The sequence below is a fragment of the Aegilops tauschii genome, chromosome 2 (genome assembly GCF_002575655.3).
Source record: "Aegilops tauschii subsp. strangulata cultivar AL8/78 chromosome 2, Aet v6.0, whole genome shotgun sequence".
NCBI lineage: Eukaryota > Viridiplantae > Streptophyta > Magnoliopsida > Poales > Poaceae > Aegilops > Aegilops tauschii.
The window spans coordinates 588909857-588980090 of record NC_053036.3 but is presented as its reverse complement, the minus strand read 5'-3'; the positions used below and the strand labels follow the sequence as shown (position 1 = coordinate 588980090).

At 47.0% G+C, this 70234-nt stretch overlaps 5 protein-coding genes, 1 long non-coding RNA gene and 2 other non-coding genes across 8 annotated transcripts; 3 read left to right on the top strand and 5 right to left on the bottom strand.

Annotated features, from left to right (window-relative positions):
* Window positions 1-22795: 22795 nt before the first annotated feature.
* LOC109750703 (beta-fructofuranosidase, insoluble isoenzyme 7) lies at window positions 22796-25524 on the top strand. The gene is made up of 5 exons (XM_020309656.4): window positions 22796-22986; window positions 23116-23124; window positions 23393-24662; window positions 24755-24848; window positions 24924-25524. Exons 1-5 carry the CDS (start codon window positions 22914-22916, stop codon window positions 25116-25118), a joined length of 1641 nt encoding a protein of 546 aa, XP_020165245.1. The 5' UTR covers window positions 22796-22913; the 3' UTR covers window positions 25119-25524.
* A 5477-nt stretch (window positions 25525-31001) lies between these two features.
* Window positions 31002-31120, bottom strand: LOC120975043 (U5 spliceosomal RNA). Its single transcript, XR_005770888.1, has one exon. It is a non-coding gene; the product is annotated as a U5 spliceosomal RNA (small nuclear RNA).
* Window positions 31121-36168: 5048 nt separating this feature from the next.
* LOC109750704 (transcription termination factor MTERF8, chloroplastic) lies at window positions 36169-37665 on the bottom strand. Its single transcript, XM_040399887.2, has one exon. It carries the CDS (start codon window positions 37648-37650, stop codon window positions 36322-36324), a length of 1329 nt encoding a protein of 442 aa, XP_040255821.2. The 5' UTR covers window positions 37651-37665; the 3' UTR covers window positions 36169-36321.
* Window positions 37666-38633: 968 nt separating this feature from the next.
* On the bottom strand, window positions 38634-47681 carry LOC120973780 (uncharacterized). Its single transcript, XR_005769192.2, has 4 exons — window positions 47307-47681; window positions 47110-47229; window positions 39194-39312; window positions 38634-38878 (listed from the first exon to the last, which is right to left on the bottom strand). It is a non-coding gene; the product is annotated as an uncharacterized lncRNA (long non-coding RNA).
* Window positions 41279-45410, top strand: LOC141041795 (uncharacterized). The gene is made up of 4 exons (XM_073509081.1): window positions 41279-42218; window positions 42287-42388; window positions 42480-42557; window positions 42670-45410. Exons 1-4 carry the CDS (start codon window positions 41933-41935, stop codon window positions 42924-42926), a joined length of 723 nt encoding a protein of 240 aa, XP_073365182.1. The 5' UTR covers window positions 41279-41932; the 3' UTR covers window positions 42927-45410.
* A 2662-nt stretch (window positions 47682-50343) lies between the features above and the next one.
* Window positions 50344-50462, bottom strand: LOC120975042 (U5 spliceosomal RNA). Its single transcript, XR_005770887.1, has one exon. It is a non-coding gene; the product is annotated as a U5 spliceosomal RNA (small nuclear RNA).
* A 706-nt stretch (window positions 50463-51168) lies between these two features.
* Window positions 51169-54172, bottom strand: LOC109750701 (cell division protein FtsZ homolog 1, chloroplastic). The gene is made up of 6 exons (XM_020309654.4): window positions 53841-54172; window positions 53326-53425; window positions 52901-53130; window positions 52352-52519; window positions 51827-52060; window positions 51169-51641 (listed from the first exon to the last, which is right to left on the bottom strand). Exons 1-6 carry the CDS (start codon window positions 54063-54065, stop codon window positions 51387-51389), a joined length of 1212 nt encoding a protein of 403 aa, XP_020165243.1. The 5' UTR covers window positions 54066-54172; the 3' UTR covers window positions 51169-51386.
* Window positions 54173-60091: 5919 nt separating this feature from the next.
* LOC109750700 (uncharacterized) lies at window positions 60092-63926 on the top strand. The gene is made up of 6 exons (XM_020309653.4): window positions 60092-60976; window positions 61998-62103; window positions 62192-62360; window positions 62457-62650; window positions 63311-63447; window positions 63616-63926. The coding sequence occupies exons 1-5, from the start codon at window positions 60309-60311 to the stop codon at window positions 63428-63430; spliced, it is 1257 nt and encodes a 418-aa protein (XP_020165242.1). The 5' UTR covers window positions 60092-60308; the 3' UTR covers window positions 63431-63447; window positions 63616-63926.
* The last annotated feature ends 6308 nt before the right edge of the window (window positions 63927-70234 follow it).

Sequence of the window (70234 nt, the reverse complement as noted above, 5' to 3'; positions counted from 1 at the left end):
AACGCTTGACCCACACGCTTCCGAAGAACAAAGTGAAGTCCCTCATCTTGATGAACAAGATCATGGGCAAGATCAACCTCATGGAGATGGTGATGCACCAAATTATGCCCAAGATCAAGTTCATGACTCTGAGCAAGCTCAAGATCAAGCACAAGTCCATGATCAAGAGCAAGCTCAAGACGGTGCTCAAGATAATCAAGATGAAGATCCTCAACTGCCTCTTGAGGAACTCTTGGAGCGTCGTGCCGCCAAGGTGGCTTCCAAGCTCGAGCGTCAACAACATGTCAAGGAGAATGTGCTTGTAAGCTTGAGAAAAGGGGTAACCACTCATAAACAATTGTCAAACTTTTGTGAGCATCACGTGTTTGTTTCATGTGTTGAACCCCAAAAGGTACATGAGGCGCTCGATGATGAGGATTGGCTTGAAGCCATGCATGATGAACTCAACAACTTTGAGCGCAATCAAGTTTGGGAATTACTGCCGAGGCCAACGAAGGAACATAATGTCACTGGGACCAAATGGATCTTCAAGAACAAGCAAGATGTGAATGGTGTGGTTGTTCGAAACAAGGCAAGATTGGTGGCACAAGGCTACTCCCAAGTCGAGGGTATCGACTACAGTGAAACCTTTGCCCCCGTTGCATGTCTTGAATCTATGCGCATGTTGCTTGCATATGCATCTCATCATGGTTTTAAGTTGCAACAAATGGATGTGAAAAGTGCATTTCTTAATGGTCCATTGAATGAGTTGGTATATGTCAAACAACCTCCGGGATTCGAGGATCCCAAGCTCCCCAATCATGTATACAAACTCAAGAAAGCGCTCTATGGCCTTAAACAAGCCCCACGTGCATGATATGAGCATCTCACTGAGTTGTTGCAAGATCGTGGGTTTGAAATTGGGAAAATGATCCCACTCTTTTTACTAAGAGGGTCAAAGGGGACTTGTTCATATGCCAACTATATGTTGATGATATTATTTTTGGTTCTCCTAACAAATCTTTCAATGATGAGTTTGCCGCACTAATGACCGAGAAGTTTGAGATGTCTATGATGGGATAGTTGAAGTTCTTTCTTGGATTTGAAGTCAAGAAAAGAAGGGAAGGAACATTCATCAACCAAGCCAAGTATACCCACGACATGCTCAAGAGATTCAATCTAGAAGATGTCAAGCCGGTCAAGTTTCCCATGCCCACCAAATGCAAGCTTGACAGTGGTCCCAATGGTAAAGCGGTGGATCAAAAGGTATATCGCTCCATGATTGGATCCTTGCTTTACCTTTGCGCATCTAGACCGGATATAATGTTGAGTATGAGAATTTGTGCATGGTTTCAAGCCGCACCTAAGGAAAGCCACTATGTGGCGGTCAAGCGAATCTTTCGATATTTGGCTCATACCCCAAACTCTGGCTTATGGTACCCCAAAGGATCAAGCTTTGATCTCATGGGCTACTTGGCCACTCAGATTGGGTGGGAGATTGTGTGGAAAGGAAGTCAACTTCCGGAGGGTGCCAATTCCTTGGTCGCTCTTTCGTGAGTTGGTCTTCAAAGAAACAAAATTGTGTGCGTCTCCCTTCCACCGAGGCCGAGTATGTTGCCACCGCAAGTTGTTGTGCACAATTGCAATGGATGAGGCAAACTTTAAAGGATTACGGTGTCACTTGTGGCAAAGTGCCTCTTCTATGTGACAATGAAAGTGCTGTCAAGATTTCTCTCAATCCGGTGCAACATAGCAAGACGAAGCATATTGAGATTCTTCATCATTTCATTCGGATCACATAAAGCGCGGAGATATTTGAGATCATCTACATCAACACCCAAGAGCAACTAGTGGATATTTTCACAAGCCTCTAGATGAAGCAAGATTTCGCGAGTTAAGGCATGAGCTAAATATCATTGATTCGAGCAATGTGGCTTGATTCTAGGCACACCCTACCGCTCTCATCATTTTATCTTGTTCTAGATGTAGGCATGGACATTGCGGGGGGGGTGTTGTTCTCTCAATGAGCTCTCCCTCCCCCCATTATGCATAAATCGATCAAGTCTTTCACATTAGCCATTTTTTATGGTACTTGTGCTTCAAAGATGAGTATTGGTCATGGGCCCAAGGTTAAAATATTCGTGGTACCATACCTATTAACTCAAACATAGGTGGCTTCGTCCACCTCCCTCCCCTCGTGATAGACGATTGTTGTTGGTCTTGAGGTCATTGTGTGTGTTTGAGACACTTCTTGTGTGGTTCTTTTTCTTGATTTTGTACTTGAGGTGTCTCTTCCCGTGTTGTTGTTCCTTGTCTTGTTCCTCTCATTCTTTTTCTTCTGGTTTTCCTGTTTGCATAAGCCTCTTTTATTTTTGCTCCTGCCTGTTTTTGCCTGAGCGGTACTACCGTTGAGCATGCGCGGTACTACCGCTTATTAGCGGTACTACTGCCCGGACCCACGGTACTACCGCGCGGGGAGTTGAGCGAAGGCAGGGGGAGGTTTCTCTCCCCATACCCATTCACTCGCCCCCTCTCTTCTCTCTCATGCGACGAACAGGCAGCGGAGGGCTGCCGTCGGGCCACCGTCTCTGGGCCGTCTTCCGCGTTTTCGTCCAGTGGGATCGATCCCCACCTCTTCATCTTGCCATGGATGTCGGTATTGCCCCCGTTCTTCTCCTCGTTGGTTCTAGTTTTTGTATCTAGGATTTAGGGCAATATCCGTTGCATTCTTTGATTTTTTGCTAAATTGGGGCATGAGTAGGACGTAGAAGACTGCTAGAGTAGGTAGATTGAAGTTTGAACCGCGAAAATTTGAATTTGGCATCTCCGGTACTACTGGATCTCCCCGCGGAAGTTGTCGGCCCCTCTGACATCTGCCTCGAGCGGTACTACCACTTGAAGGTGGCACTACCGCTGGGAGATGCGGTACTACCGCTCAAAGCTACCAACTTCAACTTTTCCCCGCTCCACCTTCACTCTTGGGGCTTTCTTCTTCCTTGGCTTATGCATTTTGTCTCTTTCGTGTTCTTGTGTGTGTGTTCTAGGTGGTAGTAGCTCCGGGCATCAGGCTCGTTGCAAGAACCCCGCCCATACCAGTGGCTCCAAGCACTACCGTTCTGCCGATGTGTCAATGGGCAGCACCGTGCTAGAGAGTGCCTTGGTGCCTCTGAGTGGCTCCGATGAGCAGTCAAGACAGGAAGTCAAAGTGATTGTGTCCAAGAACAAGGGGCCCAAGGGAGCTCATCAGATGTCTGCTATGGAGTTTGTTACGGCACGTAAGCGCAACCCGTACCGGGAGCCTCAGGATCCTCCACTTGTTCATCGCCCGTTCTGGAACCAGTTTCAGCAGTCCATCTTCCATGATGTGTTGAAGGCAAAGAAGAATCTATATGTGAAAGTGAAGTCTATTGATCTCTCTCACATGGAGAGGGACTTGCCGTACTTTGGGGCTGCTCTTTAGAGGTGCGAGGAGCTGGACATCAAGAGGATCATCTCTTTCAACAAGGATTTTGATGCGGAGCTTGTGGCCCAATTCTATGCCACAGTTCACTTTGGGCATGATGAGGACAGGACCCTCTCCTGGATGACCAATGGTCAGCGTTTGTCTGCTTCTTGGAAGAACTTTATGGAGTTGATGTCGTATGAGGATAAGGGCGCCCAAACCCCAATTGGGTTTCGCCCTCACCGTGAGGCCAATGCTACCCACAAGGAGGCTCTGTGGCAGTTCTCTACCAGGAAGGTGTCTGATACTGGACATGTCTCCTACGAGCTTTGGCCCTTTCTGGATATCATGCATAGGATCTTCAAAACACTCTGTTCCCTTGTGTTGGCAATCAGGACATGGTGCACTCCTATCTGGTGGACCTTCTTCTCTTTTGCCAGAAGGAGCAGGGCTCTCAAGAAGTGTTGGATGTTTCTAATGTCATGTGGTCAGAACTCTGATGTGCGATCTTGGAGCGCAAGTGCATCATCTATGGCCCTTACCTGATGCGGCTCATTGAGGAGACATGGGCTTCTATGTTTCCAGATGAGGAGCTTCTCACTAGGGACCTAGTGTCTCATTATGTTATTCAGTTGAGGCAGAAGGAGAAGTGGGGAACGACTACTCCAGCCACATAAGAGCCAGTGCAGTCTGAGGATGATGAGCAGGACTATGAGCCGTCTGAGGAGCCATCTTGGGCCAAGAAGCTCAAGCAGAAGATGAAGAAGTTGTTTTGCCTTCAGGCCAAGGGACAGTATAAGGCTCACGTTGCTAAGAAGAAGGCCCGTTGTCATGAAAAGGCCATTATGAGACAGGTTGGCCTCACCGTTTCTGATGGCTCTGAGGACAGGTTCACTGATGAGGAGGCTTGGGTCCATGTGCACTGCCCGTGGACTGATTCTGATGATGACATTGGAGGCCCTACATATGCTGCAGAGGAGTCTGACGGGGAGGAGGAGCATGATGAGTGATGTCCTGGAGTGTTTCTACCACCGTCGTGCTTAGGTGTCCTCTCTACTCTTTTGGTGTCTTGATGCCAAAGGGGGAGAGAGTGTAGGGATTTGCTGTGTGTTGTGAGTCGAGTGTCGAGTGTGTTTCTCTCCTTGTCGTTGCTTTCCTCGCTCGATCTCTTTCATTTGCTTTAGTTTGTATCTGTCCCGTGTGTTCGAGACCATATGGTGTGAGACATATGAGCTATCCTATCTCTATCTATCTATGTCAAGTACTTTATGTTAGTAATCGCTTGTGAGTTTTATCTTATATTTATGCTCTTATTCATATGCTCACATAGTTTCACTTGTCTGCCTTCATCTTACTATCTATGCAAGTATGGTTTGGTCTATAAAATATAGGGGGTGTGGATCCTATATGTGTGTATTTTGCATTCCAAAAGCATATCTAAAATAGTGCACACATCTAGGGGGAGCCCGTCTATATTTTGTAGATAGTGGGGTTGCACACCTCCTTTTGCTATATTCTTGTGCAAATCTCACGTTGTCATCAATCCACCAAAAAGGGGAAGATTATTAGGGCATATTTCTCCCTAAGTGGTTTTGGTGATTGATGGCAATGTGTTTGTGGACTGATCGTGTGCATTGAGTATTTCAGACGATCAAGCATATGGCACAAGACGATTTGTGCCCCTCTGAGTGTCAAGCGAAGACAATTTTCTTTCCCGCATTTCTTTTCTGGTGGACTTGAGTCGTAGGGAAAACCGTACTATCAAGAGGGGGTCCACGTCGGAAAGGTTTGGGTGAAATCAACACATACACACTCATATTGCACCCATCGACCCCTTCCGTTTCTTTGGAGTTGTCCTCCGTTTGCTTTGAAGTAGGGAAGAAGAGCTACAAGTGGTAGTACCGCTGGGCACAACGGTAGTACCGCCTATAAGCGGTAGTACCGCTGTTACCACCGCCCGTACTACCGCTCCTAGTTGGGGCCTTGGCTTTTTCGTGTCGGATGTTATGGTAGTAACTCAGGGCCTCTACCGTGCTATTCGTTTGCCCCTGGAAAGCTGACGGTTGTGGCAGCGGCAGTAGTAGCAGTAGTACCGCCTATAGGAGGTAGTACCGCTCCTACTACCGCGGCCGCCACCGCCCGTTCTCTATTTTCTCCCATGTTCTTCATTTCTCCTATACATCATGTAAGGAGCGGTAGTACTGCCCCTGGAGCGGTAGTACCGCCCCTGGTGCGGTAGTACCGCTCGTCTGCGGGATGAGAGTCGCATAACGGTTGTATTTGTCCCCCCCCCCCCACTATAAAAGAGGGTCTTCTTCCTCTAGAAGATTTACCTCTTCCTTCCCAAACTCCATTGTTGCTCCAAAGCTCATTTTCGCCCAATCTCTCTCCCTAGCCAATCAAACTTGTTGATTTTCTAGGGATTGGTTGAGAAGGCCCAGATCTACACTTCCACCAAGAGAAATTTGATTCCCCCCACTAATCCCTTGCGGATCTTTCTACTCTTGGGTGTTTGAGCACTCTAGATGGTTGAGGTCACCTTGGAGCCACATTCCATTGTGGTGAAGCTCGGTGGTGTTGTTGGGAGCCTCCAATCAAGTTGTGGAGATTGCCTCAACCTTGTTTGTAAAGGTTCGATCGCCGCCTTCAAGGGCACCACTAGTGGAATCACGACATCTCGCATTGTGTGAGGGTGTGAGGAGAATACAGTAGCCCTAGTGGCTTCTTGGGGAGCATTGTGCCTACACACCACTCCAACGGAGACGTACTTCCCTTCAAAGGGAAGGAACTTCGGTAACACATCCTCGTCTCCACCGGCTCCACTTGTGGTTATCTCTTCCCTTTACTTTGTGCAAGCTATTGTTGTGTTGTCACCTTTGCTTGCGCTTGTTGTTGTTGTTATTAGCATCATATAGGTTGCTCACCTAGTTGCACATCTAGACAACCTATTTGTTGCTAAACCTAATTTGTGAAGAAAAGCTAAAAATTGTTAGTTGCCTATTCACCCCCGCCCCCTCTAGTCAACCATACTGATCCTTCCAGGCGTTGTTCTCCTATGTGGTCGCCTGCAACTGCACCTCCGCAACGGCTGCTTCCTGGCAAGTGGCAGCTTGAGCCCGGACAACATCGTAGATGGCATGTTGCTCCGTGACGAAGTTGCGGTTCATCGCGGCCATTGCCGCCACGTCTCCTTACTTACCCGCTTGCCGTAGATCTGACCCTCCGCCAGCCGGTGCTGCTCTAGGAGGAACATGTTGTACCGCTCTTCCTCCTGCGCCTCTTGGAACACCGACAAAGGCGCCAGCGTAGGCTGCACCTCCGTCATGGTGGCATTGTAGTGTGCCTGCGCCTGCTCCATGGTGAAGCCGGCATGCACATGAGGCACGAGAGCCGGGGCGGTGTCATCGGAGCCCGTCTCCATCATGGTGTCGACGGAGTCCTCGGGCAAGCTGACCTCGATCCTCCTAGCACGGCGGCTCTGCCAAGCGATAGCAAGGGCGGCCACGGCGTGCTTCATCGCCGTGGAAAGGCTCTCCCACAGAGCTTCACCACATGTAGTCATGGCGGATGCGGTGCAAAGGAGGAGGATGGGAAGGGGCTTGTGTTGTGGTGTGAAGTTAGCTGGTGTGGCCGCCTTTAAATAGCGGACTCCGGTGAGGCCACCGAGAGGATGGTGGTGGTGGTGGTGGTGGCCGAGAGGATGGTGGTGGTGGCGGCCGACGAGAGGATGGTGGTGCTGGTGGCAGTGGTGATGTGTGGCACCCCGATCCGCATGGAGCAGGGGTCCTTCGCACGTCAGCCCAGGATAACACCTGACGCACGACAGGTCCAAGATACAGCATTCCAAGTACAAGAATATTCATCAAATACATGTATAGAAGAGTACATCATTGATGAATACAATCATCTGGCATAGCCCTAAGGCTATTTAAATGGCGGCGGAAGTCTATTTAAATGGCGGCGAAAGTCTTGGTTTGACAGCATAACAACTCTGGCTGGGCTCCACAACTCACAGGACTGGCAAGGTTACGGCCTAGCGCGACGGAACAAGCGAACAATCCAGGCAGGACCTACAAAACTAGCATGACACGCCAGGTCAGTACATTGAATGTACTTGCAAGACAACCAAATACATAGCATCCAAACAAGCAGAAGACAAAGCAAGAACCAAGCGCATGCAACAACCTATCTCATATCAATTACTAAACATGGCATGATATAGGTCAACCAAGCATGAATAACATCATAGCATCTACTAACATGGTAATAACATGGCATATCAAAACATGCTTATAACATAGCAATAGCAAAACATAGCATATCATCTCAATCATGGCATAATTTAACATATCACTCAAAGCATGGCATGGCATCATGAAACTATGCTGAATATAAACTACCGGTCATATCCAATGCAGACATAGCAGGTTAACTTTATGCAACTATCTCTTGTTCTGCCATTGTTCTTTAAATGCAAACATGATACTCATGCAATGCAACCAAACTTGAGCACTGAGTCCCTCGGACTCTCTTACCAACGGGTTGCCTCGCAACCGAACGGTGATCGCTCACAGATCACAAACGGAACCGTTCTCGGTTCAACGGGTTACCTTGTAACCAAACGGTGATCACTCACGGATCACAAACGGAACCACACTTGGTTCAACACTCACCGAGACCTCGTCTCGTGATCATATCAACACATCACCATGACTTCTCACGACTATCTCATAGTCCAAGTCACCACATTCTTGTTACCACATTAATTAACTTAATTATTTCAGGTTTATCCTCCATTTCGACCAAGACCCGATAGTGTGACCTACTACGAACTGCGTTGCTATCGATAGACTTAATAAACACTCTGCAGAGGTAGCACATTGTACCCACACCACGGAACCCATGGCCTCGTCATCCCATTCGGGTGGACCAACGGCATTCCGACGAAACCGACCTACTATCATGACACTCTCCCGGCCACTCCGACTCACTTCCCATTGGGCTAGTCCTGGGTGGCCCCATGTCTACCAAAGACACCAACGGCCACCGTCGTGGCCAAACATAAACGGTCCCAAACGGGGACATGAGCTCAAAAACACTCCCGGGCACACAAGGCTTATGTCCGCCTACCTGATCAGGGTAGCGCGCGCCCATAACCTTCCCTCGTTGGAGGCACCGGCGAGAGGCACGACAATAGATCGCATTAAGGCCTTCCCATAAAGGCAAAATGTGGCTGCACTGAAAAAGTTCGATTTGGTGGCACTATGACTCGATCCCATCGATGACGGAGGAGGTTTGTTATTATTAAGTCATTTTATTACCTTCTCCATCATCATGTACATGAATGCAACAATGAGCATGCGTCATACAAATGCTTTAATACAATACCGAACTTCTCAAGTGAACAACTATAGCATAAAGAACATGACAATACCAAGTACTAGCATATCAACGGTGCATTACAATCATCATAGCATTTTATAAAGAGGACATGAAAATAAAGTAGAGCAGTGACATGGCATTATCAATAATAACATTCTAATTAGCATGGCAAAAGATATCATCAATACACAAGCATGCATGATAAGCATAACGGAATAACTGCAGGCGAAAACGATAAGAAACAACTGCAACTACACACACACAAGGTGCAAGCAAAGTCAACATGCAAGTTCGGGTCTCATGATAAGAGGTTGGCTTGCCTGGGGTTGACAAATACTTCAGGAAGAAGTGTGAAACGATCGCGGAAAGATTTGCCGGAAACAGTTCTCTCTCGGAGGGGGCTGTTTACGGGCAAGGGCAAAATGGTCATTTTCACTGTGTGAAAACATTATGAAAATGATACCAATGGAAAGAGCTCGACGAACAGAGAAAGTGAGCGCTGGAATCACCTCAATCGGAGTTACGAGCGCAAAGTTGTGGCCATTCACTTTTTTAGGCAGAAAACAAACTAAAGCAGTGAACGTTCACAAAATAAGCACTTCGGCCGGCTGAGCCGAAAAAGAGAAAACGCCTTTCTTAGAATACGCCTCTAGAGAAGTAAAAACATATTTTTCATCTAAAAGAACAAAAGAATGCACTTTCTAACCTGGGAAACGTACTCAGGGAAGAATACGTTTTCAGCGCAGGGAAACGGCTTCGGCTTCGGGTGCGTCCACTTATCCGACGTGGCAGACTAGGCCACGCCCTTCTCTCGCCGACAGGTGGGGTCGTGCGGGAAGGGGGCCCGCCTGGCCTGGCTTCTTCTTCCTCCCGCTCGGGATCGAGCGAGGCAGAGGGAGGGGGTTGCCCCGAGGGCGATCGCCGGCGACTCCGGCCACCACTCGCAACGGCCGACCTGCCCAGATGCTCAGGGAGGAGAGACGCATCTCGGGGTGGTAGCCGCTGCCGCCGACGAGCGTTGTAGCGGAAGCAGCAAGGCACGCGGCGGAGAGGGGCTTCGGGCTCGGGTGGACACGAGGTTCTGGTGGGGGAAACGGACGGGCGGCGGGCTAGGGAGGGTCGCCGGGATGTGGCGCATCCATCCACGAAGCGCATGGGGTGCGGGGGTGCTCGGGTGAGGGGTTGGGCGGCGGAGCAGAGAGGTGGGCTCGCCGGAAATCCGAGCGCTCCGGCGAGGGATTCGGTCGGGCTCGGGCGCTGGAGTGCTCTGGAGGGAGGGGGAAGGGGTTTGAAAGAGCTGGCTTGCTCGGGGAGGGTTGTGGACGGGCTATTTATAGACGGACAAGGGCACTCAAGCCGGGCACCGCCGAGCGCGTCCGGCCACGGCTCTGCCGGCCGCAGCAGTCACGGGAGTGGACGGGAAGGCGACGAGGAGGGTGCGGACGAGCGACAGAGGCTCACGGAGACGAGAAGCGCTCGGAGACGAACGGAGGAGGAGGACATGGGCGTTGTTTGGTCGTTGGCACGGCTCGCTGGAGAAGAAAACAGAGGGGGCGAGCGGTCCAGAGGGAAGAGGACGCCGAGGGGGAACTGTTGGGCATTAATGGCGAGGCTAGAGCCGGTCGGAGCAGCGTTGCCAACGAGAACAGTGGCTAGACCACCGTTTTGGGTTGGCTACACTCGTGATCACCACGGGCAAGGCGCGCTCTGGAGTTTTTACTGAGGCCAGCTCATGTCTACCGCGTAGTCCTTCGAAGATAGAGTGTTACTACGGTAAAGAAACGAGCAGAGACAAATTGAGCTGAGTAAACTGAGCTCCACAAGTTTGCTGTTGCAAACTTGACCGCATCCTAGAGATAAAACCAGAGGAGTTAAAAGGTAAATTTGATGTCTGGGAAGCTTAGGGTAGCAAGGACTACGGTCCTGGGAATTATGAAGTCATTAGGACAATGATTTAGCATAGTTGCAATACAAATGCCAAATCTGACCCAGAAATCAAATGATGAAGAAGCACTCACTAGGAGTGATGTATTGGGCTAATACTTGGCTAAGCTTGATGATTTGATCATAGGTAGACGCTGCAAAAATATCATACCAAATGGACTTGCCAAAATGGTACTTCCTTCACAGCTATCAGTTTTTCCCAGAAACTTGAGAAAAATCCTCAGGGCAAATGGCAAACTCAAATGAGCCAAAAAATGTTGGAGCTAGGTTATAGGAGTAGGAGAAGACCTGGGAATATTTTCAGCCATAATGGAGCAAGATAAAATGCACTTGCTTCACAAACTGAAAAATTGGACAGAAACCAAGAATCGCTCCTGTGCTCACATAGTTCAATGAAATGAACTGAATTTAGGTGGAGGCTAATGATTTGAGATACTTGAGAATATGGAAAAGTTTCATCCCATTTGGAAACTCTATGAAGGTAATTCCTTCACAAAGTTGCATTCTGGTCAGAAACTTTGAGAAATTGCACAGGGAGCTAGGATGAATGGGTTGATCTCATATTTGGCATCCATGGGTTATTTATCCATGTTAATCACCCTGCCAAATTGCAGCTCCATTGGAATTAGGAATAAAGCACTTCCTTTGCAAAATTTCAGAGAAGGTAGAAACTTGCATTGCATCATGTGCCCAATTTTTGAACTGAGGAACATGAGATTAGGATGTAACTAGTGATTATGTAGCAAGGACAAGCTCCACAATTTATGTGGGAATTTTCTCTGCTATAAAAATAGTAGTTCCTTTAGAAAATGGCAGAATAGAAATATTGGCATAAAATAAGAAAAGGCAATTTTCCTTATTTAATTATGTCCAATATGTTTGCCAGAGCTTTGATTAGGCATAAATATCAACTCCACCAATTCACATGAATTTAGGAGATGGCTAGCTATGCCTTTGGATTTTATTCCTCAGAAAGGCAAGAAAAGGAATAAATCACAATTCAAAAATATTGCATGGGACTCAGCAATACTTTTGCATATCCAAGGTTTAGAAAGATAGGAGGATCTCTAGGAACAATTGGGAGGATCAACAGATCAAGGAAAATGATGGCTCCTTTGTAAGCACAAAGGACATATCCAAATTCCAAAAATTTGGAATTAGGGTTTGAGAGGATTTGAGCTGATGCAAATGAGGTCTTGCCCACTGACAAAGACATGAGCAAGGTTTTGAAAGGTTGAAAATGACAAGAATCATCAGGGTCATCCAGCAAACTTAGGAGAAAGATTTTGAAAATGAGTGCCAGGAAGGAATAACAGCACAAAAGTTGATAACCCAATTTTGGGGCTGTTACAAACCTTCCCCCCTTAAAAAGAATCTCGTCCTCGAGATTCCTAGGGTTACAGCACAACTGAAACGATAACCACTCCGGGGAAAAACCTCGGGGTTAATTTTTTAACCCTTTGGTTAAATTCAAACGAGTTGGGGGCACCGATAATTGGTACACCCGGGGAGGGATATGGCAAACCTAGATATATCCATTGCTAGGGGCACTCGAGATCAAACTCTCAAAAAATATTGCTAGATGCACCCAATGAACAGTGGTTTCACTTGCTGACACGTGGGTCCAGGGCCCACTGGCAGCCTCCTTCTTCTACCTCCGGCTTGCTGCTTCTCCTACGCTACTGCTCCGCGTGCGGCTTGGCGCAGTGCGCATCTAGCTCCTAGGGCGATGAGGACCCTAGTGCCTTAGTGCGCGGCGTGCATGACGCTGGTGCAGCGAGCACCCATGTCGCGGGCCAGCACCTTGTCGGCACTGCTCGCGGATTCGCCTCCTGGACGCCGGTGATCGAGCGACGAGCGGTTCTCCTGGACCTCGCTCACCGTACACCGGGGTTGGGCTATAAAAGACGGCAGCTCGGTTCTCCTCCAACGCACAAACACCATGCCGCTCTACTACCTCTTCGGTTTGGACGAAATCGAGTCGAGCTCCTTCAGCGAGGCTGTGTTCCTGGTGGCGCTGCGGTGGTTCCTGGTTGCTCTGCTGGGCACTTTGATCGGATCGTCGATCCTCTTGGTGGTGCTCATCAGGAATGACCGAGCTCGAGACAATGCGCGGCCAGGTGTGGTGGCTCGAGATGCGGAAGAAGATGGTGCACGGGGTGGTCCTCCGCCACGCTTGATTCTCTGTCGCTTTGCACCGGCGGAGTAATCGCGTGCTACGGTGGAGTGGGTGGCGACTTGCCTGCCCTACGCAAGGCAGAGACGATGGTGGTGGTGGGGACCGGATGCAGATGAGGTGGTTGTACCAGCCCAGGAAGCACACTGGGGTACGGGAAAATTTCGCGGATAGCTCCACGAAATGTAGGTGTCGAGGTGGAATCGGGGGTGAAATCTGTATCGGGGTAGATGTACTGGATCGGGTGAAATAAAGTTGGCGGTGTTCCTCCGGAAATGAAATCAGGAAAAAGAATTAGAGGCGAGGAATTTCCAGACGGAAATGCCTCTGCGAGGCTCTGGGTTTAGAAATCCGGCACACGGAGCATGCACAGATAGAGAGGGATATGTGACTTTGCATTTCCCCAAGTACTGCCCGAAGGTACTCGTGGGTGAACCGAGTATGCATGCAGTATGCAGTATAATCTAAACTAGCAAACAGACAGAGGCAATAAACATGCATCGGAAAAACACACCAGACAAATCATACTAAAGTGTTTTAATGCTAGTGGGTATATGTAATCCTGGTATACATATACCTACACCAGCACGCATTTTATTAGAGACTCGGGACGAGTCAATGTTGTTTTTAGTGTATATGATCTACTGATTAAAATCTTTTTAGCAACATATTGCCGACCCTGTCAAACATTTCTGCTTGACAGAGAGACAGTCAAAAACAAAACCAAAAAGCAAGAAAGCATATATAAAACACATCATATGGGTTACAACAGTGCAAGCATACAACAAAGCACGGAGGCGCTACGCGCTAAACGAAACTACTCATTCCGGGATACATAGTTCTATCCTCATATCGAGGATGAACAGACTGACGGACCTACTCGCAGAATCATCTCACTGCGTGACTGAGGTCATGCAGAGGACTGGCCTTGCTGGGGCTCTCCTGGAGGACGAAGACTGAGCCAATCTCCATCTTCATCGTCTGGCACTACTGTGGGTTGGGGTTCGACTACTGGGGGTGTGGTTGAAATTGATCCGAGCAAATGCTACTGGTGGATCCGTAAAAGAGCCTTGTCGAGGGTGATGATGTTTGGCTTGGGCCACAACACAGGCTGAGAGGATAGCACTGGTTCAGATGGCGTTGGGCAAACGACTTGAGATGCGAATTTACGAGCCTCACGGTAAGCTTCCTTGACGACTCGTACCACATCATTGTCCAGGGTTCTAAACTCGGCAAGCATCTTTGAAATCATCATCCCCTGGGCAGTGATATACTGCACTAGGCGAGCGATTGTGGGGTCATCTCCTTGGATAGCGGGAGAAGGCTGCATTCCTGCTTCTGCCACAATGGGGAAAAAGCAGAACTCCCGCCTTGTTGCCACATGCGGGAACTTGGTTCGGAGGTGTAGGATAGCCTCCACAGCAGCGGCCTGAATGGCTAAATTAGTGGTAGGCATGGCTCTACCCTGAAAAATCAAAGGATGGCCATCCACTTCGGGACCTGGGACGATGTGTACTCTTGCATCATAGCGGTGAAGGTGAGGGACGGGTGCCGATTGGAACACCAGGTAATCGGGCCTAGCATTACAGCCAAAGGCTTTGGTGAGCATCTCAGTAAGAAGGGGTAGAAAGCCTGTATGGTTGACGGCAAAGGTGCGGGTGTAAAACTTGGGAGCTTTGAAGGTGCTAGCCATGGCCGGGGTGTTACTAGCTAGGCTTCTCTGCAGGGACATGGCTAACAGCGGGGTGAGCGATACGGCGAGCAGAAAGGGGGCTTTTATAGGCAGCTATGCGGGACATGCCCGCATGGTGTGGCCCCTTTCCCTTAATGGTGAAGGGCAAGCGATGCGGCCGACCAGAAAGGATATGGTTGCTATTCGATCCACGGATAACTAGGCGGGGACAGCGGGGTGAGGACGTGTCGGTCTCGACTGCGCCACCTGTGGATTAACAGTGGCCATGCCGGATGCGAGGGATGGGTCAAATCCCTTAGGGTCATTATGGGTTAATGGTAGCGGTGATCTAATGCTAGGATAACCTATGCCAGCCTGGCTGCTCTGATACCATGTCCTGTGGTACCCCGATCCGCATGGAGCAGGGGGCCTTCGCACGTCAGCCCAGGATAACACCTGACGCATGACAGGTCCAAGATACATCATTCCAGGTACAAGAATATTCATCAAATACATGTATAGAAGAGTACATCATTGATGAATACAATCATCTGGCATAGCCCTAAGGCTATTTAAATGGCGACGGAAGTCTATTTAAATGGCGGCGGAAGTCTTGGTTTGACAGCATACCAACTCTGGCTGGGCTCCACAACTCACAGGACTGGCAAGGTTACGGCCTAGTGCGACGGAACAAGCGAACAATCCAGGCAGGGCCTACAAAACTGGCATGACACACCAGGTCAGTACATTGAATGTACTTGCAAGACAACCAAATACATAGCATCCAAACAAGCAGAAGACAAAGCAAGAACCAAGTGCATGCAACAACCTATCTCATATCAATTACTAAACATGGCATGATATAGGTCAACCAAGCATGAACAACATCATAGCATCTACTAACATGGTAATAACATGGCATATCAAAACATGCTTATAACATAGCAATAGCAAAACATAGCATATCATCTCAATCATGGCATAATTTAACATATCACTCAAAGCATGGCATGGAACATGAAACTATGCTGAATATAAACTACCGGTCATATCCAATGCAGACATAGCAGGTTAACTTTATGCAAATATCTCTTGTTCTGCCATTGTTCTTTAAATGCAAACATGATACTCATGCAATGCAACCAAACTTGAGCACTGAGTCCCTCGGACTCTCTTACCAACGGGTTGCCTCGCAACCGAACGGTGATCGCTCACGGATCACAAACGGAACCATACTCGGTTCAACGGGTTACCCTGTAACCCAACGGTGATCACAAACGGAACCACACTTGGTTCAACACTCACCGAGACCTCGTCTCATGATCATATCAACACATCACCATGACTTCTCACGACTATCTCATAGTCCAAGTCACCACATTCTTGTTACCACATTAATTAACTTAATTATTTCAGGTTTATCCTCCATTTCGACCAAGACCCGATAGTGTGACCTACTACGAACTGTGTTGCTATCGATAGACTTAATAAACACTCTGGAGAGGTAGCGCACTGTACCCACACCACGGAACCCATGGCCTCGTCATCCCATTCGGGTGGACCAACGGCATTCCGACGAAACCGACCTACTGTCATGACACTCTCCCGGCCACTCCGACTCACTCCCCACTGGGCTAGTCTTGGGTGGCCCCGTGTCTACCAAAGACACCAACGGCCACCGTCGTGGCCAAACATAAACGGTCCCAAACGGGGACATGAGCTCAAAAACACTCCCGGGCACACAAGGCTTATGTCCGCCTACCTGATCAGGGTAGCGCGCGCCCATAACCTTCCCTCGTTGGAGGCACCGGCGAGAGGCACGACAATAGATCGCATTAAGGCCTTCCCATAAAGGCAAAATGTGGCTGCACTGAAAAAGTTCGATTTGGTGGCACTATGACTCGACCTCATCGATGACGGAGGAGGTTTGTTATTATTAAGTCATTTTATTACCTTCTCCATCATCATGAACATGAATGCAACAATGAGCATGCGTCATACAAATGCTTTAATACAATACCGAACTTCTCAAGTGAACAACTATAGCATAAAGAACATGACAATACCAAGTACTAGCATATCAACGGTGCATTACAATCATCATAGCATTTTATAACGATGACATGAAAATAAAGTAGAGCAGTGACATGGCATTATCAATAATAACATTCTAATTAGCATGGCAAAAGATATCATCAATACACAAGCATGCATGATAAGCATAACGGAATAAGTTCAGACGAAAACGATAAGAAACAACTGCAACTACACACACACAAGGTGCAAGCAAAGTCAACATGCAAGTTCGGGGCTCATGATAAGAGGTTGGCTTGCCTGGGGTTGACAAATACTTCGGGAAGAAGTGTGAAACGATCGCGGAAAGATTTGCCGGAAATAGTTCTCTCTCGGAGGGGGCTGTTTACGGGCAAGGGCAAAATGGTCATTTTCACTATGTGAAAACATTATGAAAATGATACCAACGGAAAGAGCTCGATGAACAGAGAAAGTGAGCGCTGGAATCACCTCAATCGGAGTTACGAGCGCAAAGTTGTGGCCGTTCACTTTTTAAGGCAGAAAAGCAACTAAAGCAGTGAACGTTCACAAAATAAGCACTTCGGCCGGCTGAGCCGAAAAAGAGAGAACGCCTTTCTTAGAATACGCCTTCAGAGAAGTGAAAACATATTTTCATCTAAAAGAACAAAAGAATGTGTTTTCTAACCTGGGAAATGTACTCAGGGAAGAATACGTTTTCAGCGCAGGGAAACGGCTTCGGCTTCGGGCGCGTCCACTTATCCGACGTGGCAGACTGGGCCACGCCCTTCTCTCGCCGACACGTGGGGTCGCGCGGGAAGGGGGGCCCGTCTGGCCTGGCTTCTTCTTCCTCCCGCTCGGGATCGAGCGGGGCAGAGGGAGGGGGTTGCCCCGACGGCGATCGCCGGCGACTCCGGCCACCGCTCGCGACGGCCGACCTACCCAGATGCTCAGGGAGGAGAGACGCATCTCGGGATGGTAGCCGCAGCCGCCGACGAGCGTTGTAGCGGAAGCAGCAAGGCACGCGGCGGAGAGGGTCTTCGGGCTCGGGTGGACACGGGGTTCTGGTGGGGGAAACGGACGGGCGGCGGGCTAGGGAGGGTCGCCGGGATGTGGCGCATCCATCCATGATGTGCACGGGGTGCGGGGGTGCTCGGGTGAGGGGTTGGGCGGCGGAGCAGATAGGTGGGCTTGCCGGAAATCCGAGCGCTCTGGCGAGGGATTCGGTCGGGCTCGGGCACTGGAGTGCTCTGGAGGGAGGGGAAGGGGTTTGAGAGAGCTGGCTTGCTCGGGGAGGGTCGCGGACGGGCTATTTATAGTCGGGCAAGGGCACTTGAGCCGGGCACCGCCGAGCGCGTCCGGCCACGGCTCTGCCGGCCGCAGTAGTCACGGGGGCGCACGGGAAGGCGACGAGGAGGGTGTGGACGAGTGCCAGAGGCTCACGAAGACGGGAAGCGCTCGGAGACGAACGGAGGAAGAGGACAGGGGCGCGGAAGAAGACGATGGCCACAGTTGCACACTGTTTGGTCGTTGGCACGGCTCGCCGGAGAAGAAAACAGAGGGGGCGAGCGGTCCAGAGGGAAGAGGACGCCGAGGGGGAACTGTTGGGCATTAATGGCGAGACCAGAGCGGGTCGGAGCAGCGTTGCCAATGAGAACAGTGGCTAGACCACCGTTTTGGGTTGGCTACACTCGTGATCACCACGGACAAGGCGCGCTCTGGAGTTTTTACTGAGACCAGCTCATGTCTACTGCGTAGTCCTTCGAAGATAGAGTGTTACTACGGTAAAGAAACGAGCAGAGACAAATTGAGCTGAGAAAACTGAGCTCCACAAGTTTGTTGTTGCAAACTTGACCGCATCCTAGAGATAAACCAGAGGAGTTAAAAGGTAAATTTGATGTCTGGGAAGCTTAGGGTAGCAAGGACTACGGTCTTGGGAATTATGAAGTCATTAGGACAATGATTTAGCATAGTTGCAGTACAAATGCCAAATCTGACCCAGAAATCAAATGATGAAGAAGCACTCACTAGGAGCGATGGATTGGGCTAATACTTGGCAAATCTTGATGATTTGATCATAGGTAGATGCTGCAAAAATATCATACCAAATTGACTTGCCAAAATGGTACTTCCTTCACAGCTATCAGTTTTTCCCAGAAACTTGAGAAAAATCCTCAGGGCAAATGGCAAACTCAAATGAGCCAAAATTTGTTGGAGCTAGGTTATATGAGTAGGAGAAGACCTGGGAATATTTTCAGCCATAATGGAGCAAGATAAAATGCAGTTGCGTCACAAACTAAAAAATTGGACAGAAACCAAGAATCGCTCCTGTGCTCACATAGTTCAATGAAATTAACTGAATTTAGGTGGAGGCTAATGATTTGAGATACTTGAGAAGATGGAAAAGTTTCATCCCATTTGTAAACTCTATGAAGGTAATTCCTTCACAAAGTTGCATTCTGGTCAAAAACTTTGAAAACTTGCACAGGGAGCTAGGATGAATGGGTTGAGCTCATATTTGGCATCCATGTGTTATTTATCCATGTTAATCACCCTGCCAAATTGCAGCTCCATTGGAATTAGGAATAAAGCACTTCCTTTGCAAAGTTTCAGAGAAGGCAGAAACTTGCATTGGATCATGTGCCCAATTTTTGAACTGAGGAACATGAGATTAGGATGGAACTAGTGATTATATAGCAAGGACAAGCTCCACAATTTATGTGGGAATTTTCTCTGCTATAAAAATAGTAGTTCCTTTAGAAAATGGCAGAATAGAAATATTGGCATAAAATAAGAAAATGCAATTTTCCTTATTTAATTATGTCCAATATGTTTGTCAGAGCTTGGATTAGGCATAAATATCAACTCCACCAATTCACATGAATTTAGGAGATGGTTAACTATGCCTTTGGATTTTATTCCTCAGAAAGGCAAGAAAAGGAATAAATCACAATTCAAAAATATTGCATGGGACTCAGCAGTACTTTTGCATATCCAAGGTTCAGAAAGATAGGAGGATCTCTAGGAACAATTGGGAGGATAAATAGATCAAGGAAAATGATGGCTCATTTGTAAGCACAAAGGACATATCCAAATTCCAAAAATTTGGAATTAGGGTTTGAGAGGATTTGAGCTGATGCAAATGAGGTCTTGCCCACTGACAAAGACATGAGCAAGGGTTTGAAAGGTTGAAAATGACAAGAATCATCAGGGTCATCCAGCAAACTCAGGAGAAAGATTTTGAAAATGAGTGCCAGGAAGGAATAACAGCACAAAAGTTGATAACCCAATTTTGGGGCTGTTACATGATGGTGGTGGTGATGGTGGCTGAGAGGATGGTGGTGATGATGGCGGTGATGATTTCTTCGACGAGGAGTTTGTTTGTGTTCGTGCATGACATTGGTTGGCTCGATCCACAACATACACATGTTATGTTTGTGGTGATTTTGGATCAAACTTTGTGTTCGGATGAACTATGCATGTTTCAATTTAAAAATCGCGATGATGAAATTATATGCTTGTTAACGGTTATGTTATGCATGTGTTTTTATAATATATATTGTGAAGTGTTTGAAGTTCATGCAGCTAGGACACAAAACATATGCAATTTGTTTTACTCCATTAGATTTAGGGGATCGGTTAGGTGCGGCCACCTATAGAGGATTAAAAGTTTAGTAGGCAGTGGCAATGCTCAAAGCACCAACGACACATAAATCGCAGCACCGGTCTCTCGTTGAAGAGATTAGCAGCTTAGTAGCCCTACATGCTAGAGAGATTGTATTCGTGCATTGTAGCCGATGGCAGAATAACGCTAGTCATGAGCTAGCCGCATATGGCCATAGTACCCCTCGTATGGCAGTCTGGTTCGCAGGCTTTCTTGTAAACTTGGTTAGGACTGAGAGGCCTCCTTGAGTATTGAATCCCCCCCCCCCCACACACACACACAGCCACCCACCCACCCAAAAAAAGAAAAAGAAAGTGGAGTAGAAGTTTACTCCCCTAGTTTTACTCGGCCGGATCCTCTTCTATTTTTTATTGAATCGGCTAGGGTTGGCCTAAATAGCATTAGATGTCACGTTACCTTCCCAGCCCTACCCCCGCATCGCTCTCACGGGCGACACGAGGGGAGACCCAGCCGCCGCCCACCTCAAGCCCCTCCCCACCATCCCCCCCTCGCCGTCGCCGGAGGAGGCGACCGGGCTAAGCCCGTGCCGTGGACGGCGGTGGCGGGGCGAGCTCTCTCTCGCAGCGAGGCGTTTTCCCCTCAGATTCAAGGCCGAGGCGGCAGCCGGCCATGGCGTTTGCGCAGCCTGCTCCTCCATGTGCGGCAACGCGTCGTCGGCTACCAGCGAGGCGCCCTTTCCCGGCGCCCTTGCTGCTCCCAATGCGGCGCCAGATCCGCACACCGCCCCGATCTGATCCGGGGTGCCGCGGCGGCGTGGAGGCTGCAGGCTCGGCCTGATTTAAGGGGGCGATCCTAGGGTTCCTCAAGTGACAAGACGAAGGATCTGGTCGGAGTGTCAGGTTCCGGAAGGCTCCGCCGGCGAACTCCCATGGGCGTGTTATGCCTGGAGATTGCTGGATCGGGTGGGATTCGGTCGTGCCCACTGGTTCTCCGTTAAGGAGGGAGCGGTGCGAAGCTCTGATATCTGTTGCCATCATGGGATATGTTTAGTTCCATGGTGAAGTCAGAGGTGGAGAATGTCATGGAAGCCAAGATCGGAGGACTAGTAATGGTGATTGGAGCCTTTCTGGCGATGAGGAACTTGCTTGGAGTTTCGGATTTTGTAGCAGCGGTATGTAAGTGGGGGCGGCAGCACAGGCGCAGTTCAAAGTCTTACCTCTCAAGGTGAAAATCCAAGGTCTGACGTTAATTGGTTGTGCCTGGCAATGGTCTTGTTGAAGGCATTGTTTTGAGAGCGAGGACTATCTTCGGGGTGAAATCCCAAGATCTGTGATCGGGTGACGATGGCGTTTGTGCACTGTTTCCTTCTTTGAGGTGTCACTTTTGAAGAACTTGGACTTCAGGAGTTGTTTTGGTGGTGATTATACTGTTGCTGCATGGACTGCAATTCTGTAGCGGGGCTTTTCTTTTTTAGCTTCTTTTTTTGGTTGTGTGCATCCATAATGCCATTAGGGTATTGTGTTGTTGCAGAGGCCGGGTGTAATTGGTATCTTCGCGATAGATATATATTTTCTTTATCAAAAAGGCTGGTGAAAATGGCAAGCTTAAAATAATTCATTTGTTAGAAGAAAAATATGAACAAAAAGCTCGTCGTGATCTTTCTCGTTGTTCTTTGCTTTGTGCTTTGGACAAAGTGACAGAGACATGTCTGTTGGTATGAAAGAGACAACAGAGGCCCTTCAAATATAAGGGGCACGGTTAAGTTAGTGTTGAACTTGAACCAGAGCAAACACCTTGTTCGGGTAAGCAATCCGAGGACCGCCGTGCGGTTATCTGAGGAGTGCCAACGCTAGTGAAACCATGAGTTATTTGATTCCCTGATGTTAATTTAAGCGGTTGAAGTTAGAAAGTACTCCCTCTGTGCAGAAATATAAGAGCGTTAGTGATCTAAACGCCCTTATATTTCTTTACAGTGGGAGTAGTAGAGCACTCTGGGTTTAGAGAGATGTAAGGACAAGATGTCACTAGAGAGTTTCCTTAGTAAAATGGTGCTCCCGGAAACGCCTGAAACCGCGTCGTCTTGACGACGTGGGATGCTTTCGTATTCCAATGATGTAATAGTATGTTGTTTCGACGGAATAATGAATTCTGAAAGACGTGTAAGAGATTTATATACAAATTGCCGGGCAGAAGTCTTTGTGATTGCGAAGTTTCGCCGGATGGTGGGGTTGTTCTCTCCTGTGTCAAGCAAGAAGCAACTTCTGAACCAAGCATCTCATCCGATCAGCAACCATTATATTTGTGGCACCAGCTAGTGGTAAGCGCGTCAGGCTGGAATATAATACACTTAAACATTGTCCATTGGGCGGTAATCCTATTGACTTGGGCTAAACTTGAGGACTTGGGGATGGCAATTAGTAGAACGCTTTGCTTGATATCTTTAGCAAACCAAATTTTAAAATTAGACGTCGCTGTCCACTGGGCCAGGTCTTATTGACTTGCACTAAACTTTGAGGGAGATCCCAACGGCTATAAAGTTCGCATCTGCGATCCTGCAAACCAACAGTAAGCTCTGTCTCCTCTCTATCTTCCCCTCTGATTGGCAAGCGAACCAATCGGCAATAGCTTTGTCTTCTCTCTGTCTTCTTCTCCGGTCCGCACCATGAATGGACTCGAGCACCCGCGCAATGGCCGGACCGCCTACCACTTCCAGCCGGCCAAGTTCTGGCAGAATGGTATGTGGATCGTGTTATCATTCTCTTCATCCACTTTGATTTTGTGGGAGTCATTCTAACCATTTTGCGATCCTCGTTTGCGTCCCTGGATTTGGACGAACACGCCATGGATCGACGGAAACGAAACAGATCCCAACGGTATGTGTGATTTCTCCCGCATTTTATGTTCCGCTTCTTAGATATTGTCGAATCAATTTGGTTGTGCTGAGTCATTCATACATGTATCCTGTATCATTGGGATGAATTTGAATCTTGCATTTAGATCCCCAAGCGAATCCCCTTTTCTCAGACGAAATTGTTGCTACGCGCAAGTGCTGTTAGTTAGTTAGCGAATGATGGATCTTGGTTTGCTGCAAGATTAATGGCGGAGTGACGGACTGACAGTAATCTTCCGTCGTACGCGCAGGGCCACTGTACCACAACGGCATGTACCACTTCTTCTACCAGTACAACCCCAAGGGCGCCACCTGGGGCGACGGCACGCTCTCATGGGGCCACTCCGTCTCCGGCGACCTCGTGAACTGGGCCGACGTCGGCAATGCGCTCGACCCCACCTCCCCGTTCGACGCCAACGGCTGCTGGTCGGGCTCCGCCACCGTGCTCCCAGGCGGCCGCCCGGCCATCCTCTACACCGGCATCGACGCCAACCGGGTGCAGGTACAGAACGTGGCCTTCGCCAAGAACCCCGCCGACCCGCTCCTCCGCGAGTGGGAGAAGCCCGACTGTAACCCGGTCATGCCCATGCCGGCGGACGTCACCGGCAACAACTTCCGCGACCCCACTGAGGCGTGGCGCGGCCGCGACGGCCTGTGGAGGGTCGGCGTCGTCGCGGAGGTCGGCGGCGTGGGGTCCCTGCTCGTGTACCGGAGCGCGGACTTCCTCCGCTGGGAGCGCAACGCCGCGCCTCTGCACGCCAGCTCGCGGGACGTGCCCGTGCTGGAGTGCCCGGACCTGTTCCCCATGGCGCCGCCCGGCGCGGCGGAGGGGCTCGAGGTGTCGGCGAGCGGCGCCGGGGTGTTGCACGTGCTGAAGCTCACGGACTTCGCCAAGGAGGACCACTACATGGTCGGCCGGTACGACGACGAGGCGGACACCTTCGTGCCGGCGGAGCCCGAGCGCGGCGACGATCCCGGCAACTGGCGCCGGCTCGACCACGGCCACGTGTACGCGTCCAAGTCCTTCTACGACGCCCGCAACAAGCGGCGCGTGCTGTGGGCGTGGGTCGACGAGAACGACGGCGGCGGCGTCGCCAGGGGCTGGGCGGGCATCCAGGCGTTCCCGAGGGCGATCTGGCTGGACGCCGACGGGAAGCGGCTGGTGCAGTGGCCGATCGAGGAGATCGAGACGCTGAGGAGGAAGCGGGTGGGCCTGCAGTGGGCGACGGAGGTGGAGGCCGGCGGCAGGAAGGAGATCGCCGGCATCGTGAGCTCGCAGGCGGACGTGGAGGCGATCTTCGAGATCCCGAACCTGGAGGAGGCGGAGACGCTGGACCCGAAGTGGCTGCAGGATCCCAAGGGGCTGTCCGCCGAGATGGGCGCGTCCGGGCGCGGCGGAGTCGGGCCGTTCGGGCTGCTGGCCTTGGCTTCCGGCGACCTGGAGGAGCACACCGCCGTCTTCTTCAGGGTGTTCAAGCACGATGGCAAGTACAAGGTCCTCATGTGCACCGATCTGACAAGGTAATTTTCCCTGCCAAAATCTGATCCGAACATGAAAAAGATACTTCTGGTACATGCTGTAATTGTTCTTGGCGAACATGGAAAATGCGCAGATCATCGAGGAAGGAGGGGATAAACAAGCCATCCTACGGGGCATTTCTGGACATGGACGTGGAGAAGGAGAGGAGCATCTCGCTCAGAACACTGGTGAGTTCTTTTCTATGCGGCACATCACAAGGCGATCCGGGCCGCGTTAGCTAATCATGTTACGGACAAATGCAGATCGACCACACGGTGGTGGAGAGCTTCGGCGACGGCGGGAGGACGTGCATGACGGCCCGGGTGTACCCGGAGCACGCGGCGACGGGCAGCAGCCGGCTGTACGCGTTCAACTACGGCGCCGGGGCCGTGAAGGTGTCGAAGCTGGAGGCGTGGGAGCTGGCGACGGCCGCCGTGAACGGCGGAGGCGATATGTAGCTCGGTTGCGCCGGACGTCGCGACGCATGAAGCTTCGATTGCAGGGTGTGCTGGTGCATTGCTGCATGCGCGATTGAGTTGATGCATTTGGAGCCTTGAGTGAGAGTTTGTGGTGATTTATCCTATATACTATATTATTCAATAATGAAACATTGTTTAACAAAATACTCAGTACAAATGGAAACAACCGGGTACACGTACGGATGTGGACTTTTGGCCGTGCGCACTGGCCGCGGTGATTGCCGCACGTCATGTGCGCGACGGACGAGCTAGCCTTGGCCCTTGAGCGAGCATGTGGGGCGTGGTCAACTAATTTGTGCTTGTGTGTTATCTCTTGATTTTTTAGATGAAACTAGTAAGATACCCGTGCGTTGCACGGAATAAAAAAGATGCATGTTGAGATTGACTTGTGCGGGAGTAGGTCTCATGTCTAACCATATTGATATCTTTTGTCTTCCGCCGGATGTGCAATCCTGCTCTCCAACAAAATTACATTTTTCTTTTAGTTGTGTGCAAAATTTCATGAAGAAAAAATATTTGTGATGCTTTGTACAAGATTAAAGAAAATCAATGCTCCAAGAGGCTTTAAAAAATAGTCAATTTTCGTTCATCCAGACCACCATTTATGTTATTCCTTCACGAAATGCTACGCACAGCTATGACACTCCAGCATATTTGTTGCCAAAATAAATAAGATATTTGAATTTTATTAGTATTTTTCTAAGTATACTATTCAACTATGTGTATGTGATCTTAGGAAGTCCATGTCACATCTTTCTTCTTCTACTTCTAATTAGAAATGCACACGTCCGACTAAACAATCAATAAATAAGAAATGCACACCAAAATTGAGTGTACAGCTAACATACTTTTCTTGGCACACATGACATTTTCATGTATCGATACAATTTCAGACTCAAGCTGTAGTGGATATAATCTATAGCTTACAAGCTATACATTGCCAAAGTATGACTTGCCTGATAAATACAAATTTCTTTTTCTATTTTAGTTTGTTTTAAGTCATGTTTATCCCTACTAAGTTTTATTCTTGGTGTTTCAATATAAGAGCGTTTAGATCACTACTTTAGTATTCTAAACGTTCTTATATTAGTTTACGGAGGGAGTACCATACATTAATTAGAAATTAGACCATGAAAACGTTTTCCCACAGCCTTACACCTACAACACTTGAAAATATCCTAATCAAGCATGTACAACCATTACACAGCAGATATAAGTTTTAATGCCCTTACCAGTAGTCTGCGTATTAACGTGAACCCCGTCTATCATCACCACAAAGATTTTGTTTCTTTTTCTTTTGATCATGAGGAGGAAAATTAATTGAATCCCCCTTCTCACTTCTTCTACAACTGAAAATTGATTGAATCCCCCTTTGTAGATCAACAAACAATTCGTTGATCATGAACGGATCTGAAACACAGCTGTACTCCAAAAATTGATAAGTTTTTTGATCTGGTAGGAGAGACACGGGTGCAGCCCAAGCTTGTCCTATTCCAGATCATGAACGGATGGTCATAGTGGCTCGAGGTAGTTGACACCAGCGCGGCCGGGAACAAGCAGATCGCCCTGGAAAAACTCCTCTGCATCTGCAATGCCCCGGAAAAATTCAGCAGCAGCAAACACACCGGTGCAGCCCAAGCTTGTCCTGTTCCAGATCGAGGACTCTCAACACTGCCTCCTCTTCCCAGCACACCCCTTGTTCAACCACCAGACACAGCAGCAGCACAGGATCTCGTCCTGCGGCAGCCTCTGGTCCTCTAGCTTCTTCTCTAGCTGCCTCGCCAGGCGAGGAGGGCCGGTTACCTCACCTCGTGGGCCTCGGGCCCATGTCGGCGAGGGGGCTGCGGGGCAGGCTGTCAGGCTGGCGTAGCGCACCATGCGACCCAGGGTCACGCGCTGGAGGAGAGCCGACGCAGTCAAGGAGGGGGGCCGATGCGGCAGCGCCTGCCGTCGGGACATAGGACTTGGCGGCGGCAATGGACTTGGCGGCGAGGCTGGGCTCTTGGTGGATGGATCCAGAGCGAGGGAAGTCCGAGAGGCAGCGGAGGAGAGCGGTGACGTGAGATCTAGGTGGCGGAGCTCTGTCTACGGGCAGCCATGGCTGCGGGAGCTCCGAGCTCTGTCTACGGGTGACCATGGCTGCGGGAGCTCCGAGCTCGGGTGTGGAGGGATCCGCGCCCAATTCAACTCCGGTTGTCGCTGCGAAAGAAAGGGGGGGTCGTTGGCGAGGAATTTGGGAGGGGTCTAGAAGACTCTGTATCCTTTTCGAGAGAAGGAGAATGAACTCCAGCTTGCTTTTTTACATGAGAACATCAGACAGTATGGGATGTCCCTGCTTCAAAATTCTGTCTAAGCACAGGGTGTTTTTGCAAAAGTGCAAGTGGCCCATCGCTTGTCTCAATCTCAGCCATACATTGCCGATCGGACGGCATAGATGACGTGAAGGCAGACACGCCATCATCACCAACTCGTATTTTTATAGGAGTAGAGATTTGCGTTGAACGACGGCGTCGACGACTCTGTCATTGTACCCAAGGCCAACCCTAAGGCGCGGGCCGGCCGGCCGCGCGCTTGCCGTCGGATTAGCCTCCCATGAGCCATCGGATGCAGCCCAGATTGGGTCTTCTTTCCCCCGCAAGGTCAACGCGTGGGGCCTCCCATTTCTCTCCCTGCTCACGTCCGACGACCCCCAACGCGACGTCCGCCCTCCCTCGCCTCCTCTTCGATCGGTTGCATGCGTCGCCGCACTGCCGACTTGTGCCCCTCGTCCACGGACGTCGGAATTGCAGTATGGCTGCCTGTGAAGCTCCCGCTTCTGCCGTTTGCAGCTCTCCACCGGCTGGTTCCACCACGTGATCGTCGTGATTGTAGCATTCCCGACGTCACCGCCTCTGGCTCGACGCCTTCGTGGTCCTCCACCACTAGGTTCATCTACAAAAACAAAGCGCGAAAATGGTGTTCGCTAATGGTAGCAAAACTAAGTAGTGTTGCCATTAGGAGTTACAACTGCTCAAAAATGGCATCGTTAGTTAGATGCTTGCTCAAAAATGTCATTGGAACCTACAAAATGCCATCGCTCTGTTAGATGTTTGCTAAAAATGTCACTAGACACTGTTGCTATCAGGTCAAACCCATTGACCATGTTATATGACCAAAACACCCCTAGACCCACATGTCATCTTTCTCTATCTCGCAATGATAAGGGTGGCGCCCAATTGACGGGAGTAAGCAAGTGAAGAATTTTAGAGAAAAATAAGAACGATGTTGGAGATCGAGTAGGACCCACACTTTACCGTAGTGATATAGAGCGAGAGTTGGCATGTGGGTCCATGTGTATTTTGGTCATATGACATGGTAAACGGGCTTTGAGCTGATAGTAACTGTGTCTAGTGGCACTTTTGAGCATGCGCCTCAGATGGCATTTTTTAGCAGTTGATGGCAAAACTGAGTAGTGGAACACAACTAATGGCATAAATGATAAAAACCCAAAACAAAAACAGTCCCAACAAAAAATGTGTCGCCGCCGACGGTCGCTTCAAAAGAACCTCGCCAGATCGAGATAACTTTTTTGTCGGTTGTAGCAAACAAAAAGTCGGTGCCAGTAAAACGACTCGAACGGTTGTAGCACCCGTCAAGTGTGGATGCAGTTTTTTCGCAGGCTAGTTCCAGCAAAACAAAATCACCTGTTCCAGCATCGGAGTCCGCCGCCTCCACCACTGGCATCTGCTGGTTGCGGCTTTTCACCCATACTGTTCCAGCAACTAACCGGTTGTAGCACCGGGGGTCACCGTCTCCATCACCACCAGCAGCTTGTTGTTACGCTGTTGCAGGCTGCTACTCGCCGCACCGCCCATCACAAACCACGCACGGCAGTTGCTAGTGGCCTGGAAAATGTGTTCAGAGGTAGGGGATTGGGAGGAGAAATACGGGGCGACAACTAGTGGTTGCGCTGCGTCCCAAAAAGATAAGGCTAAGGAGAGAAGCGGTGGCGTGGGGGGCCACAGTCACATGTGCATCTGCGTGCAACCGGCCGAAATCTTACCCGGTCGTCTGTATTATATAGTTTTTTATGTGCCCAAATGGCATTTTTTGGCCACATCAGCGCCTGAAAAGTGGGACCCACCGGTCAATTAGGTCATCAAACAGACTAAACTTCACTAGAATCTCTGTGGAGATGTGTCTCCGGCGAATATATCCTTGGTGAATTTGCTCGGATCTGGTCATAGTTCATCTACGTTCGTGCGTTTTCAGTGGATCTTTCCGATCTACGCTACTCTTCAACGGCGGCGGTTGCTGTTCTAGTGTGCTCGTCCTATGGGGCCTTAGCACAGCGACTCTCCGACTGTCTACTACAACAAATTTTGCATGCTTCAGTGCTTATAGTCGTCGCTAGGTGGTCTACGAACCTGAATGTAATTTTTTTTTGTGTTTTGTTGTACTTTTTTTTATTTTTTGTGTTTTGTTGTACTGTCATGATTGAAGATAAATAGATCGGAAGTTTTCTCACAAAAACAAACATTATCGCATTGCCAATGGAGCGAAAAGATTTATTTTTGTTGCCATCACAACATTTTGGATTTTTTTTTGTTGCTATGGTACCATTTCCATTTATGAGCCAAAGTGCTCATCTTTCATGTGTTTTCTTCTTGGTTTTGGGGTTACGCTTATTACAGTAAATCAAGGTACTTGATGACTATGAATTTTTGTGATCGAATGCCAAATCGTTTCTTACCCGAAATAGTAGGAAAACATCCTACTATGAAATTTATATAGAAAAACTAGTATGGTTAGTACATAAGTTCAACAGTTAAGGGGCAAGTAAAAGGTACAATTTACATGGGTAAGTTAAAAAGGGATAAGAAGCATGGGATCAACGCTTTTGAAGAATCCATGCCTTCAGTTTGTGTGTATGCATTTGCTTGGTCCTATGGGTCATCAGGATCAGATCTTCTCAAAGATGGGAGCGCCAGGTAATGACCCGAAGGAGGGATGTTCTAGAAGATGAGATCTTTCACGGGTTTTCGAACGAAAATGCCAAATCTGCTTTTCATTCCTGAAGAAGGGGCAGTACAGGAAGAGCAGCTGCATACAAACTGTGTGCAGACAACGGGCCTTGTTGGAGCAAGTTCATCTATCAAACGGAAGAAGGTGCAAGTAAAATGCTTTCACGTTTTTCTTGGTTTCCGGGTTCAGCATGACTTTGGGCATTCAGAAGACTAAAATGTCCAGACTAAGGTGGTGTTTGATTCTCTAAGGTGGTGTTTGATTCTCTAGTCCTAAAACTTTTTCTAGTCCCTAGGACTTTTTAAAAAAGACTCTCTTGAGTAGGGCGTTTTGGTGCCCAGGCTCATCTGCACCCGGTTAGAAAAAAATCGTAAAAAATTCAAAACAAATTCAAAAAATTCCAAATAAAATTGTGTGGTAAATAATTTGATGCGTGAGGCCCGCTTCAAATTTCAAGTCATTTAAACATATGAGCAGCTCTCAGCAAAAAAGACAAATCGGACCAAAACAGAACAGTAAACATTATTACAAACCCCAATTTGTCTTTTTTGCTGAGAGCTGCTCATATGGCCATTTGACTTGAAATTTGGAGTGGTCCTCACGCATCAAATTGTCTACCACGCAATTTTTATTTGGAATTGATTTGTTTTATTTTTTCGTCGGCCGAGCGCGGGTGCAGGTGAGCTCGGGTGCAGAAATGGATTTTCACTTAAGGAGGTGCTTCTAACTGGTTTTATAGCAAAAAACCCCAAAAAAGTCCCTGTTTGGTTTGCTAGGGACTTTTTCTAGTCCCAACATAAAAAAGTCTCTGAAACGAAACACCCCTTAAGTAGCTAATGTTTACTAGTGAATTGTGGGGCCCTTCAGGTAAGGAGGATCCCCTTCAAAAATTAGCGTATGCTGCTAATTGCAGTGTGCACACGGTATTCTTTAGTAAAAGGCGAAAGAATAGTTCGCTTTGTGCCCGCTGCGCAGCTGCGTGCTTTGTAATGGAAGGCTTGGCCCTCCTTATATACTGCTGCATGGGTGCGCTGTGACCTCGAGGAGCGATGTGGGACTAATCGCTGCGGGACGGGAACCTTCACCACCGCGCGGCCGATGTAGGCGAAAAGGCCGAGGCGTTCACAGCCGGGGGAAGCCCACTGGGCTACTGGGCCAGGTAATACAACTATTGCATGCTTGTCACCGAATCCTCCATCTCTGGTGGCCGACCTGATCGACAACACAACTGTGTCATGGCGAGCCAATCTTCTACAACAGTATTTTTTGCCAATTGATGTTCAGGCAATCAAGAACATACCGTTGTGCACCACTCCTATGACAGATTTTTGGGCATGGCAGTATGAAAAGAAAGGTCTTTTCTCAGTGAAATCGAGCAGAAACAAAGAGAAGAGGAGAGGACTTGCTTGAAGGGCGGGCATCTGTTTCAAATCCGACACAAGAGGAAAAGGGATGGTGTTCACTCTGGAATATCAAGGTCCCGTCAAAAATTAAAACGTTCATGTGGAGACTCGCTAGGCAGTCTTTGTCGACAGAGGATGTGAGGAAGCACAGGCATATGAGTATTGTTGATAATTGCCAACTGTGCGGTAGCATTGATTCATGGAGGCACTCTTTACTGGAGTGTTCGATGGCACGTTGTGTTTGGGCTTTGGCTGATGAGGAGACAGTGGAAGTGATGGCTGATATTAGTGAACCTACTGCCAAACATTGGTTATTTCACGCTCGGGAAACATTATCACATGCACAGTTTGTGGAGATGGCAGTCACCTTATGGGCAATTTGGACAGCTCGGCGCAAGGCGATTCATGAGGAAATCTATCAAAGTCCGATGGCAACGCACAAGTTTGTGAAACACTTCATAACAGAGTTGGATACCATTAATGAGCTGTCTCGTAGGACGATGATGAGGCCATCAGTTCGGGTGCCAATCCGGCCAGTTTCGACTTGGACGACACCTCCGAGCGGGCACATGAAATTCAGTGTAGATGCGGGACTCTCTAACACAGGAACAACAACAGCTGCGGCAGTATGTCGAGACAGTACGGGCTTTTACTTGGGCTCGTCGGCTTTGGTGATTTCAGGAGTTACTGATCCTTCAGTTGTTGAAGCCATAGCTTGCCGAGAAGCACTTGCGCTTGCAGAAGACCTTTCACTTCAGAATTTTGTGGTGGCAAGTGACTGTAAAACAGTAGTTGATGACATACACGGAGGATAAGGCGGAGCATATATGACAGTCATCAAGGAGATTTGTAGGCGTAGATCCTCTTTTAATTCTTGTAACTTCTTTTTCGAAGGTAGAGCATCAAATACTGATGCACACAATCTTGCCAAACACTCTATTACTTGATCAGGGTCGCCATCTGTGGCTTATTCAACCCCATGACCCTTCGTGTATCCCGCTTAACGCCCAGCTAGATGAATAAAGTGTTGGCAACTCTAAAAAAACGAAGCCGTGCAGGTCCTGTTCTTTTTTCGAGAAAATTTACGATTTATTCATCTTCAAACATGGCAGTACAACGAATACCAGAAATAATAGAAATTACAATCAGATCCGTAGACCACCTAGCGACGACTACAACGTGCAGGCAATATAAAAAGTCAATACTGCTTTTCTCAACCAAAAAAAAGTCAATACTGCTATAAGCTGTTTTTTCCCTTGAAATGAATGGAGAAAGCTCAACTCATCAGCTGTTCTTGCACGCAATATAATGTTCTGTCTGAGAGAGAGAGACAGAGAGAGAGGCTGTTTACCACTTGTAGTATGTATATGATGAACTGATCGAAGAGTGTACCAACTTTGGACGATGAAATAAAAGCAAGTAATCAGCACCACCAATTTGACAACATTGATTTATTTATTACACACTACGCTTCATGACTCATTCATTGTATTTAAAGGAAGAAGTAAAAGTTCATCTTGGAACAATCCATAAGTGACTATCCCAGGAATACAAGACAACACTCTACACAACCACTTGGACTGTCTGGATCTGATGATTTGCACGGGCAAGCTAACGCCACCACACAAGGAATTTGGTGGCAGTGAGGCTCCTAAGAAAACACCAAACTGGACGCCTTTTTAATCTTAATAATCGAGAAGCACCAATTCTCCTATTAGCTGTTATAGCTGCCTTTTTGCATGGATTATTTTCCCATCATTCTACGTTTTGGGCATTGCTATGCTCTTCCAGAGCATCATGCATCAAAAGGTTTCTTGGTTTGATGATCCTTCTATTTCCAGGTTTGTTACTCGTTCTTCGCCCTGCAACTTATCTTTATCTGCGACAGTGTGAACATCATGTTTCACTTCTAACTTTTACAGTGGTGCACTTGGTGCAAGGCTGTTTATTGGTGCTTTGAACATCCGACGCCTTGTAGGAGATAACTTGGCCATTTGCTTCTGGCTCGAAACTTATGCTGATCCTCATATGTGTGGTTCCTTTTCTGGGTTTGCAGATTTATATATTCAGGTGAAGTTCTTTGAAAAGGTTCAGTGAAGATGCTAAGGTGATATCAGAGTAAACCCTGTTTTGAATAATTTTTTTAATTAAACAAACAGAAAATAATTCCTCATAATTTTCACATTAAGGAAATGAAGATGTGCACTTTTCCAGAGACCATGCAGTTATCATTTTACTAGTCACATATTCGAAGCTTGTCATCAACATAATGTGGTTCTTCTGAAGTGATTTACAAATAATCTCGCCTAAAACAAAGGATTGCTACAGGTGATGCATGAAGATGCAGGCCAAGTTGTAGCTGAAGCAATTAGCAGGATACAAATTGTACCATCTTTCTGGGCAGAAAAGAGAATAATTACAATGCATAGCAAGAAATGGCAGGCTTCAATGAAACAGGGAATTAGAAGTGGAATGGTTGGGGGCCTCAGATTCAGCTTCTCAAACTTAAACGTTGCATCTCACATATGCTCTTTGTTTCTATGTTGGTGCACAGTTTGTACATGACGGCAAATCAACCTTTAAAGATGTTTTCAGAGTAAGATATACACATTTGACATGTAAGGTTATTTTATTTAATGACTAATTAAATCCGCCTGGTTGTTTGCAGGTTTATTTTGCTTTGGTGTAACAAGAGGGTTGTAGGCTTGTACATCACTATGTTTTGATTTTCGGCCGAAAAAACGGATTTCGGACGAATTTCAGCCATCTCGGCCTGGGGCGGAAAGTACCTTCCGGCCGAAAAAATAGATTTTGGTTAAATTTGGCAATTTTTAGCCAAAATTCGGTTAATTTCAGCCAAATTTTTTTAAAATGGCCGAAATTTGGCCATCTCGGCCTCGGGCGAAAAAAAATCACAAACCAAAAATCAAAACTCTCAACCTTGAACTGCTTTATTTCAACATCACTGACAGGAGAAGTATGAAGTGCTACAGAATGCAGACACAGTTTTTTGGATACTCCAAGTGTTAGAATGCCCAAGCATAAGTTCCACGAGAATATTACATACAATGCGAAACCAACTTGATTTGGCGTTCCACAAACTTTCAACTTTGAACAGCATGTACACAAAGAGAATCAAAAGAGACAAAGTTAGAAAACAAGAAGATCAGAAAAGGCAAGGAAGTTACTATGCACTAAGATTTTGTCTTTCGGTTGTTTCATTCCAAAATAATGGAACCAAGATATTTCCCGAAAATATGAAGACTACTACGAACAAGAATGGAATTTCATTGAGTTTATTATGTTTGCCACAGTTGTAAACTTATAGTGACAGGTTTAGAATTGTTTGTCAAATGCAGACTACTGCACTTGTTGGAGGGAGTGGCAGTGCAACCTTTGCAGCAACCAGTCATGTTTGTTGTTTATTCAGTAAAATGTATCAACCCAAACATCAATATAAAAAAATCTCTAAACATTCTGCAACATTTTAACTGCTTTAAAATGACCTGTAATTTTAAACAACATTTCAGATTTGCTGCATACTAAATTTTTGAGCAATAGCTAGCGGACGGGTTTAGCAATCCTGAAAGAACATGCATATTTTACAAAAGGATAGCTGACAGGCCATACCAACTATTCCGTGCATGAGTAAATAAAAAGAAATCGACAAGTCACGTTTTCTTTGCCTGCCCAGCTGCAGCTATCAAAGTTCACCTCATTTATAACATTGGAGTAAGTTATTTCGGATAGTTCACATGTTTTCTACGGATATTTAGTTCTGTACTAACAGGCCATGTGAATTAATCACTAATTCACCAGACTGCAAAATTCACGAAATGAAGTGAGGCACCAATGAATTCAGTGATGAGACTGAAGCTAATGCAGCTCACAGTTTGTTTTGGTAAATGCAGGCACCTTTTTTTTGTGAGAATGTACATGTGTTTATGGGTAGACATGAAAAAGAAGGAGAAACTAAAGGTCTCTAGATTATGAAGTACTCCCTCCGTAAACAAATATAAGAGCGTTTCGATCACTAAAGTAGTGATCTAAACGCTCTTATATTTCTTTACAGAGGGAGTACCTGACATGAGTTTCCTTAGGCAAGCCTATACCATTGCACAGACAATATCCTCTACCTGCAAGTACAATAGCAAGGTTTTTCTAAAAAAAAATGGGCATAGTTTGAAAGGAACTGAACAAGATCTCGGTAATCATCGCAACTAACTTGCTTCATATTCCGAAAACTTCTTTGATTTTTGTAAGAACGACTTGACAAAAACACAAATACCTTCAGTGAAAGCTTGAGGCGCTGTTGTTCCAGGCTGTTGGATCGCCAGCTCTTCCAGCTGCCCCCTCTCAATCAGCCATGCCTCTCCCATATCTGACCTTTGAAGTGGCACAGCTTGTGGTTTACGCACACCCAACTTTGCAGTCAGTGATCCAGAAAGTCAAAACAACTGTGATGGGAACTGAAATTCGCAAAATGGTAAATAATGAAACATTTATGGATATTTATGAAGCAGCAACTCTCCCATGACGAACATGAAGTATAAGCTCAATATACTAATGTAATCCTCTGATAGAACGGTAAAAGGGAGAAACAATGCATCATCAAAGATATATTTTAGAAAGCCACATAAATCTACTCCATATTAAAAAATTACCGAATTATAATTGGCTTCAGAATTACATAGCAATTAAGATTATGCAATCTACATGTAGAAGTTAGAATTACATAGTGATCTGGATTCTACATAGAAGTCAGAATTGTTGGTTCATGCAAATATGAACCTGGCGGGCACTTCCTCTCTACAAGCAGTTGCATAGTCTTCAGCAAGGTGTGGTGCAGCTTCCAGGTGAGGGCATATGAACTTCTCCACAAAAAATTTCTCACTGATAGTGAGTGCTCTATAGCAGTCCCGGTCGTGATTTAGCAATCCATTTTCCTTGAGAAACTTTACAACGTAGTACCGGGGTCTGACGCGGCCCTCCAAGCTGTACGTGAGCATTGGCGGACGATGAGCAATGTATGCCGGTTCAAACCCCGCCTCGGAGATGAAGAACTCGGACCTGAGCTGCAGCGATTCCTTACTCCTCATTAGCAACGTTGGAGCGTAAGAAAAAGCAATGCCCACCTCGGAATCCGACCACCTGAACATTTTCTTCAAGTGCTCTACCTTGGTGGTGATTTTCTCCTCACTGAGGAATGCAACGACTTGCAGCGCATGTCTGAACATCCGAGATTCACGGTCTACACCAAAACCTTCGACGCACGCCACTGCTGTCCGGATGCGTTGGGTGCTGATGCCGAGCAGGGATGGCGTATGTGCGTAGAGCTTGGCAATATCGCAAGCACCTAGCCCGCACTCCCGCAGGAAGGTGACATTGGGCTCGACCACCCGCTCGAGGTCGGAGGAGAGAACGGAGCCACTCTTGAGGGCTCGAAGGAGGTTCTCGTAGGACCCGAAGAGGGGCAAGCAGTAGTGCAGCCCGGCGATGATGGATCTGCAGCGGAAAGTGACGCCGATGAGCGATGCGAGGCGCGCGATGTCAGAACGCGAGAGGCCGAGGCTGATGAGCCCCGCGACGTTGGGGGCCAGGGTTCTCTCCACGCCCGCACAGAGCAACTTGGGGTCCTTGCGGATGACAGTGGCGACGTCGGCGCCGGAGAGGCCGAGGCCGGCGAGGAAGGCGAGGACGGCGTCGGGGTTGGCTGGGGACTTGAGGTGGGAGATCTTGGGGGAGGCCTTGCGGGCCTGCGCTGGGGTGAGGCCGCAGGTGGCGACGAGGTACTCCTCCACGGCGAAGCTAGGGCTCGGAGAAACGGCAGGCGCGGCCGCGGAGAGGAGGCGGTGGAGGGAGGTGGAGGGAGGTGGGAGGAGGCGGGGGAGGATGCAGCCCCGGAGGCGGAGCATGGCAGCGATGTTGGCGCGCCGGAAGGCGGCGGCGGCGGCGGCGAGGGAGAGGGGATGGAACGATGCCGGAATGGGGATCCAATGTCGTGGAGAAGATTTCCATGGTGGTCTGGTCCAGCCCAGTCCAGTGTGCGTCACCTGCTGCTTGCCCGTGGACGGGTTTGCCTGCTCCGTAGGCAATGCTCCCATCCCTGCTCCGCTCCGTCCATTCTCCATCCAACGACCAGATTAAATCACGTTTTTTTATCAAAAAACACCAAATGCCCCGTACTTTATTAAAAGTCTTTGGATTGGATGGGTTTGTACGTATTTTCTTCTGTCCACTTCAGTCGGCCGCTTGAGACAGGTAGGATGCGTCTGATTACTTCTTTTTTTATAGTAATAGACTTTTATTCCTCAAATAATGGATAGATCGTTTATAAGCAAATGAGAAATAAAGTCAGGGATGCGTCTGATTACTTTCTTAGTTTCTTTGCAGGGCCTGGCTGCGAGGAAAAAAGGAGAAAAAAGAGACAAAAAACAACATTCTCCACTAGTTTGGTTGCCTGTATATGAGGTCTTGTCATCGTGAAGCAATTTTTATCCGGTGTTTGATTGCATACATGCATATAATTAGGAGTTAATAACTACACTTAATAACGACGGGGTTTGGCTTGACGCCAACGGCCTTCATTTCCTCAAACACGTTGAGCACGCCGTCGAATTGGACGGCTCCAGAACTACATGTCCAGGTTGCAAAGATCTGGCGGGACGGCGCCGGAGCCCGACGGGGCCGCCCCTTCCTCCCCTCGTAGATATATGAATACGTATGCAGGAATCTCTATCTCTATCTCTACTACTAATAAACGAGCAAACAAGAACTTCGTTAAGTACACCCAACAATTTGTCCCACAAAACACACGGAACAATCAGCACCACACAATTATACCCGCACATCTCTAACAGCCATCATTGATCTACTGCCTCTACGGTGTGGACTTAGCAAATACCCTTGACTGACCGTGCTCCACCTCCACCAGCCCCGCGTCCATCCCCTACAATCACGCCGTTCTCCTGGGAAAATAAGGAAACTAAATTAATTTGGCTCCCATCGCCCTTAACCTCCACTCTGGCCACCACCGCCGCATCCTGCCTGCACGCCGACCTCGCGGCACTGCACTGTAACGTCGCACCATCGCCATTGTTGCCGAGCAACGTGGAGTCCGTCCGCGAGCAGCGTTGCATCCTTCCGCGAGGTCGCCAGGGCAGGGAGTCCAGGGCTCCAGACCACGGAACGCCCAGGACCCTGCCCTCGCAGCGTGGCATCCCTACGCGAGATCCCCACTGCTAGGAGCCCGCCCTGCCCGTCCCAGCAGCCAGCCAGATACACGCAGCTGTAATTCTTCCCTCTACTTTAGTCTCAACTTCTTCCTTTGACCTGTTGCAGCATTACTCGGAATTATAATTTTCAGAATATAGTTCTAAAATATAAACATGTGCACATCACAATACTACAAGCCGTTTGTTTTACATCTGTAGCTAATGGTTAGTCTTTTGCCTACTTTGATTTCCAACCTAATTGATACATGCATCCTATCTCCTAGACCTGGTGTCAACTAAAATTGCCATTCATATTTTAGATAACATCTAAAGTTACGTGAGGATAAAGAATATAACTTCATTGTCCCAAGCAGATACGTCGGGATAAATAATAGAAGTTCATTTCCCCACCAATAAATCACAAATTATGTACATGTCAAAGCAACATTCTATGTTTGCGGCTCAACAGCAGAGCCAATATCATCTTCTGCCTTCTGGCTGCGTGGACGTCAACATCAGGGCCAACCACAGAGTCTGGTCCTGCAAGGGGACCTGTCATTACAACTTCCTATTAATAATGTAAATACAGCTCTGATGGAGCACATTATCAACTTCCCAATTTTTAATGACATGAATATTCACATGAAGGCCAAGGGTATGTCATCTCCCAAAAGTGCGGGAGCGCGCACCCCATTTCAGGATCTAAGTAACAACCGATTATTGGGTAATTGTCGTCAGCCTTTTCCTAAATTGTGATACTGTATTTGTTGGTGCTTATATCCTAACTTACGATATGTACTTATGCAGACCCCAAAGAATTGAAGAGGCAGAGGAACAGAGAGTATTATGCACGCAATAAAGATGATATCCTTAAAAGACGACGTGAGGCCCGTGAGAAGAAACAGGCTTCAACTACATTGCTTAATGTCGATCAAAATGTACCTCATACACCCCTGGCCATGTCCCGAGGTAAAATTGCCCTTATACAGCATTCTTGTGTATTGTTCACAAGACTGATGACATGCATGGACCAAACTAACAACAATATGTCATAGATGTGGATCCTAACGAAATGCAGAGCCAACTGGTTGGGGAACAGTATTCACAGAGCATGGATGGTGTCTTCAAGAGACAACATCAAGACTACAGTGATATAGAAATGACCGTTGTGGTTGCCGATGTCAATGAGCAAGAAAATGAAACACAAACACCGGTGCCCATGTACGGAGGTAATGGTGATCAACAAATTATATACAGCCCTATGTGTTCATACTAATTAACTTTATTACACATATATGCAGACCCTAAGGAGTTGAGAGGCAAAGGGACAGGGAGCGGTATGCACAAAACATGGATGAGATATTAAAATGACAACGCCTATCCCGTGAAAAGAGAAAGATTACTACTGGCCTCAACGATGATAACACTGTGTCACACACACCACCTACAGGACAATCCGGTGTTACCCAACTACAAAAGTTGACAGGTTGGGGTGTACCATAAAATATTGATTGCATATTCTTACCTCATCTAATATGCCAAAAAAATGGGTACTCGTGTGCTGCTGAAATTTTGTGGCAGGCTTGTCAAATATACTAAGTTCATCTCATGAACAAATCCCTCACGACAAGGAAAATTATTTAACATGCGAGGATGAATCCAATTGGTTGCACAAGAATGATGCGTATCAGAGGCAACTAATAGCTGGAAGCTCAAAACGAGCTATTGTTGTGACTCGAGTACAGAAAATGCAAAGCCCCCTCAGAGATATTGCCCGAGGTATATTTAACTGGCTTTGCCTTCCGGTCCAGCCACCATTCTGATTGTAATCATCTTCTGTACGAAAATTAATTGTACATGCAGGACCTCCCACCCAAATTTCAGGAGTTGAGGTACCACAACTGAGCATAATACGTGATCCAGATTGCACAACTGAGCATGCTGGTTAGTTCGTCAGTATAGTTATGTTGTTGGGGTGCCGACAATGTATATTTGATAATAAATCCCTGATTTTCGATTGTTTCTTCAGGTATACACCCTTTTAGGGGATCCAACCAACTTGAAAATACGCCAGAATATGATACGAGCGGGCCTGCGCAACCGGCTCCACTAGGTACTCAAAACACTAATAATCTGATATGGGATTTTGACGATCCAGCATGCTCATGCTCAACTGATCTTATGATTTTTCATAGTGGGCAATGACCAGAAAGATGATCCATATGGAATTTTTGAGCCTGTTGTTGAACAAAACAATTTACAAGGTATTTTGTATATACTATCATACACACATAAAGGTCATCGTACATAATTTAGAATCATTTCTGTATGACCAATATATTCCCTACTAGACTGCTTGGAGCCATTGCATAATGGAGAAGCTGCATACCATGAGCCTGATGAAGAAGCTAGAATTTTTATGGATCAGGGTATGTGCATTGCGTATTTTCTAATTTAGAAATCTAAAATGCACATATTAGTAGTATTTACTGATAATACATGTGTTGTCCTGTGCTAGATGTTGCTTTTGAATCGTACCAAATTGGACACCATGCTACACGAGCAGTGCCTGTAGCAAATACTGATGACTTCATATACCGAAACCTACCTACAAAGCACCATGTCCTAAGAAATGTTGCGGACTGTCGCCACTGTGGGGCGTTGCGGTTTCCATTCGAGGGGCCAGCATTTTGTTGCAGAAAAGGAAAAGTCGATTTGTTTACTCCAGATGTTCCAGAAGAGTTGAAACGGTTGTTTACAAGTCAAGATGATGAGGACGCTAAGTATTTCAGAGAACATATATGGTATTTCAACTCGCACTTCTCATTCACAAGTCTAGGCGTCACCCTTGATCGCCGAGTAAGCACTGCGGTAGGAACTGGCATATATACATTTCGTGCGTGTGGTGGGCTGTACCACGCTCTTGACAATCTGGTGCCGACTGATAATGGCCCTCGGCATTTGCAACTCTATATTTATGATACAGATCAAAACTTGATTCACAGGGCTAATAGGTCTCCAGATCTTAATATAGACCTCATACGGCATATTCTGAGAATAATACAGCGTAACCCTCATGCGCAAGTTTTGAAGAGCCTTGGGTCTGTTCCGAATCTACATGAGTATAGAATCTCGCTAAACACAGATATCAAGCTGGATCAACGAAGGTACAATGCCCCCAACGAGTTCCCAAATGGCAGCCATATGCGTTGAAGGGAGTGACCCACAAAATTGCTTTGACAGGGGTGTTGTTGTGCATGGAAAAACAAGAAACCGGCCCCTGTATATTAGAGCATACTATGGGTGCTACGGCCCATTGTCATATCCACTATTCTTCCCACGTGGAGAGACTGGCTGGAATCGTTGCATGCCATATATTTGGGCCCCAGATGACATGACCCAAAATTCAGTACATATGTCTGCACTGCAAGGAAACCAAGCCTCTGATTTACACATAGGTATGATGTTCACTGTTATTTTATATACAAGCTATTTGTGAATGATGATGAGAGCTTTTATGTATCAGTTGAAGACTTGATTAGAGAAAGAGAAGAAGATGGTGATTTTGCAGCGCATGAAGCCGATAATCCTGCACCACAAGGAAACCAAGCCCCTGAATTATATACAGGTATGATGTGAACTATTAATTTATATACTTTCTATTTTTCAGGGGCTTGGTCAAAACTTGTGTTTTCATCTACATCTGTCATATCTATCAGATGGGAACTTCATTAGGGAAAGAGAACAAGATGGGAATTTTACACCGCATGAAGCCCATGGCACTGATTTACCTTCGGGTATTAATCATCATTGCTTATTCTTCAAATATTATGTTGTCGATCATTATGAATGTTGTCGATCATTACAAGTCCACCCACCATATTGATATTGATGTTCTCAATCTTGTAGATGACAATGAGGATAACCCAGATGACGATTTTGGTGACAATGAGGTCAATGCAACACAATCCAGAAAATTTGTTAGTGCAAGGGAGTACTACTGTTTCAAGCTGCAAGTCAGGAGGAAGCTTTTTAACATCGTCTTGTTCGGGGGGCGCCTTTTCCAACAGTGGGCTGTTGACATGTATATCAAGATTGAGACTATGCGGCTTGATTGGTACTCAAAGCCGGAAAATCAGAAGGTTATACGCGCTGACCTCTACTAGGTAGTGTGCTTGTGTTTATTCTAATACATCATAATGCAAAAGAAATGTTGACACCGTCGTTGTCGGCGAGTCACGCAGAGATCGAATTGGCAAAAGAATTGTGCTTCCACGTACATTTCCTGGTGGTGATCGCGACATGCAGCGGAGGTTCTTGGATGCTATGGCAATAGTGCAGCGGTGGGGTAAACCGGATTATTTTATCACCATGACTTGCAACCCCTATTGGGAGGAGATAACCGAGAAACTGTTGCCTGGACAACTGCCGCAGGACCATCCAGACCTGGTGGCAAGAGTATACAAGGCTAAACAGCGAGATATGATGGACTTACTAACTAAGGGTAAGCATTTCGGAGAAGTCGCAGCCTATGTACATGTAACTGAGTTTCAGAAGCGAGGTCTCCCTCATGAGCATATACTTCTAATCATGAAGGCAAAAAGCAAGTTAGCGACACCAGATGACTATGATCGAGTGATATGTGCAAAGATACCGGACAAAGAGAAACACCCCGTTCTACATGATCTGGTCGTCAAACACATGCTGCATGGACCATGTGGCGAGTTGAAAAAAAGTTGCCCTTGCATGATTGATGGGCAGTGTCGGTTTCATTACCCGCGAGATTTTTGTGATGCCACACAACAAGGGAAAGACTCATATCCCATCTATAGGCGGAGGGACGATGGGCGTCGAATTAGGATCAGAGGAGCAGATTTGGACAATAGGTGGGTGGTCCCTTACAACCCTTCACTACTTATGCGATACAACTGCCACATTAATGTCGAAGCATGCTCGAGCATCAAGGCAGTCAAGTACTTGTTCAAGTACATCTATAAAGGGCATGATCGTACATCCTTTGCATTCGAGCAGGATATCATCAATGATGGTGGAATCATCAATGAAATCCGACAATATAGGGATGCACGCTATGTATCTCCTTCAGAGGCTATTTACAGGATTTTTGGTTTTAAAATGTTTGGTGTCAGTCCATCTGTGCTACAACTCCAGCTTCATTTGCCAAATATGCATACAATTGCATTTAAAGCATGTGAAAATCTTGCAAATGTTGTAGCTCGACCATCTTCTTCCAAGTCCATGCTTACAGAATACTTTGAGATGAACCGGAAGTTTCCAACAGCACGAAAATGGTTGTACAGAGAGTTTCCAGAACATTATAGATGGATACCTGGAAATAAGAGGTGGCGGAATAGAAGAAATAAAATATCACAGATTGGAAGACTTGTGCATGCACACCCTGCTGAAGGAGAGAGATACTACTTGCGTGTGCTCCTAAGTCATGTCTGAGGTGCCACTTCATTCGATGATTTAAAAACAGTAAATGGCAAGCCGTGCAGTTCCGTCAGGGAGGCATGTGAGCACTTAGGCCTCATTGAGCACGACAGGACTCTTGATGACTGCATGACGGAGACAGCCACATTTCAGATGCCTTCTGCCCTAAGACGGTTATTTGCAGCTATACTCATGTTTTGCGAGGCAACAGAAATCCGGCAGTTGTGGGACAAACACCTGGCATCAATGTCTGAGGATTACCGTCGTAATCAATCCAATGAGGCAACCTTGAGCAGATGGTCCTCAGAGATATCAGGGATATGTTGCAATCCATGGGAAAAGATATTACAAGCTATGGACTTCCGGATTTACTTGAGAACGATGGTTCTTATGACGGTGAGTACAAAGAGGTAACAGAGGAGAGTCAAATCAGCGTGGACAAAGAACACATAGATTTATTTAGCAGTTTGAACAATGAGCAGCCGGCTGGTTTCAATGAGATAATGGATCATGTGATGAAACAAAAAAGCCAGATATTCTTTGTTGATGGTCCAGGAGGCACTGGGAAGACATACTTGTACAAGGCATTGCTTGCAAAGGTGCGTTCGATGGGCCAGATAGCGATCGCAACTGCTACATCAGGTATAGCGGCGTCGATAATGCCCGGAGGACGGACTGCGCACTCCAGGTTCAAAATTCCAATCAAACTCACTGACAACAGCATGTGTAGTTTCACAAAGGAGAGTGGTACAGCGGAGTTGCTTAAACAAGCGTCCTTGATAATTTGGGATGAGGTCGCTATGAAAAAACGTCAAGTAGTTGAGACGCTTGATAGATCCCTGCAGGACATAATGGACTGTTCTTTGCCATTTGGGGGAAAGGTTGTCGTCTTTGGTGGGGATTTCAGGCAGGTCCTTCCCATTGTGACACGTGGGACAAGAGCACAGATCACGGATGCTACACTTCTGAGATCCTATCTGTGGGAGAAGACCCGGAAGATACGCCTCGCGCGCAATATGGAATTATTCTTTGTAATATTGCTCTCAGGAATAAACTTCAAGGAGACAAGCGAACAATGCAGCCACCTCAAGGCGATAAATTAGCACAAACATTCAACACCAAAGAGGCAGAACCTATAGGGGAGAAGCTGGCAGAATCAAATGAAATGGCCGACAAAGGAGAAGTGGAGAAAAAGAAAAGCACGCGGGTCACTGGTTCCGAGGTGATAGAGGCATATTTTCTTTTCCAACTATGTCTCAAATAGTTCGAATTCTAATTATATTATATCCTGCATACAAAATATTCTTTGTAATGTTGCTCTCAGGAACTAAACTTCGACGAAACAAGTGAATGAATGGGGCTAGCTCAGGATGGGGAATTACCACAAACATTGGGCAACGAAGGGGCGGAAACTATAGGGGACACTCTGGCAGAATCAAATGGAATAGCCAACACAGAAGAAGTGGAGAAAAAGCAGAGCACGCAGTCCACTGATTCCGAAGTCTCCGAAGTGACAGAGGCATCTTCTCTTTTTCAACTATGTCCCAAATAGTTCTAATTCTAATTATGTTACATCCTGCATACCAATTATTCTTTGTACTGTGGCTTTCAGGAATTATCCTTTGATGAAACAAGTGAACAAATGGTGGCAGATGAGGATGAAGATTTAGCACAAACTTCCGGCATGGAAGGGCCACAAACAGGGAAGCCTATCCGACTATATAACAAACCCAAGAAGGAACCAGACTATGTGGTGGCTCCAGAAGGCACGGACAAGTCCTTCTATGCCTTGCTTTTGCTACATTTATTTTCTTCGTTATTAATAAATGTTTTGACTTACATCATGATAGATTATGCCTGCACCGGCGATGATTGGTCCGTGATTGAAAATATCATGACTGAACCAAGCGATAAAAAAAATTTAGTGAGCATCAACTACTCATATCTCAAAAAATTACAATTAGTACGCCTTTTAACTGAAGGAGAATTTGTTGGCGACGAAGTAAGTATATGTAGCTTTATATGATAAGAGGATGTTATTAACATGAGTTCCTGTTATCTCCTAACCAAGGTGTGCACTTGATATTGTAGATCATAGACGCATACATACATTGCATAAGTGCTAGAGAGCATCTACAGATGAGGTCAGGTGGAAGTGTGTTCTTAGAGAATGCATGCATCTCTAAGATGATAAAGGAATTTAGCTCTATACAGGATGACGCACCAAGATGGGTATTACAGAGAGCTAAAACTTATTTGGAACATGATATGGTGAGTCTCAGTTCCGTACATATTACTATGAATACAATAGAGGACAAATGTTTGTATACACGGGACCTAAACTAACAAAAAACCTATTTTCAGATATTCGTTCCAGTTATTGAAGAGTTTCATTGGTACCTAGCAGTTATAAATACCGGGAAGCGATGTATCCAGGTGCTCGACTCGGTAGGCCCAGGAATGAACCGCAAAGACTTCACTACTATGGTTAGTTATTAGTCCCACTGCACCATCTTTTGATAAGACAATTTTCTGTTATTCTTTGGTTGTGATGCTAATACTTTGTCATTTACTCATGCAACAGCTGAAAGGACTGGAAAATGTATTCCAATATGCTAAGCTTCAAATGGAACTAAAATCTGATAAGTGGAAAGACTTAAACATCAGTGCATGGCCAAGGGAAGAGTGTATTAAGAGCAGACTGCAGACAGATGGGTATACCTTCTAACTCAAAGCAATCGACATTATGTGTTTTTTGTATGTCCCCATTAGTTGCATCACAAAAGAAATTTCTCCACAATAAGAATAAAGTATACAAGCTGAAAGGATACAGACTGCAGAATAAAATGAGGCTATGCACCGATTTGACGGGGACAAGCAGGGGTCGGAGAGACTAACCTGGACCCGGACGAGCGATGAGAAGCATAGGGAGGGTCCCGAGCAGCAGCACAGCACGCAGAGGTCTTCGTGGTCATCCATGGAAGGAAGGAACTGCAGATCGCGAGCTCTTGCTTCGGACTGAATCGAACAGCCAAATAAAGTTGTGGTCGGAGAGCAGAGCATCCGGATCGAGGGGATAAGAGTTGAAACCGGACCTTGCTGGCGTCCCGAGCAGGGGGAGAAGGGAAGTTCATGGCACGCGGGAGAAGGTGGAGACGCTCATGGCGGCGACGGTGAGTGCGTCAGGAGGAGGGAGGGCCCCGGCGTCGCCGACGCGCATGCCGAGCTCGAGCACCTCGGCGACCTTATACGAAGAAGGGGCGGGGCAGATCAAGGGCCTATGCGCCCGCTGGCAATGGTGACGAAGGGGAGGGGCGGGGCACATCACGGGCCTCCACGGCGGCCGGCAGTGGTGACGAAGGGAAGGGGCGGGGCGCATCAGGGGCCTCCGCGGCGGCTGGCAGTGGTGACGAAGGGGAGGGACGGCCACCACAGATCGCCGGCTGTGGATGGGGAATCTGGCGTGTGCCAGTGAAGGAGGAGGGAGGGAAGAATGGGGAATCTGGCGTGTGCCTGTGAAGGAGGAGGGAGTGAGGGGGTAGTGGAAGGTTCACTAACTGAGTTTTTTATTTAATACTCTACTACTTTACTAACCTCCACTGTTAAGCACGTTTCGGAGAGGGATTATGAGTGAGTGCGGGGTTGTCCAAACCAAAATATATTAACTTCTTACATTATTTTTCATACATTCCGGAGAGGGATTATGAGTGAGCGCGGGATTTTTTTTTATCATCACTTCTTTGTTACAGTCATGCTCATTTGATGATTTTAAAAGTCTTCTTATATAAATATCTATAAAATTGATAAAAAAAACTATTGAATATATTTAAATTTTGTAATCATGCAGGTCATTTTGTGGTTTGTGGATGGTAAATTTTATGGAGTACTTCACAGGAGAAATTTTGTCTGACTCTCCTACACAGGTATTTTTCGATGTGTATCATTATACTTACATTCTATGGTGTATCACTATTTAACTATGAGTTCTATTTTAATAGGATCATATCACAGATTTTAGAACGAAACTAGCAGTCATTTTAGTGGACTCGAAATTATGATGATAATATAAGAAATCGAGACATTGAAGATGACAAAAACAACACAGATCCCACGGATTGTATGATTCTGGAAACACCCCCTGAGAACCTCAAACCATTGAGTACATTGTCAGAAGTTGAGCTCATCTCGCAATCATTTATCCTTTCGCCCTCTCTCACTCCAACAAATGATAACTTAATAGATGAACTTTGTTTGTTCATCGGTATGGTTGATGATGTCGCTCTACTAGAGTAAGCCATATATTTTTTAGTTCATTTTGTATTTTAATAAATTACTCTGATTTTATTATAATTGACAGAATTTCAATTTTACATAAGCGAATGGGTGAAAAGCTCTGATCCTTATCCCATTAGTTTGAATTTGAGACAAATAAAAAACATATTAAATAATGATGAATGCATGGATGTTGATTGCTTCAATATGGCTGTACGGATACTAGCGCACCATGAAGTCCAGCTTTTCAGAGACATTCCATGTCACTACATCGATCTAAATCTTTGTGTAAGTCATTATAATCATGTATTACATTTTTGCCTCATGGAACTATTATTTTCTTTTTCTTATTTTAGTCCATGTCCTACTATGCACGAGACTCGCGTCATCGTGACAATATGGACATTGCTATGTTGAAATCGATGTTTGATAGCTGGCCAGACAGTAATGAGTATCATATTTCACGGTGTGATATAGTAAGTTTTACAATTTTAATTTATAACAATGGTTTGTCATGCCTTAACTAATGTTTTCTAAATTTTTAAAGCGTATGCATCGTTGCAGATTTTATTGCCATGGGATATTTGTGGGACATTTCTATTGTTTGTTCTTGATGAAAATAAAAAAGTTGTCTCAATTATGGATCCGATACCAATACCTATTTTGGGAAAAATTGTACTTAAAACTGTGGTCAACAACCTAAACCGTGCGCTCCAAGTTGCAAACCCTGCATTCAAAGACGACATCTCTAAATGGGAATGCAAAGTTCCTGTTGTTCCAACAAACTCACATGGGTATGAATCTTTTCAATGCATTACAAGATTAATTGATTTATTCAATAGGCAATGTAATATTTTTATAAATGCAGTGCCTTGTCGGGTTATTTGGTGTTTAATTTCATGCACTCATTGTGCGATGGACAGCTATATTTTCCCATACCCCAGGTTAGTATTTACACCATGCTTATTTGTATACACATTGCACATTATTTTGTTATAACAATGTTGCATAATGCATATGTAGGATTATTTTGAACTGAGAAAGCAATCTTTGGTGCATATTTTAAAGTATGAAGAGAATGAAGCTCAAAACAATATCCCATCAATTGAACGAAGCATCATAGATCGCATCAATAGATGGACCTTCATTGCTTCAAATGATGGACCTTCAAGAGATGCATAGTTGTGGTTTCTAAAATATCTTTTTGTAATAAATTATAATACAATTATTATGTCATCGTGCATTTTATGTGAAGACATGTTTCTGGATCATGTGTTACACGCGCGCTCATATCGTTGGCATAAGACACCATGATAAAGACAGTTGGCTCGGTAATAAAAACTCACTAACATAAAAAATAGATTCATAATAAATGTTTTTATTACTGATTATGGTCCGTGCGTTGGATCACAAAATATGTCACTCTTTTGAAAATATATTTTAATATTATATTATATCAATTCATTTTGTTTGAGATGTGCGTTGCACGTGCATGCTTACTAGAAGATATTTCAGCAAGGAGCTTCACGTGTGTAAAAATTCAGCCAGCAGGTATAGTAGTAAAAAAACGATCAGGCTGTAGAATTCAGCTAGTACTAGTAAAATTCAGTAAGCCTCACATCCGATGTAAAATTCATAAGTACGCCGGCCGCAGCGTGAGGCTCCTGCCGGTGTCTCGGACATGAAGCTATGCATTAATGGGTAAGGAGCGTACGTCCAGCACCTAGCAGCAAACGTTCCCCATAATTTAAGGGGGCAAATTTTCTAAAGCTAAGGTAGAGGGCTATTACAGGCACGAAGCAGAGTTCCGCATCCAATCATCCAAAGTTCGAATTGCAAAATTTAAAATTGAATTGTTGGGCCCTCCAGTTAAGGAGGATCCCCTTCAAAAATTAGCGTATGCTGCTAATTGCAGTGTGCACACGGTATTCTTTAGTAAAAGGCGAAAGAATAGTGCGCTTTGTGCCCGCTGCGCAGCTGCGTGCCTTTGAATGGAAGCCGTGGCCCTCCTTATATACTGCTGCATGGTAGCGCTGCGACTCCGAGCAGCGATGTGGGACTAATCGCTCTGGGAAATGAGAGCCTCCACTCCGCGCAGCCGCAAGTAGGTGGAAAAGGCCGAGGCAAAGGGCTCACGGCCGGGCAACCCTGTGGGCTTCTTGGCCCGGTGATACTTACTACCAAAGGCTACACGACGCAATACGAGATGCTTTCTTGTCCGGTGTTGTGCACTTGTGCTGCATATATTCTCATCGACAAAACCCCCTGAAATTTTTTTAAAAAAATGTTGTGTTGCATTCCCTCAAAAAAAAGAAGTTGTGTTGCAGACATGCATGGACGGATGTATATTGCTTGGACATGACTGGTTTTTCTTGATCTACTACTTGACAAATCTCATGTATGTCGACAACATTTTAGCATTTCTATTTTGGCAATATAAATAGGCAGGCGGGTACGCGCACCATATGACACTGGATCAAACTCTCCATGAGAATTCATAGTTTGCATTATTTGTAGCTTCCTTACTAGAAAAGACGGATGAAATTTGAAAGAGTTTGACAATTTCCGTAGTCCCCTCGTTTTCGAGCAAGAAAGTGGATACACTAACACGCAGAATCTAGCCGGATTCAACAATCGCACACAAGCTCATACACACCCACAAAATGCAACAGGCGAGACCTGGGGTTGCCAAAGCTGTCAACGAACAGAACACTTTCTAAACCAACCGAGTCAAGTGTCTGAACAATACATACACTAGGCGGGAACCTAATCACTACGCAAAACTAGTTTTAAGAGTGTTTACACAGCCAAAAAGAATAACACCGGCTAAAAATCTCTACTGCCTCGAGAAAGTGTGAACCACAGCCTCACAATTGCAAGGTTGTTTGCCTGCTGAACAGTGTTCAGGAGAAGAGCCTCCGGGACCATGTCGGGACGGCCACCGCCGGTTGTTGCGCCGCAGCAGCCGTTGCGAGGCTAGCCGCTTTTTCTTTCGCCTCCAGTATCCGTGCTCCCTTCGGGTCAGCCAGAAGGGACTTCTGGAAGGACTGCGGAAATCCTGTTGCGATGATGGTCACGTGGATCTCGCCGTTATAACGGTCGTCGACCACAGCTCCGAAAATTATGTTTGCCGAGGGATCAGCCAAGCTTGTCACGATCTGCAGAAAGTGAATGAGTGGTGGTTACTCTCAAAACAGTCAACAGTACATCACTTCCATGTCAATGACCTAAATATGCATGTATTGGTTCTACTGCCAGCTGTTTCGATGTTCTAATGGCCTTCATCAATTCTTCAAAGACCATCAAAGATAACGGTAAGGAGTCAGTGATGTTGTTCACGCACCTGAGAGACCTTGTTCACTTCTTGTAAAGTGATGTCCTTCCCACCAGTGATGTTGTACACGACACCAGTAGCTGCCTCAATGGATGACCCTATCAAAGGGGCAAGAGTTGCCTGCTCAGCAGCTTCTTGGGCACGGTTTTTGCTGGAAGAAACACCAACTCCAAGCATGGCAGTTCCAGAATTTTTCATCACAGCTTTCACATCAGCAAAATCAACATTCACGAGCCCAGGTATCTGCAGAATTTCAGATAAGTATTATGTCATCTTTATACTGCTATAAAGATGTCAATTGGTAGTGCCGATCTGTTCACATTTGGCTTACACCACATATTGAATTTGTCACAAATGGATGGAATTGAGGGCAAACTTAGAACTAAAAATCTTTTTAAGCATACAGTTTTGTTTTTAACAATAGCAAGAACAACCTTTTTAAGCATATAGTATTGTTTTTAACCATAGCAAAAACACACAACATTGTGCTAGTCACAACTAAGTAACTGCAGCATAGAGAAGGGGAAAACCCACCGTGATAATGTCTGATATTCCTTGGACACCCTGTCGAAGGACATCATCTGCCAGGAGAAATGCGTCTTGCAAGGGCATATTCTCATCAGCAATATCTAACAACCGATCATTTGGAATCACAATCAGAGTGTCAACACTTCTTTCAAGCTTCTCCAATGCTTCGAGTGCCTGAAGTGGTGACAAGAAATTAAAATAACTAGAGAAAAACAAAGTCTACTTAAGCAGGAGTGGTCCAAAAAGAAAGAGTAACACCGCAAACAGAAATTCCAATGACTAGCAATCAAATGAATTCATATCAGACAAATGATGGTAGTTAATAATCGAATGTATTTTAGGGGTATTTTCACAAAACAAATAGCAACAAACTGTATACAACAGCATTAGGGGACTGACGCTAAGACTACTGTAAGGACTGAAAATGACATTGCTGGAGGTAGGGCTAACTCTTGTAGCTAGCGTTTGCATAACAGTCTATATGATAAATAAATAAAAAGTGCCAACCTTAACCAAAATTACCAAATATTGCTCAACGAGGCACCAAAAATATACCTGTAGAGAGCGCTTGCGTCCTTCGAAGCTGAATGGGTAGGTGACAACACCGACAGTAAGATAACCGGCCTCCTTTGCTATCTGGGCAACAACTGGAGCAGCACCGGAGCCAGTACCACCTCCCATCCCAGCTGTTATGAAGACAAGGTCAGAATCTCGGAGGGCATTAGCTATCACTTCCTTTGATTCCTCGGCAGCTTGTTCTCCCAAATTAGGATTTCCACCAGTACCTGTTTGCACAGACATACTTAGTCTCGTTAACAATATGCGCTATTTACAGTGGAATTTGCAGTCCGCAACCATGTGTCATCTGGTATACTGTTTGATTTCTGTTCTATTTTTCAGCGCACCAACACAAAGTTTGCATTAGGGGCGAAAACGCCCATAAAGACATCCTTCTTTCATAAGAAGATAGGAAGTATTACCCAGCCCACGAGTCAATTGTTCTCCAATTTGTAGCGGATGTTGCGCCTGGGAATTCACAAGAGCCTGGGAGTCTGTGTTTATAGCATAAAACTCGATTCCCTGAAATTGTATAATGCATTCATCAGTATTTGAGAAAACAGACAATGAATGTGCAGTCATCGTCACTGTACAATTATACTGCATTAGACTTCCCTAGATGCTTCTGTGAAGGCAAGGAATAATTTTCAATCTATAAGCACACATTTTATTGTTTAGGAAACAATGTAGTAAGCATACATGAGCATTCGTCACACCAGCCTACATAGACTCGTATGCTGAACTAAAGCACACCACGGGTGGTGGCCTGGAACGGATGGGGAGGAAGGAAACAATGCCGCTGATTAACTCGCTCGCTTGCTAGGTTCGAATTTCAAATCAGACTAGGAAATGGATCTACACGCCGAGCACGGGGCAGAAAGGAACCCCAGTTCCGCGGGAGGAGGGGAGGAGGTCCAAGCAAGGGGCGCCGCGCTACCTGGAGGCCGCTGCCGATCATGCGGTTGACGGCGTTGTTGCCGCCGCCACCTACGCCCACGACCTTTATCCTCGCCGTCTCCACGGGCGCGAACGCGAAGGAGCACCGCACGGCCGCATGGCGCGGCCGCCGCGGGTGGTTCCGCCACCCGCCTCTATGGGGTCCCCGGGGAGGCAGACCCGGGAGGTGGAGGAGGGCGGAGGCCGACGAGGTGGACGGCGCCATTTTCCCTTGGCCGTGCGGGGAATGGGGGTGGGGAGAGGTGGCCGGGAGGAGAGGAGAGGGGATCTGGCGTGCAATACTCTAGGGTTTTGGGGAGATTTTGGAGGTTTTTGCTTGGCTGGTTTTTCGGAATCGACCAAATATCCCCTGTCGTGTCTACAGTACCTTCCCGGCTGCGGTCGGGTAGGTCTTTTTGTGTGTGTGTGTGGGGGGGGGGGGGGGGGTTGTCATTTCTTTCTTCTGCAAAATATCTGTAAAAAAAGGAAACGGTTCAGCAAAACATGAAAATGTGAGATGATACTTTTTGAAACTTCGGTGACTTTATTTAATCAAAAGACAGTTAGTAGTACATCGGTATGTTTGATACGCCAAGTCTAAGCGTGCCATGTACAATGGTGAAATTGACAAGATAACACATTTTTATCGTGTCGTTTGTGTCAAGAACAAACAAAGACGTGTTATTTTGTCAAATTTTCATGCATTATATGTACGTGCAAATGTAGGTTGCTCCCCAAGCTTCGAGGGTCTTTTGGATACACGGATTATGCATTTGTGAGCCTATGGTCAGCTTAGATCATGCTTTCAATCATTCATTACAGAATACATCACGTAGGGCAGAATACTATAGTAAAGAAGACCGCCCGACCTATTGTCAAAACTAAACTTGGCAATCTCATAAGCCGCCATGTTTGCATGGCGATTGATCTTGACGATCTTGAAATTATTTGTAAGCTTCATAATGCTTTGTGCTTTCCTCTTAAGATCAACAAAAGGGGACCTGTCAAGAAAATCATTTGCAGGAAAGCAGACCACAAAAGAGCTATCAGATTTTATAATAATAGATTTATTGAGACTGATACCGACATAGAGCCCGACAAGGCACGCATGAATCTTCGCTTCATCAACACGCGTGCACGACCCAATAAAATCCGAAGAAGAAAGGATGACTACTTGGATAAGCAAGCAACACAAATAATGGTAGCCATGACCAGTGTTTTGTTTGACTGATTAGACAATATTATTGACTAGTGGGCGTCTTCTTATGAGATTCATAACTTACAACACTTGTGTTACTTCTTTTGGCAACTAACACTTGATTGCATGTTTTGAAGGGATTAAGGCAAAATCCTATGACATGAGGTCGGTTTCTAGAATTTCTTTATTTGTTTGGCTGGCTAGAACACGGGCCCTGACCTTGGTTTCTATGGGAGCTCGGCCTCTGATGACCCTATCCGTTTTCTTATCTTCGCGAGCTCGGCGGAGGCCAAGGCGGCCTCATCGAGTTCCACGTTGGCAACCTCAGCTTTGTAGGCCTTTTTGAGCTCCCCCGTAAGGTATTTGTGCCATTCGAGACCGACATCTTCAGCTGTAGATAGGCGTAGGATGGGACCGCCATGAAATTCACATATGTGGGCCTGCCAAAGATCACGTGCTAGCCGGTCTGAAAGGGAGCGACCTCAAACTGTACGGTTTTGCTTCGGTAGTTGTGCTCGTCTCTGAAGATGACCTCGATCTCAATCTACGGCAGGGGACACACTGGGCGTCCCGACACCACCCCATGAAACCACACGTCCGACCTATGTAGACTAGACATTGAGATCTTCATCTTCTCTAGGGTGTTAGTGAAGATAATATTGAGGTCGTTGCCTCCATCCATTAGGACGCGTGAGAGGCAGCAACCCCCCATGATTGGATCTAGCACCAGGGCATGCTTGCCTGGATGGACGACGTCCTCGAGGTGATCCCCGACATCGAAGTTCAACATTTCCTAGGTCCACGCAAGCCGCTCGTTGGTTGCGTTTTCTACTGCGTAGATCACATGTCGCCCAAGTTTCTGGTTTCGGTGTGTATCCGCCATCGTGAATATCATATTCACGGATGTCTCGCGAGCGGGCTGACGGCTTTGTGGAGCCTGTACAACGCCTCGCTCGCGTTTCCACGCGAGGTGGTTAGGTTAGACCCCCAAGGCCTTCCCTTTCTCATCGTACATGTGGTTGACGGGGTGTGAGGGCGAGATGTCGAAAAGTTGACCTGATCCATCAGAGACCAGCTCAAAAGAGTCGAACGTGAGGGATTGGCATGGCGGGAGCTTGCCGTCCTCTTCTGATTCTCCGCACCGGGTTAGGTCTCCAATCAACGTCGCCATTACCTGGCGCGCCAACTAACGTGAGGGATTGGCCTGGCGGTAGGGTTCAGGACGAGATCAGAAGTACCGAGACAGGGTCTGCACACACTATTTACCCAGGTTTGGGCCTCCGAAGAGTCACCCCCTACATCTTCTTCTTCTTGTTATTCATGGCGAGGGGATACCTCATGTAGAGGATTACAATGGTGTACGAATTACTATCGAGAGTTTGGATCTAAGATTAGATGATGAATGAGGACCTAGATCTCCCTTTATAGACAAGAGAGGTCTAGGGTTTACATGGGGGTACATGTCATCTACGGCGCCGCCGCCCTCTAGTCTTGGAGAGCACGAAGGTCGCCCCCACCTCTTAGGGCTTCCTCCTAGTCTGGTCCTAGCGGGGCTTGTGTATCTGGCAAGGTCGAGCCCCTTTATGTTATGTACCCCGAGTACAGGAGCCCGTCAGCGGAACTTTCCGTTTATCTATATCCATTATGTAGCTCAAGTCGACACCCAATAAAACCCATATTGTGGTCCAACAACCAGAACGCTAATACCTAACCTAATTCCCTTCTATGTTTTACAAATCCATGCCACCACTGACATGATATGCGCCATACACCTATCCATGGTAAACCATTCCACGTTCCACCCACTCATCCTTGTTGCATTGTCCAGGCGCGACCATGTGGTGCGGCTGCTTTAGGTGGTATGGCAATGGCTTAGGAAAACATCGATAGATATTGTAGTGATATCAATCTAAATTTTTGTCGGTTTGCTTGTGTCTCTCTCAATGGTTCAAGGGATCTTTTAGTTATTACACACATCCAAATTTGTATCCGAGTTTACACCATATTTGCTATCCATTTGTTCCCGTTAGTATTTGTTTCCGGGGTTTCTATATTCGTTCCCACTTTCGAAAAGAAATGTGAAAACACATGTGGCAACACTTAGTTTCGTCCGCTTTTGCTCCATTTTCATCCCCGCTCGTGAACCAAACATGATGTTCGACTAAATGGGTAGTCGTTGCACCGGTCTTGATATCCTCAAGGATTTGACCGTATAAGCATTTTGTCGACCCTTGGATACCATGTGTAACCTCCGGATAGTCAGAGGCCACACACAATACTAGCCAAAATGAAGGTCACCCATGAGATTGAGAGCCTCTCTGCATGCCATAGTTGTGAGACTACTCGAGATGAGTGATGCCATTGAAGACAATGGCTGATGCGCCCTTGTAAGTGTCATCCTCACATATGCATACCACATGAACCACACATCTCAGTTGTATCTCCGAGACAACTACATTAACATTAATCTTTGAGCTCCTAATCGGAGGTAGGATCTATCGAGGAGCCAACATCGATGCCGTACTAGAAACCTTCGACCTCCCCCGTGCTACCTCTCCATCGTTACCTCCAAATCACAGATAAAGTTTTCCATAAATAGGTGGGTGGACATGGGGGGTGGAGGATTTCCTCATGGATTGCCTTAAGACATCTCCAAAGCGGCTCACCAAATCTCTTCTATATGTCTAGACCGAACTGTATGGACACTTTTAGGCCTCCAACATAGATTCTCGTCTTGGGCTGGACCCATTTGGACGTCCGAACCCCCACAATCCGCCCAAAAATTGGTGGGAGGTATGGGGGATTCCAAACGTCCGCCTCATTGGAGTCCTACAACCCGATCCCACCTAAAACTTTGGTCGGTTATAGAAGCATCGCCACATTTAGACCATCTCACCGACTCCCACCATCCCGCGACGAACCTTCGCTGTTCCACGCATACCACGTTCATGGTATGGCAACCGACGAGGCGCACCGAGGAGCATAATGGGCTATTAAAAAGTCGGCTGGGCACCCCAAACTCTACCTCCGAGCCCACTCTCTACATTTTATCACCTCTATTCATGGTCCAAGCCCCCTAGTTTGTCATCCGCCGTTTGTCGTCACCATGCTGTGGATAAAGATAATGCGATATAAGCAGTTGACGCCGATGTGTTGCGTTGAAATCGTAGTGGGGGTCCATGTTGTGGACGCCTGGTGGCAGGCTCGCATTGAGGCGAGCCAACATACAGGCTCTCCGGAGCCGAGCTCGTAGAAGGACTAGGAAGGTTACCCCATGGCGCTAGCGGATGTCCCGAAGGATGACGAGACGCCCGTGGAGGAGGAGGCGATGACCGTCGAGGTCGCGGCTCCGGCTGATGGGGCGGTCGACCACTTCTTAGTGCAAGAGACAACAAGTTCGACCACACTCCTAGACGAGCCCCGCGCAGTCATGGAGCAACTGGAGGTGGAGTGCAGATGCCGTTGCCCTCGTGGCGCTCCCGCGGACTTATAATTTGTCAACGAGAAACAGGTAGTGCTCGCTTCCGTGCAGAGGGCCCTCACGGTCAACCGCGAGCTCCGCATCAACGAGGCGTTGCGTGCCTTCCTCTTCGAGGAGCTTGGGGTTGAGGATGACGTGGAGACGAAGCAACATGATGACCATGCCAAAAGAGTCACACATCGACAACTTCGTGAGTTCGCGCCAATGGCCAATGACGATGGGGCCGACTCCTCTGATGCGGGGTCATCGACCTCAGCTCCGACAGCGAGGAGTAGGATTTATTAGAATAATTTTTATTTGTTTATTAGCGATCTTTTGCATTGTTAAAAAATTCTATGACCTAGTGAAATGACTCGGTGTCCGCCTTATTTGAGGTATAGGGTTGGATGATGTATGTGGGTACGGGCACGTCCGAACAACGCCCGCAGACATTTGGGGGTGTACATTTATGCCCTTACATAGGGCATTTATTTAAGAGAAATGTTTTGGGGCAAACCCGCTCACTCGCACTCCTTTTTTTTAAACACACGCACTTTCGTAAAACATGCGCGGGGCACTCTCTATGCAGCCCACAACCCGAACTTTCAAGGGCAAACAAGGGAGGTGATACGGCAATCTCCGAGCAAACTCATTGAAGTGGATCCTATTCACAGCCCGCAGCACCGCGCCACCCACTACCTAGACGAGCTAGACCGGTGCAGTCCGGGTTTTTTCTTGTTCGCTGCTTTACTGCAGCTTTTGTGTCATGATTTTATTTTGCTTATCTTATTTCTGCTTTTTTCCTTTTCCTTTTCTTTTGTTCTTTTTTAATACACGGTGACCCCTTTTTTCAGTGCATGATCAACAATTCTTTAGTATATAGTGAGCATTTTTAATATACACTAAACTTTTGTAATTATACAATGGACTCCTTTTTTTAGTACACACTGAACTTTTTTCAATTCAGTGCGAGCATTTTCTTTGTACATACTGATTTTTGTAAACAGATGCTGAACAATTTGATAAAATATTTATTTTTATTTATAATATAGTTTTAAATATTTAGCTCTGTAAAAAACAATCCCTGTTTATTTTATAGAAAATCCGAAAAATAGTAAAAAAAAAACCGCTCGCGCCGGAGTGGGCTGGCCTATTTGCCAATATACGTCCAATGAGGAGGGGGGAGGTCTCACTCATTAGGCCATCCATAGCTTCGGCTCAGCCCACGTCCCTCTCCCCGTCGCAGGGGTTTCCTCCTTCTCCCCTCCCCCCCTGCCGCAACCGTAGACCGGACACGTCCCCGGCGGGCGGGTGGGCGGCGGGGCCCACAAGCGCAGAAACGCATCCCACGCCTCCGCAACAACCGCATATCCAAAACCGGAGGGCACTCTCGCCATTACGCACCGCGCCCCACCGCAGCCCCTCCGTTCCACACGCGGCTCGCTCGGCCAGCCCCCCGATGACGCGTGGGCCCGCACAGACCCGGCCCCCAACGGCCAGCGGGTGCGTGGCCGACTGCGCGGTGCGCACAGGGGCCCGTCCCTTTCCGCCGTCCCCCTCGCGACGAAACCCTACTTAACAAATAGATTAGGCGAGGGGAAATCAGGAGAGAGAAAGGGGCGGAGCTAGAGAGAGAGAGAGAGAGGGGGGCGACAAAGGGGGGGAGACCAAGCTGCAGAGACAGAGAGGGGTAAAGAGAGAGAGAGAGAGAGAGAGAGAGAGAGGGAGAGGGAGAGGGAGAGAGGGAGGGGGAGGGGAATCGCGGTGGGTTTTGGCGGGGCGAGATTTGAGTTTTTTTTCGCGCGGCGGCCATGGTGTCGGACCAGGAGATCGCCGCCTGCGTGGAGTCGCTCCTCCGGGGCGCGCTCGAGGCCGGCGGCGGCGGCGCCGGGGAGGCGGCCTCGCTCGCCGCCGTGCTCCAGCAGGCGCAGGCGCGGCTCGGCGTCGACCTCTCCCACAAGGCGCCCTACATCCGCGACCAGATGGACCTCTTCTTCGGGCCCCGCCTCCAGCCGCCGCCGCCTCCGCCTCCGCCGCCCAAGGCCCAGAACCAGAACCAGAACCCGCCCCCGCTCCCCGCCTCCGCGCCCGCGCCCGCGTCCGCGCCTGCCATGACGCAGGCCATGCCCCAGCCACAGCTCCCGCTAGAGGTGCAGCAGCAGCAGCAGCAGATGCTGCAGATGCAGCAGCAGTTCGCGGCGATTCAGCCGCAGTTCGTCTTCCAGACCATGCCCCAGCTCCCGCCCGTCGTCTCAGGAGGCGCCGCCGCCGCCAACAACGCCGTCGCGGTCTCCGCGCCGCCGCCCGCCGTGCCGGCCATGGCCTTCTACCCGCCGCCGCCGCTCGCCTTCCGCTACGCCAACGCCCTCGGCGGGGTCGCCACTGGTGGGACCGTCTCCTTCCAGCAGCCGGCCCCTGGGGTCGGGGCCATCACTTCCCCCACAGCCGCACCACAGGCCGTCGGTGACAACAAGGAGAGGTGAGCCAGGGATAACAATTAGGGTTTTGTTCCCCATATTGAGTTGCTTTGATACACTGCAACTACCTACCTTTTGGCACTGAAATTTAGGTGGTTGGACACTTAGCTGGTCGATTCATGTGATTACTGTTGCTAATTGTGTGGATTGAAGGTTGAGCTGATTGTGTTCATCTGGATTCATGAAATGGCACCTAACAGCGGCGGTAGGTTTAGGGGTTCAATATGGCAACTTTGTTGGGCCCAACTCTGTAGACGTCGTTTTTTATGGACTCTAGCGGTGTGGTGTCTAGGATGTATGTATGCTTAGGATGTCATTACCGTTTTTTCGCCACTCGTAACGGCTGATTCGCTTAGTGACCGTTCGTTTATAGTTTTGTTCGTTGTCCATTTCTGCCACATTAACTAGACTGGTCAACCAGGAAGGAAGTTTGGCATGGTTAGCTTCATTGGTTGCATCCTATACGTTGAGCGTCATAAAAGCTAACCTTTTTAATTTTAAAATGCGCACATATCCGTTATGGATTTATTTGATACGCAATGAAGTTCAGGACAGCTGTTATGCCAGAATGTACAAACTAGAGATTAAGCTGTACATGCCGTACGTGAGGAATCGTAACCTCCTTCAGCTTTTGTGAGCAACCTGTTTCTTTGTCTGTGTTGGCTCTTGTTTTCTGCCTACCCTGCTTTTGAGGAAATAGTCCCAACCAGTCGACTAGTGTCCTCTAAATTTATTCTTTGGATTTGTATGCCGGATTATCATTTTCTGGCTGATTTGGTACATAGGTAGTTGTTAATTATACCTTTTGAGTTATAGTATTGTGCTAATGGACCTTCTTTAGTTCATCGGCCTTCAAGAGTATATTTTGCCTCAACACTGAACTGTCGTATTTTCATGTAATTCATGCACCCATGTTCAACACTTAAATTTTGTTACGTTATACGGGTCAATGCATAGTACTAATTATGGAATTAAGTCATCTATGTAAACCAATCGTTGTGATATGTTTATAATTTCTTCCAGTGCCTCTAAGAGAAAGAGAGGCGGGCCTGGTGGCTTAAACAAAGTTTGTGCAATTTCACCTGAACTTCAGACTGTTGTTGGCGAGACTGCCATGTCAAGAACTCAGGTACTTTCAATATCTTCATTCACTAGATCAGATTTCTTTCCCTTGATTAACTCAAATGGTTCACTTCTGAACTCTACTCTTCATTCAGATTGTGAAGCAGTTATGGGCATATATCAGGCAGAATAATCTTCAGGATCCTGATGACAAAAGGAAGATTATATGCAATGATGAACTTCGTATCGTTTTTGGAACTGACTCCACTGACATGTTTAAGATGAACAAATTGTTGGCCAAGCACATAACTCCTCTTGACCCAAGTACGTGCTTTTGTTTCCTTTTATCTATATCTGCCTGCTAATATACATCTGAATTTACTATTAAGAATCCTCAAATACATTATTTTGATACTGCAGAAGATCAACCTTCGGAAGCAAAAAAGGTTAAGGCTGCCACTGCAGCTCCTCAACAAATGCCTACTATAAATCAAAATCAGCCCTACGTGGTAGTTTCTGATGCGCTAGCCAAATTCCTTGGTGTAGAAGGAACAGTGCCTCATGATGATGCCCTCAAGTATCTTTGGGATTACATAAAAGCAAATCAGCTTGAGGTATGGATGTGCCTTAACCTTTCCTTTACTTGCAGGATTCCAGTTTGTTTTTTGCTTGCGGATACGTACTGAATGATTGCTGAAAAATCCAATGCGTTGAAACACTACTGGCAGGAGTAACACTAGTAAGACTGATGAATAATCTAAACTCACATCTTTGCTCTATTTGGTAGAGAATCATTGAGATATAGGTGTCTGTTATGCTGCAGTAGCTGTGTGTCATGTTTACATCTTTGGAAAATTTTCAAGCCGCATTGTCTTTTGAAGACCATCTTGGATGTGTTCTTCCTACAGGAAGACTCTTGAATGCTTCATGATATATTGTAGCGATTGTTCTATCCTAGAGTGGATTGTGGTTGGAACTGTATCCATCTCAAAGTTTAAAAGATACACACATTTATAATGCTAGCAGTTTTCAAATACAGAAAACAATTGTTGCATTAAGAGGCCCGTTTCAGAATAGCAGCAGAATTTCTACATTGATTTTGAGCATGCACTTCTCTGTAAAGTAGTGTCAGAAAATGTTTGCCAATGATACCTCCATGTCCTTTCACCTCCTGATGCCATTCCTGAGAATTTTAATTATTGTTAACTGGGACATGCTGTCCAGCTCCATTGAGACGCATGAGATCCATTCATGTTCTGTTTGATCGTGCACAGGATCCTGCGAGTGCATCAATACTATGTGATTCCAGTCTTCAAGAGCTGTTCGGCTGCGAGAGCATTCCAGCTTCAGGATTATCAGACTTGCTTGCTCACCATTTCATCCAAAGGACATAGCATATCCTCATTAACTGGTTAGAACATTCACTGTTTTTTCCCTCTATCCAGTGTACATCAGCTACTGAATTCACTGCAAGTAGATCTAGGATTGCATCCAGTTTTTCCGCTGATACATGGATATGCCTCCTACCGATGCACTGATTAACCTTGTTTTTGCCCTGCTCTGCTCGCCGTCCATGCAGATGTAGGATCGCAGCGGTGCCAGATAGGCCTAACTTTACAGAAATGGTGTTCTTACAAAATGGACAGCGTAGCTTGTGTATCTCCCCGGCGTTCCGGATTATGGACTGCGTCAGACAAAGTCAGATTATTTGTGGTAGCCTGTGACTTGCCATGTGTGTATTGGCTACTGCCCAGTATTTGGTTGGTGTAACTCGTACTGAGTTGTTGTTAGCTTTAGTTTCTGAAGTGTCAAAGTGTCTTTACTGACTATGTAAAGTTATGCTTTATATCTGAGTGCCAGATTGAATTGAATTTTAGTTTTCTGGTGAAAGGTTTATGCTGAGGTTCTCGTTGGTCCTTACATGGTCACTGCATTCGCACGTTAATTTTGCATTTCTTGGGGAATTGCTGCACAGATAACCTCTACACTTATTTTTTTTGGAAAGGCACCTGTAAGCTGTAGTTCCCCAAAATAAGATGGAAAAGTCAGGGCATCTTCTTTTCCCTGCAGAAAGCCTCGATCTAGCAGCGGCTCGTCCCTTTATAAAGGAATATAAGAGCGTCTAGATCAATAAACGCTTTTATATTTCTTTACGGAGGGAGTGAATAGTACTAGCAGTACTGTGATGAGCTAACTAAATTAGTACATGTTGACAAAGCCGGTTCACCATAAAAATGGAACTGAATGGGGGACGTCAAGCAGACAATCCAAATTTTTTTTTTTGAGTTCTCTGCTATGCATTTTTTCCCCATTAGAATCCTCCTCACTGACGCCAGGCGGAGTTTCCACGGATCCTCACAGTTTACAATACTGTCACTTGACCTGGAGGTGCTGCTTGTGTTTGTTAACTGAACTGACACCTCACCTAACTGAACTGAACCCAAAATAAGCCCTTGCTAAATCAGGTCGTGCATTCCTGTTTGAGTTTTAATTTATAACTCTGACGAGACAGCAAAGGAGAATCGTTCAGAAACGCGTGGGTTTCCTCTGACAAAGAGCCTTCGATGAACTAGTGAAAAACTGACATGATTTATTACTTGGGCTGTTTAGGACACATCTAAACTGATGTCCACTTTGTTTGTGGTTTATTTTTTTTAGTTTTTTTTGTTTCTTGTTACTGCATTATATATTTATGGAAGCTTAGATGTGACATCCTAAAAAACATCTAGATGTGAATTAGACAAACTGTTATTACTTTATCGATCTTGAAAAAAAGAAAGACTCTGCATCGTTGATGCATAATATACATCGAGAACTACAGCATCAACACTTGTCGGATCAAATCAAAAGCCCTAGATCACTACAATGTTTCACAAGGCTAACTCGTCGTCGTAGCTGGTGCTGGCGACGGAGACGATCTGCACGTCATTACCACCGTCATCGATGACGTTGACGAACACGGTATCCTCCTCTTGCTCGCTTGGCGCCTCCGCCGCCGCCGGGAAGAGGACGACGTCAGGGTCCGCGGCCGGCGCGGTGCTGCCGCTGGTCTTGAGCTGGTCCTCGAACATCTTCTGTAGCCTCTTGCCCTGCTCCTCGATCCTCACCTGCAGTTTCCTCTGTATCTGCATCACACATCAAAAGAGCAACAACGACAGTAGACAAACCATATGGACTTTGTCATTGACATGTGAAATAAGCCTAATTTCCTCTGGGTGGCACGCAGACAACTCGAGTATACACCATTTTAAAGCCCCCCATGAATATTGCAATGCGATTGCGCAAGTGAAAACAAGGTGGCCCACCAGGCACGTTAATCATGGGGTTCGTAAATTTTGCTGCTTGTTGCTCTACATGTTGATCAAGTCATTGATTCGCTCAATGTTACAACTTAATGATCACGTCATTGTATGGGCAGGACGCACTACCGAGCTGTACCAAAGGACGGAGGGCAAATCCTTCACATTGATGCATTTTTAGATGAAGCTCAAGAGGCCCAACATCTGGGTGAACGACATGTGTCGATGAAGAAGTTCAAGCTCGTGGAGAGAAGGCTTGAGACGAAGGCCGCTTTTAAGGAGTATGGTTGAATTTGGGATCGATAAATTTTTAAAATTTGTTAAACATTTGACGCTTTTATTACGATTTAAGGATTGAATTGTTATTGCTCGATGATTCAAAGTGACGCTGCATGGTGGACATTTGCTTTGGTTTTCTTTTATTTTGGAAAGGGGCCAACATTTGGTTCTATTTTATTGTATTTTTTTTGGTGAGAAAAGGGACGGACATCTCGTTCATAAAGTTGGATGGCACTCCCTCTATTTGTTGTCTGCCGATACATTCGAACATGTTCACAAATATTTAGTGTGTTCGTTTTGGCGAACCGCATTGAAGTTGCCCTTATGATGTATCTTTCCAGAGTTTTCTCGCACGTCTCTCCTGTAACAAGCCATGGAGGTGCTCATAAATAGGACGTAAGTACGTGCATTCATAGAAATAAGTGTATGTGTGTATACGTGAGCGTCTATATTTATACTGCATTAAAAAATTACGAAATGCTTGAAAAATTGGATTATTCCTGGTAACCTTTAATGACTACTGCCCAATGTTTTTGTGCAACTCCCTACCGAATCTTTAGTTCAAGGCATCTCCAAGACTAACCTCAAAATGGACACAGTATCCATCCGCGGACTGGTCCGGACCAGTCTGTGGAAAGTGATGTGAGAGCCGACCATTCAACCGTGCTAGCATACATTTCAAAATAAATTTGCTTCGGCATTTGTCTTTGGATAGAGGAATCAGTCCGCAGACGAGATCGCCATCCAATGGTGCCCGCATATGTCCGCTTACATTTCAAACGAATTTCAACGAAAACGGACAAAATTTGATGCAAACTCAAACAAACCTCACGATATTCATTTAAACTTAGATACTTTTTACATAAAATCGGATAATATTTCATCTGGTGAACTAAAAATCTAAAAAAAACCTAATCCTACACTACCCTATACTTCACGGGGGCCTCGTAGGCCATTGCTGGGCTGGCCGGTGGCTCTCTCGTCATCGTCGTCGCATCCAGCGTCGGAGTCATCGTCGTCAGGCTTTGGGCGGCGGAAGGGGGCGGCGTCGCAGCGGGGCTTCCCAGCAGCCGCCTGACACTCGCGGATGATCCTTTTCGCTTCCTCCTACGCCGTGCGTAATGCGTCCGCGACCACCGACGACATGGTCGGGGGGAGAGGGCGGCGGGCCTTGGAGTAGGCGGCGTTGCTGGCGACGATCTTGCTGAGAGACCACTCCTCGCCGCACTTGGCCATTTCCCCGTCGAGGAGGCGGAGACGACACTTGCTAGTCTCTGCCGTCGTAGGGGCTCTCCCTCCTTCCCCGGTGAAAATTCAAAAAAAAAGTCTCTGCCGTCGTGACGGAGCGGTCCAGGGCCCAGCCGTACTCCAGCTCCGGGTCCGCCGCGATGTGTGGCGGCGGGACACCGGAGTCCACGAACTCCAACCGACACGCCTTGCGCCTATCCCGCCGGCGCCGCTCCCTGTCGGCGCACCCCTGTGTCGTTACGACGCTTCAGGAGGACGAATAGTTGCCACCGCCGCCGCCGAGGTAGTGGCGAATGCGACCTTGCACCTTCGCGACGATCACAATGGGCACGAGCGACAGAGAGCGCCGCTCCTCCTTCACGTGCCGGGGCGGCCGAGAGAGCCGCTCCTCCTTCACGCGGTCCCCAATTTGGACGCTGCGGCTAGGAGAGCATGGAGGGCGTGCAGGCTCCGGCTTCGCGGGGAGGAGTGTCCCTGGTGGCGCCACCGAGCTATTCAGGCGGAGGACGGAGCGGCGAAGCATCAACTCCATCTCTTGCTCATACTCCACGTCCGTGGCGGCGTACAACTGGCCTTGTGTCGCCGGCACGGACTGCTGCTGTGGGACTGCCCGCACTTGGTTGAAGGGACTGCCACCTAATTCCATCGGGTCATGGGCAGAGCTGAAAGCCCGGTTCATCCAAAACTTCAAAGATACATGTAGGCAATCTATGTCAATTGTGGATTTGACTAATTGCAAGCAGCAAGAGGGCGAGTCTACAACCCATTGGGTACGCCGGGTCAAAGAAATAATACATTCGTCTGATAAGATGGATGCCGGCTCTGCGGTCTTGATGTTGGAGCAAAATTGTCATTAGCCCCCAATCCAATGGTCAAGCTGAGAGAGCCAATTAGGAAATCTTGAAAGGCATCAAGCCCCGGCTTTTGGTCCCTTTGCAGCGGACGCCGGGTTGTTGGGTGGAGGAGTTACCCTCTGTGATATGGAGCATCAACACTACTCCTAATAGGTCTACGGGTTATACGCCTTTCTTCATGGTTTACGGAGCCGAGGCGGTTCTCCCTAGCGACATCATGGCTTATGTTGAGACGGACAATGAACAAGCGCGTCAGAATGCTCTTGACTTGTTGGATGAACAGCGTGATATAGCAGCAGCTCGCTCGGCGATTTACCAACAAGACCTGCGCCGCTATCACAGCCGCCGGATTAAGTCCAGAACCCTTCAGGAAGGTGACTTGGTGCTCCGGCTCATCCAGGATCAAACAGATGCACACAAGTTATCCCCACCTTGGGAAGGGCCCTTTGTGGCCAGCAAGAACTTGTACAACGGGTCATACTACCTCATCGATGTTCGAGAGCACAAAGATTCACGTAAGTCGGAGGAGGAGACCCGCCGGCCGTGGAATATAGCTCAACTTCGGCCTTATTACACTTGAGCCACCGGCTCTCATAATGTACATACTTCCGTGACAATGTATATATTATGATAAATAATAAAGCAGGACCTCTGTCCTTTTTCCCCTCAAAGGTAACAGGTGTCATTGTTATTTCTGTTATGATCTCACATGGTCACTTGGGGGCTGATCCGGCTTACGATCGTATTCGAATCTAGCCGTTAAAAATTATGATCACTAGGGGGCTTTCTGTTCAAACATAGGTCGTATTCGAACCAAAGAGAACATAGCTGTCGACACCCTCTTGATCGGCACACTGCCGAGCTCATTGGGGAGTTTTCTTGGTCATATTTGAACCATAGCTCAACCCCCTTTTGAGAACCGACGTGGATCGTATTCGAATCAGCGTCGTTAAACAACTCTCAAGGTCATTTGGGGGCTTCCCGTTCAAACATAGGTCGTATTCGAACCAAAGAGAACATAGCTGTCGGTACCCTCTTGATCAGCAACGCCAAAGCCACTGGGGGCTATATGATCGTATTCGAATCTTAGCTTAACCCCTTTGGGATGGTTTTCCGGTCGTATTCGAACCAGAGGCCGTAAGGTTTTTTGAAATTTCTTCTTGCAAACATTTTTTGGATTTTACTTGACGTTCTTTTTGATCATATCGTTGATAGCACATAATAAATATCATATGTGCTGGTAAACTGGGGTTGGGTTCTCAACCTCATTGTTCGGATCGCATAAACCGGCAGCATAATCGAAGGATCACAGGTATGCTGTTATGATTATGTCTCAAAGATATGATTGCGAACCGGTTTTTATGATTGTTACTTACTCCGGGTTATATGTAAAATATATGACCCTCCAGGCGGTAAGCCGCCAAGATACTTGTGATTTGTTCTATATGCAGGACAATTAAAGCAAGGAAAGCAGAGGATCAGTATAATACGGGTGAATATAAGATGGCGGCTTAAGAAGTGTTGAGCGCCACACAAATGCGCAATGGCACGATAAAATTAAGTATTTTCCTACTCTATTACATGACTCCCCGAGTCCAAAAAGTGAGGCATTGTTTTTTATTAAGACAACCATGAGCCGCCTGAGGGATCAAATGTGTTGTTGGGCTGAAGCTTCCGGTTCATCCCTTTCCGCTCCTCCGGCTGTTTCCCTGTCCTGGAAGGTTGATGATTTCCAGTCAATGCCACTCAAGGCTTCAAATTCAGCTTCATCATCAATTAACTCGGCTGGGTCAACTTCAGGGGCGAAGGTATGCTTACGAGTTAGAGGGATCAGGCTGATTGCTTCATAACGCGGGGTTGGAATTCTCTGATTCTCGGCGTCATAACCCGGTTGATACTTGGTGAGATCTGTATCGTTGCCAATCAGAGTGGTCACAGGGCGTATGTCCTTCACGCAAGCGGCGAAGTCCTTCTGATCAAATGGAGTGCCGTCCTCCTTCAAGCTGGGATACCCAAGGGCGATGTCGGCCGGGTCTAGCTCCGGTAGCCACGCCTTGGCCCGGCTTAATGCAGCTATGGCTCCGGCTCTTGCAGAAGCTCGTCTCAGTTCTTGGAATCGTTGAGGTAGCACGGCAAGCCGCCTTAGCACGTCCGCCAGATGAGTGGGAACTTCATTTGACAAAGCCACGACAGCTAAAGCACGTTGTGACCCAGGGTATAAACGGCCTTCAGTTTTGTCAGCATGCTCTGGTTGAGATTGGAACTCCTGGGGCCTGCATTGCAAAGTCAGGTGAGCTAATGACAATTGAGATACTTGTTGAAAAAGATTTAAAATAGCTAACACTTGCAGAGTAACTTACCAAAGATTGCTGAGACCATCTGAGATACATGGCGTTTTAAGCCGAATAATTCGGCGGTTGTTTCTGCAAGAGTAGCCTCCGCTTGTTCAGCCCGGTTGAGAAAAGCGGCCTTTTCATCAGCCCAGGCCTTTCTTTCTGCTTCAAACTTCTTTTTCAGT

Bases quoted from the DNA above. Each gene is read 5' to 3' on its own strand.
- LOC109750704 (XM_040399887.2), bottom strand. From the start codon at position 37,650: ATGGGAGCATTGCCTACGGAGCAGGCAAACCCGTCCACGGGCAAGCAG.
- LOC109750703 (XM_020309656.4), top strand. From the start codon at position 22,914: ATGAATGGACTCGAGCACCCGCGCAATGGCCGGACCGCCTACCACTTC. The intron at 24,663-24,754 runs GTAATTTTCCCT...GAAAATGCGCAG, and splicing joins ATGTGCACCGATCTGACAAG to ATCATCGAGGAAGGAGGGGA. The intron at 24,849-24,923 runs GTGAGTTCTTTT...GGACAAATGCAG, and splicing joins GCATCTCGCTCAGAACACTG to ATCGACCACACGGTGGTGGA.
- LOC109750700 (XM_020309653.4), top strand. From the start codon at position 60,309: ATGGTGTCGGACCAGGAGATCGCCGCCTGCGTGGAGTCGCTCCTCCGG. The intron at 60,977-61,997 runs GTGAGCCAGGGA...AATTTCTTCCAG, and splicing joins GTCGGTGACAACAAGGAGAG to TGCCTCTAAGAGAAAGAGAG. The intron at 62,651-63,310 runs GTATGGATGTGC...GATCGTGCACAG, and splicing joins TAAAAGCAAATCAGCTTGAG to GATCCTGCGAGTGCATCAAT.
- LOC109750701 (XM_020309654.4), bottom strand. From the start codon at position 54,065: ATGGCGCCGTCCACCTCGTCGGCCTCCGCCCTCCTCCACCTCCCGGGT. The intron at 53,131-53,325 runs GTAATACTTCCT...CTGTGCAAACAG, and splicing joins ACAATTGACTCGTGGGCTGG to GTACTGGTGGAAATCCTAAT. The intron at 51,642-51,826 runs GTGCGTGAACAA...CACTTTCTGCAG, and splicing joins AAGTGAACAAGGTCTCTCAG to ATCGTGACAAGCTTGGCTGA.
- LOC141041795 (XM_073509081.1), top strand. From the start codon at position 41,933: ATGCCCCCAACGAGTTCCCAAATGGCAGCCATATGCGTTGAAGGGAGT. The intron at 42,219-42,286 runs GTATGATGTTCA...TTTATGTATCAG, and splicing joins AGCCTCTGATTTACACATAG to TTGAAGACTTGATTAGAGAA. The intron at 42,389-42,479 runs GTATGATGTGAA...CATATCTATCAG, and splicing joins AGCCCCTGAATTATATACAG to ATGGGAACTTCATTAGGGAA.